Source organism: Benincasa hispida, chromosome 11 (genome assembly GCF_009727055.1).
Source record: "Benincasa hispida cultivar B227 chromosome 11, ASM972705v1, whole genome shotgun sequence".
NCBI classification, from domain to species: domain Eukaryota; kingdom Viridiplantae; phylum Streptophyta; class Magnoliopsida; order Cucurbitales; family Cucurbitaceae; genus Benincasa; species Benincasa hispida.
In genome coordinates this window covers 13,115,600-13,176,161 of record NC_052359.1, presented here as the reverse complement: position 1 = coordinate 13,176,161, position 60,562 = coordinate 13,115,600, and the positions used below count along the sequence as shown (strand labels likewise).

Here is a 60,562-nt window from a genome sequence, read left to right as displayed (position 1 = left end):
TTTTAAAACTTTTTTAATGCTTTTTCATAAATTCTAAATTATATTTGGTTCGATTCAATTCGGTCATACAATTTTTTTTAGTTTTTATTGATTTTTCATATTTTTAAATTATATATGTATTATTTTTAATATATTTATTAAAAAAAAAAAAAACTATTCGGTTCGGTTTCAAATCGGCTTCAACTTTGAAACCGAACCGAATCGCAATAATTCGGTTTGAAAATATATCAAACCATATTAATTCGGTTTTGGTTCGGTTAAGTATTCAATTCGATTTTAGCGGTTTCAATTAACACACCCCTAATTGTGGTTATTGTTGTGGGCCTTTCTTAACTTAGACACGTATTAAGATTTCTCCATCATCCCCCTATTTATTATTTTGAAAAAATTAGGTGTTCTCTTGTTATCTTGGTGTATTCCAAATATAGTCCAATAAAATACTACCATGTGACATTTTTATTTTTTAAAAAAATAACTTTTATTTATTTATTTATTTTTTGTGTGTGGCAAACAAGTGGGAAGCATATGGGTTAGACGCTACCTAGGCTGCATCTAACCATTGCCCTTATTATTTTTTTTCTTTTACCTCCGACTACGTGCATTGGTTAGTGGCAACCAACGGGGTTTTTATAGATGTCAAATAAACCCAAATGTAGAGGACAAAAGTGAGAAAGTAAGCTAGAACGAGAAGAATGGAAAATTTTCAAAAAAGAACTTGACAATGGTAACAAAAGTTATGAAGTTTTGTTTTGAAAAAGCCGATAAATTTTCATTTTTTTAAGAAAAAAATGTTTAGGTCATTCAACTTTATTTCGAACAAAAACATAAACGAAAATCAACAATCTCATTTCCCCCAATTTCTTCATCATTCTCCTCTTCAGATCCCACATTCTCTTTTCCTCTGTACCTAAGCCAATCCCCATACTGAAGGAAATGATTTTCTCTGTTTTTAATCTTATTATAAAACTCTGGGAATCGTTCATACTTCATCGGTATCCAATACACGTCGTTCGAATCACCTACATTGAGTTTGATTGTTAGATGATATATAATTAAATTTACCTTCACCCATTAGTTTAAACTTTTGGGTGGATTGATAATTTAAGATGGTATAAGAGTAGGGATTCATGGAGGTACTGTGCTCAAGTCCATGCAATATTATTTCCTCCTCTATTATTATTGATTTCCACGATATAAGAGGAGAATCGATATTTTCATTCAATCGGTAAAAAATTCATCAAAACCAAAAGAATATCATTAATTTGAATATAATATAAATAATAAATATTTGAACTTGTTAATAACTTTTCGAAAAATTGTTTTTATAATATTTTTTCAGAAATATCCATTGACATTAACAATTTAATAATATTTCTAGCAACATTGTCGTCATCAACATCGACATTTTAATTTTCGTTTTCATACTTTTAAAATTTTAGTTTTGGTACTTTTAATAAATCTTAAATTTAATCTCTCAAAATTCATTTTTATTGAAATTGGTTAAATAATAATAATAATTTTCATGTAAGAAAATATAATATTTGAATATGTTACTAAATTTATATTGAAAATGCTAATAGAAAATAAAAAGTGTTTTGGAAAAAGAAAACGATAAACAAATAGTGGAGACTAAATTTAAGATTTATAAAAAATATAGAGATTAAAAATTAGACATTTAAAAATACATGAACTAAACTTGAAGAAAGATCAAATTATAGGATTCAAATGTTATTATAAGTTATAATCTAATTTTTATTTTCCATAAATAGATAAACTATTTTGGTTAATGTGTTTTTATTGCACCCATATTTGGTATTTATGGAGGATGTATTTTAATTTGAAAAAGTATTTTAAATGACAAAATTGCTAAAAATATTTATACATAATGACAAAATATCACAATTTATCTGGACTACTATATGTATCATGATTGATTTCTTATTTGAATCGGGGTCGTTAATATCAGTTATTATTTGATTTTTCTTTTGTTAATATCATATTTTTAGTCTTTTTTTCCTTTTAGATTTTGTATAGTTATGTTATTTAATTGCACAATTTGGATTTATAATTTTATTAATATCAGATGATGCAAGCTTTAATTGGAAAATACATTGTAAATTTTGATTTTGTTATTCAGTTATAAATGAAGATTAAGTTAATCTTCTACATTTAAAAGTAGATTAAGAAAATGAACGAAATTGTTCTCTAAATCAACAGTCAGATGATTAACATGAAATTATGAAAAATAAACAAAAACGTAAAAGAATCAACAACATTGCCAACACGAGCATAACTCTAACATAAACTCGTATTATCGATTTTGTAGTCAGAAATTCGATACTCTCACCCATATATTGTTTAAAAAAATAAAATCACACCTTTAATAAAAAGACAAACATTGCTTTTGAATAATTTAGAATTAGTGTTTTTTTAGTACAGCAAGAGGTGGGAATTTGATCCATAAAATTCTTGATCGTTAAAATATCCATGTATCAATGTCAATCGAGCTAGGCTCACTTTAATCATTTTAAACTAATACCGTGTTGTAAGCAAAACTATCTAGTTTATGAAATCAGATTTTTTAAGAATTCTATTTTCAATTACATCATTCTGTTTTCCTTTTTGGTCTAATATATATTAAAAAAAACAGTGGATTTTGTTGATTGATTGACACAATCGAAAAAGAAAAAATCATATCATATACAATAGACCATGGAGGAATTATATTTTATATGCAATCGTCATAAAATACACTTAAAATTGAAGAGAAATAGCAAAATAACAATTAACAATTACAAGAAACAGGACACAAAGACGGATTAAAATAGAACCAATTCTAAAGTAAAGAGACGAAAATGATATTTTAACTTCAAAAAGATTATCTTTCGTAAAATAAAACATGAAGTTATTAGTTTTAGCTTTAAATTGAGCTATTTTAAAAAGCAATTTACTTGAGAGAAAAAACAGAAAATGGCAGTAATTTATCTCACATTTCCTATTCAACTCTTCTAGAAGTATTTTAGTGACAATCGAAACCCACAAATGGTATAGAATGAGAAAGAATGTTACTAATGACTCGACTTGAACTATGCTTGGGTTGGTAACGGTTTCGAGAAGTTACTAGCTACGATATGTCACTCCGATCAAGCATATCGACCAAGGTCATTCTCCGTGGGAACCGTGGCGGAAGCCTCAAGATCATGGCATCTTCAATCTCTATTGGTATATGTGTTGCTACAATAACGATCCCACCTTTCTTCCTATGTTCAGCAATGATGTATTCCAGCAACTTCACCCCATCATCATCTAATGCAACTGAAGGCTCATCAAGCAGCCAAATCGGTCTATCGATCGCCAACAATCTTGCAAGTTGCAGGCGTTTTCGCTGCCCCATCGACAACATTCTCGCCTTCTCTTTTGCCAATTTTCCAAGCCCCATCAGCTCGATGGCAGGCATTGACCTCCCATGCTTCCCCTCAAGCACCTCAAACCACTGAACGTTATCAATGACAGTAAAGTTCTCCTTAATGGCATCTTTAAGTGAGAGCCAATTCAACTGAAGCTTGTATTGGTGGAACACTCCTGATTCTGTAATGTCATGCCCATTCCATAGGATCTCACCCGCAGAAGGTCGGGAGAATCCAGCCAACATTCGTAGGAATGTCGTCTTGCCCGAACCATTGGTCCCGGTCAGCACGAGTGCACTGCCATCGTGGATGGAGACATTAACATTTCTAAGGATTTGCTGGGCATTTCGCATACAGGAGACCTGGTTGAGTAGAAGGCGAGGAAGTGGCGGTCTTCTAAGAGACATTGGTTGAGATACAAAACTAGTATTCACTGCAAAAGCCTAAAATTCTCCAAACTGAATACAGACATCTCCCAAGTTTGCTCTTTTAGGCTCAGCTTCATAAGAAACTACACACACCAACACTACCTGTAGTAGAACAGAGATGTAAATAAATAAATAAGAATCATGTACAAAATACCAGCAAAAGATTTCATAATCTCAGTATTTGAGAAGCCAAGAAAAGGAATAACTCTAGAATCTGAATGTAATTTGCCCAAGTTAAGAAGAAACAAGAGTTTCACAAAATGTCTCAGAAAAAAAAGTTTCAGAAAATAAGTATTACTTTCAATGACAAGAGAAGCACTCTTGATACATTTTTTGAGAATCTCATCTTTCTTGCCATGTAATGGAGCAAATGTACCTCAAACAGAAAACTTAGGAACGTAACATCAAAAGTGAACTAACTCATCATAAAAACTATATGAACTGTAGTTTATTTATCAGCAGAGGTACAAAATCAATAGAAGAATTCTAGAGCTTCCCCTCTCTCTCTCTTAACCCAGCCTCTCAAATAACTAACCAAAAAGATACCTCCCCACAGCTCATAAATTCCCTTATATACAAGCACCAGCATGTATATTCGCTATGGGACCCACGCCCGACTAACTTCTCCTATACACATTTGTAATTGTGGGTCTATCAAAAAATGAATACTAACTCATTAAATTAAAACAAACTAAACATATTAAAACTTGTGAGCATAACATCAAAACTTATAAACATAACACCTAAATTTAACTAACTTCTCAAAACTGATGTGCATAAACACTCAAAGATAATTAACTTATCAAATGCTTTTTAAACATAACAACTAAATTTAATTAATTTTCAAAACTTATGAACATAAAATCTAAATGAATCAAAACTGATCAACATAACAATAAAACTCAATTATCATGAACATAAATACTGAAAAGATCAAAATAACACAAACAACCAAACTTATCAGAACATTAACATACTAACAAACCTTGAACAAACTTATCATGAAAATAAATACTAACTCGTCAAATTAACACAAACAATAAAACTAAACAAATTGTGAAAATGCTAAACTCTGAATTAAATCAAACAACTAAACTAATTAAAATGTGAGCACAACAACATAAATTAAACAAACTCATCATAAAAATGAACACTAACTAGTCAAATTAGAACAAACCACTAAACTTATAAAAACGTGAACATAACATCAAAACTTAACTAACTTAAATATGAAATCTACACTTGACTAACTTATCAAGACTTATGAACATAATATCAAATTTTCTTTCATTCTTTCTTTTTCCTAATAAAGCACTTTCATTGAGAGAAAAATGGAAAAATACAAAGGCATAGAAAATAACCAATCCCCATGAAGAAAATGGGTCCAATCAAGCAAAATAGTGCCTATAGAATAATTAAAAAACTTTGAAGCTAAAACTCAAAGACAAACATGAAACCTAATAAGGGTCAAAACATCACTAGGCTCCTTTTCCAACCCTCTAGACACTCTGGTTTCTTTCTCCCAAAAATTCCACATGATAGTACGCACCCCCTCCAACCACAAGAAACGATCTTTCTCATGAAGAGGCCAATAGAGGAACTGTCCGATAATAACAATAAAGGATGTGATCCAAGTTTTCCTCCACCTTACAGAGAAGACAACAAAACAAGTTCATTAGTGACAATATCCTCCTCGAGAGCCGATTCAAAGTATTCACATGTCCATGTAGAACTTTCCAGGTAAAGAATCTCACTTTCTTAGGAATCTTAATCCTCTAAAGGGGTGAGATAACAGACTCACTAAAAGGAGCATGATACAGCAGACAACAGAAAAGGTACAGGAGAATCCCTCCATATGATTGGGATTCCAGACATGCAAGTCCTTTCTCCCACGCTTAAAGTTAAACTCTCCCAACAACGACAACAAAGAGATGACATCAATCACTTCCCTATCGGTCAAAGAGCAACTAAACTTCAAGGAAAAAGGAAACTGAGCTCCCTGATCAAATAGTCAAAACACTAAATGATTTTTTAAAGAAGGATAAAATGATAGACAGGGAAACGTACAACTACGAGGTCTATCCTCCAACCACTAGTCTTTCCAAAAATACATTTCCACGATTTACGCCCTCTCTCACTCGCCGTTAGGATTGGCAATAGAGTCGGGGCGGAGCAGGGGAGGGTTCCCCATCCCCGTCCCCGTTGGGGGATTTTACTCCCATCCCCGCCCCCGTCCCCACCATTTGAAGGTAGAGACGGGGGCGGGGACTCCCCATCAGGGAAACAGGTCCCCATGGGGACCCATTCCCCGTCTTCCCTTTTGTTTCCCATAGGCACTTTTTTATTTTTTCCCCCTAAAATTCTATTTGGTTTGGGCTTGGACACTTTAGTTGGGCTTAGATTTGGCTAAATTTAACTGGGCTAAATGTAAAAAATTAAATACCCAAAATATGGGCCTTATCCCTTTAAGTGGTTGTCGAGTGGAGTTAATGGCACTTATTGAAAGTTGTGGAAGGATATTTCTAACAAGCTCCCGTCTTTCTCCCATTTTGTCTAGTGTGTGGTAGGAGAGGGCAAGGAAATGTATTTCTGGAAAGACTAGTGGTTGGAGGATAGACCTCGCAGTTATACATTTTCCTGTCTTTTATCATTTTGTCCTTTAAAAATCATTTAGTGTTTGACTTTTTGATTTGGTCAGGGAGCTCAGTTTCCTTTTTCCTTCAGGTTTAGTTGCTCTTTGACCAATAGGGATGTGACTGATGTCATCTCTTTGTTGTCGTTGTTGGGGGAGTTTAACTTTAAGCATGGGAGAAAGGACTTACATGTCCAGAATCCAACCATATGGAGGGATTTTCCTGTAATACCCTTTTCTGTTGTCTGTTGTATCCTTCTCCTTTTAGTGAGTCTGTTATTTCACCCTTTTATAGGATTAAGATTCCTAAGAAAATGAGATTCTTTACATGGAAAGTTCTACATGGACGTGTGAATACTTTGAATCGACTCTCGAGGAGGATATTGTCACTAATGAACTTGTTTTGTTGTCTTCTCGGTAAGGTGGAGGAAAACTTGGATCACATCCTTTATTGTTAGTATCGGACAGTTCCTCTATTTGCCTCTTCATGAGAAAGATCGTTTCTTGTGGTTGGAATTTTTGGGAGAAAGAAACCAGAGTGTCTAGAGGGTTGGAAAAGGAGCCTCTACTGGGTCCCCTGGGTGACCGTTAGCCTCCCTTTCAAGGCACAGGTGTGCATCGCGTATCATAGGCATAAACATAGACATAAGCGTAAGTGGCGAATCCAAAGGCACACTTTCATAAGTAGTGATCCCGAAGGGTCACAATCATAAGCATAGGTGGTGATCCCTAACATAATCATAAGATGTGTACTCGAAGGGTGAGGGAGAGAGAGTGTCGTGAAAGGGGAAAGAGGAAAGGACGAAGAAGAGTTTTTTTTTTTCATTCCCTTCTTTGACTGCATGCAATTGAGCCAAGCCAAAACCCACATACCACATAATAAATTCCATTAAACCCTAATTGACTAGTCAAAGCCAATTTGTGCTTTTTTTAATATTATATATATTCATCTCTTCTTTTTTTTTTTTTTTTTTTTTTTGATCTCCCCCAATTTGAAATCAAACTCCCAACTCTTTCCTCATAATAAATTTTCTCCTTAAAGAAAATCAAGCTTCTCTTATCAACTTAGTTTAAATTCATTATCTTCTCAAAAATAAATCCCCCGACTTTAAAATTTCAAACCCACAATAATGTATCCCATTTTTCTTAAATTGAATTCAAACTTCCAAATCTTCACAAATATCTCCTAAGTTAATTATCTTACCACCTAAATTTCAAATTTCCGAATTATCAAGTGAATCCAATTGATTTCAAGTTTCTTATCAACTCCAATTAAATTCAAAATTTTAAATCCACAATTAACTTGAAATTAACCAATTACCTCTTTCTAAATAATCAAACCCAGCCCCATTAAATAAATTAATGCCCAAACAATTCAAGATAAATTTTTTTAAAAAATCTTGAAATTCGAGATATTACATTTTTCCCTCCCTAAGAAACTTTTGTTCTCGAAAGTTTTAGTCCTGCAAAAGTTTTGGGTACTGGGCTCTTGTCCTCTCGTTCCCATGTCGCCTCCTCGAACTGGTGATTCCGCCATTAAACTTTCATTAGTGCTATCTCCTTGATGCGCAAAACTTTTACTTCTCTAGCAAGAGTTCGCTTAGGTTACTCCTCATAATTTATGTTCTTATTCAAGTGTAAAGGCTCAAAGCCCACTACATGAAACGGATTTGTCACATGCTCCCTCAACATGAGATATGAAAACAATATGAATTGCACTAACTCAGCAACTTCCATTCACTGACCTCATCCCAGTGAACGGGAGACCTGCAACCTTTTTCCATATACAGTAATTAAAATGGCGACATGCATATGGTAGACTGATAACTGTTATTAGTAAGATTCAAGTGGGAGTCCCAACTCCTTACAAAACCTAGCATGCAAACGCGTAACATATCCTCTAAAGTTTAATTCAAGCACTCGGTTTAACCATCTGTGGGCGAAAAATTCCATTAATACCCGACCGGGTACCTAATGGTTCCCCATAAGTGTGACACGGTCCTCCATATACAACCTCAAAACTTAAGATGCTGAAGAACCAATAGTACTATAGCAAATTCGTTCTGAAAACTATCATGAGCATAGGAAGTCTTATTTACTAGAAACATGCATCAGAACCATTCGTGCTAGCATGGAGAAATCATAATACGTGTCGCAGAGCAATTGGCCACACTGTATACGACGTAATCTCAAGATACTTACAAAGAAAATCTGATCAATTGGAAATTACTTTTACTATGGGGAACCCCAATTGTGATGTCTTTCTTAGTAGCTACGTGTCTGAGAAACAACTTCATCCAATTAAGTCTCATGCTCATTAGAGTCTTAGCATAAGGCCTTCTACTACCAACGTTATAAAACTTACTCGCCAATCTTCACGTTGCTCTTTAGTCCTAAAACAACTGCATATCACTATTTAGACCCTACTACGAATGAGTCTGGAAATCTTTTTCATAATGAGGTTCCTGAAGCCCCTGGACAATATAATGTGTCAGTCCATCTAAAACACATCCTCAAGACCTCATAATAACTGTATCTGATCCATGAATGTAGCTTTTAAGAAAAGAACCTTCCTAATTCATAAATCCACCTCAAGAATATTTATTTTTCTAAAGTTGGTAAACTCTTTGTCCACGTAGAAGAAAACATATTATCTGTAGTGCCCCAACCCATAATTCAGAATCTAAATTTGACACCTAACGACCCTAGCATCTCTCTTTCTTAACAAACAAAACTAGTGTGCTCCGAGGTGAGACATCGGCGCATAAAAGAACTTTGCTAAACAATTCATGTTTCTGTGACCTGAGCTACTTCATCCCAATTATAACCACTTCTTGCTATCAACTCGAGCCTCATTCTCGAGTTCATCTCTTGAGCTATCATCTAGAGAGACCCAGATACTTTATTAAATGGTAGCGGCCCTCCTTGTATACTTCTCCCTAGATAACTCCCATTTTTCACTTAAAATGATTGCACACTAGTTTCTAGTCAGAGCTCGCGCCTAAAGTCACAATCACTTAATCCTTGATAACGCCTTCAATAATTTACCTTTCCGCTATTAAAGCCTCAATCTTCCATTTCAATAGTTCCTAGCAACCATTGCTACTAACAACTGCCTTTTAGGTTATCCCTCCTTACCCTTTTGTTTTTAGAAAAGCCTTTCGTGTTGACACTGAGCTTCATAACCAACGGTTTACATAATTTCTTCCACCAACATATAATAAGGTCCAAAGTCCCAGTAGTAACTAGATTGCTTATACCAATTCTAAAGGCTCACATACACCAAATTTCTATCTTAGAAGGTCAAACCAAACTTATGTACATGTAGTCTCAAAACATTAATTTCCTCTGTCTTCCCAAAATAATAAAATCTTCCCTATGTACTTTGATTTTCCTCACACTTATCCTTGTTAAGACTAATTTATCCAAGGTACTTTTCCTCTTTCCAAGTGTGACATAAAATTCATACTAAGTGTAACTCTTCTAAACTCTTCTATATATCGTACCTCTCCAACTCAAAGTTTCCATCTTGTGTAGAATTCACCATCACAACATCTTGTTACTTAAAACTCCAAAAAGTCTCCCTCTCAGTCCAATTGATCAATTTCAAGTCTTTTCACCCTAACAATGACATAAGTAAGACCCACAATTATATGTCGTGACTTCTCAATTAAAAGCCACAATATTTTTTTTTTCCACTTCAAGTCTTAGGTACCTTGTTTACCCCATCCACCTTAACTTCACAAGAGTGATTATAACATATCAAAAACTTTACTCAAAAGCCAATGACTTCAATAGGTAGCAACCTAAAATTGGGTCCCTTAATATATCTTTTTTTTTCAATGATTAGGACAATTACCTTGATTTCAATGTACGCACATACTTCATTGCAACAAAGTTTCTTTTCGCAACACCACTTTCACTTTCTACTAAAACATGCCACAAGTTCTTTAATCAATGCTCATATAGACATGCAACTTTGTTTTCTTGCTTAAACAAGTACATCCTTTTTTGTCTTCATTACCATAATGTCGCATAGTTTTATCATACCTTAAGATATTTGAGCTAAAATATATGTCCCTTTCTAAAAGTCCTTCCATGAGATAAGTGACAAATGACCTCATAATATTTTTTTTTTTTTCCATAGTGCCATAGTTGAACAACAATCTCATACTAGCTTCTTTCAAATCGTTAAACGATCAATAGATCATAATTAGTGTATAAACCAAACAATTTTTTTATTTTTTTTTTGGCACAACTTTCATAAAAATTTTATTTACGATACATACCTGGTGATGACAAAGAATCCATTGACGAGCCATAGGGACATTTTGGACTTACATTGTAAGTCAGTCTACAGAACCTAAAAACTTAGACTCTGATACCAACTGTAACGACCCGACTTTCTAAGACTGAATTGGACCGTTACTACATGCATATATAAATCTCAAACAACTCTTTACAAAATATGACTAAAACCAAAAGAATTTCATAAAATAAATTACTTTTACAAAAATTCAAATAACTATAAATCTTTGATTGGGGTTCCCCCTAAAACGTAAAATTCAAATAAGAAACATAATTTAAAACTCCAAATATTTGACTATTAACGACTGTAACATGAAAAATATGAAAGACATGTGTGAAAGCTTTTGTCCAGTCCCAATGGCACGGTTACGGATTCTTCTTGTCATTCGTCGGTCTCTCCTTGCTCTTACCTGAAAAACATATCATAAGAAATGGTGGGTATAAAAATACTTAGCAAGTGACCCTCTATTGGGCCTCCTAGGTGACCATTAGCCTCCCTTTCGAGGCACAGGTGTGTATCGCGTATCATAGGCATAAACATAAGCATAAGCGTAAGGGGCGAACCCAAAGGCACGCTTTTATAAATAGTGATCTCGGAGGGTCACAATCATAAGCATAGGTGGTGATCCCCTAGAGACACCGAATATAATCATAAGATGTGAACTCGAAGGATCATAAATATGCGATGTGCACAACTTCATAAGAACACTAACAGTCACCAACAGTCTAATCATGCAACATTCGGCATTCAGATTTTGCACCAACCATAAACATGATATCCTAACCTTAGTAACATGGTCAAAGGTTTCCAGAACACCACCAACAATCCATCCGTCAATCAAATCATAGCAGATCATTTCATCAAAATAAATCATGCATTCGGCATACTCAAAGCGTAACATCAACTTGGGATTCGAAGGAAAATCGATAGTAAATCACTTACCTTGATAATAAACCCAAATATGTTCAAGAAAGTTTATCTCTTATTTGTTCAATAAGATCTTGAATCAAGTCCTCAAATCCTCCAAACCAACATGTTCCAAATTTCACCAAAATCCAACTTCAACACCTACTAGACAGCAACTTTGACAACCTCCAAACTCTAATCCAAAGTCGAAACAATATGAGTAAACAAATTTTAGTTCAACAACTTTATGGGTGACCAACCCAAGCCAATAACTCCACAAAACTCATAAAACTCACCTTAATCAACCAATAAATACTTCAAGAATGTTGGACAGTTCGCTTCCAACTTCCAATTTCCTCCGAACCTTGAATATAAGGTTCAAACATGTTGCATAGACATAATCTTAGATCAACACTTAGTGGGTCATCAAAAACCATTACAAAAGCAACCCAAAACTCAAAATTAGAGATATACCCAACACCCAACTTCAAAAAGGCGGCGACTGAGGACGGAGGCAAGAACAGCGGTGATGGAGAAAAGCGACGGCGCACGACGGGCGCGACCTGTAGAAGCTGACGGCGCAGATTCGTGTGGCTCAGACTGGTGGTGCGCGGCGGTGTGTTAGCGAGGGAGGCTGACGAACTGTGACAGCGTAGCAGAGGTTGATGGGTGGCGATGGAGTAGATGTCGACGAGCGGCGCGGATGGGCTGGTGGCCGGAGCTCTCTGCAAAAGTTGTGGAGGCTGAAATTTGTGGGTGAGGGAGAGAGAGAGGCGTGAAAGGGGAAGGAAAGGAAGAAGAAGAGTTTTTCTTTTCCTTCCTTCTTCTTAGGCTGTGGGTAATTGAGCCAAGCTAAAACTCAATTTTTAATATTATATATATTCATCTCTTCTTTTTTTTTTTTCTCCCCCAATTTAAAATCAAATTTCTAACTCTTTCCTCATAGTAAATTCCCCCCAAGAAAATCAAGCTTTTCTGGTCAAATTAGTTTAAATTCATCATCTTCTCAAAAATAAATCCACCAACTTTAAAATTTCAAACCCACAATAACTTCTCTCATTTTTTTCTTAAATTGAATTCAAAATTTCAAATCTTCACAAATATCTCCTAAATTAATTATCCTACCACCAAAATTTCAAATTTCCGAATTATCAAGTGAATCCAATTAATTTCAAATTTCTTATCAACTCCAATTAAATTTAAAAATTTTTAAATCCACAGTTAACTTGAAATTAACCAATTGTCTCTTTCTAAATAATCAAACCCAAACCCATTGAATAAATTAATGTCCAAACAATTCAAGATAATTTTTTCAAAAAAAAATCTTGAAATTCGGGATATTACATATCAAACTTTGAAATCATATTTGAAGTCATGTATCTTATCTCGTGAATGTCATAATTCGTCTTGTCAGAAATAGCCTATTTCAGTTTACAATTTTTTGGGAAAAAAAGATTAGCAATAGGATATTTGGATCCAGAAAACATTTCAGTCACGTGAGAAAATATTTTCAGTTCTCACATATCTCTTTTGTTAATACCCGATCTTGATCCAGAGGTAGACACTTGTACTTTGGTTCTCGTTGTTTTAATCGATAAAAAAACAGTTTTGTACTTCAATGTAGTGGACCATCATAAACATTCAAAGCAGTTTCCCCAAATTCCTTTCTTTTTTTGTGAATGACCCAAAAAGACACACTACTACGAACTTTTTCAATCTCATTTCCTGTCATTGTCAACCTATCTTTCACAACTAAATTCAGAATATGCGCAACACCATAATATGAAATAAACTCCCCTCCGATATTAAGTTTCCACACAAACTATCTACAAGCATATTAACCATAGAGTCATTTGTACTTCAATTATCTACTGTTACAAATGACAATTTTCGATCAATATTCCAGTTAGGGGTGTACATGGGTCGAGTTGAGGGAATTTTTTGGACCAATCCGAAAATTCGGGTTGATCAGGTTGGCAACCTGAATGACCCGAATAAGGTCTCCAACCCAACCCAACCCAACCCTTAAAATTTCTGGTTAGGTTGGGTTGGGTTGTTGTGTTATTTTTTTTTTCTTTTTTCTTCTTACATTTTTTATTAAATTAAAATACTTAAATTTATGGGTTGTTTTAAAATAGAAAAAATTAACCAAAATATTTACAAAATATAATAAAATTTTAGAGCTATCAGTGTTAGATTTATTTACAAAATATAATAAAATTTACGTGTCTATCAGTGTCTATCAACGTCTATCATTGATAGTTCTAAAATTTGGTTATATCTTGTAAATATTTTTAACATTTTTACCATTTGAAATAATTTTCCTAAATTTATGTACAACACATACTAATAATAAAAATTTCATAAAACTCAAATGTTAAATATCAAAATCTAAGATATCTAATACAAAGTTCAACAAACATCATAAAAATATATGAGTTATAATAGTTATAAGTTATAATATATAAATATTTTTAATAATATTGAAAATTCAGGTTNAACAAACATCATAAAAATATATGAGTTATAATAGTTATAAGTTATAATATATAAATATTTTTAATAATATTGAAAATTCAGGTTGGGTTGGGTCAATCCGAATTTTCAAAAGTGTAACCCGAACCCAACCCAACCCAACCTAAAATTAAAACTAACCCAACCCAACCCTTACAATTTGGGTTGGGTGGATTATTCAGGATATTGAGTCATTTGGACACTCCTAATTCCAGTTTAACAGACATTCCATTATTGATTCATAAAGCATCTCAGAAGTGTGTGGAGAAGGGACATATATAAACCTAATTATTTTGTTTTGCAAAACCCAACTATCGTCAACAAAATGTGTAGACAGTCGTATAACATTTTGTTTGGTGGTTGGAAGTCCACATGTCCGTTGTATGGGGAACTTTTCCTTTGATCCCATTCAACAATGTCGTGGTTTTCAACTTCTAGTCTCATAATTTTTCAAAATCTCCTTCTTTATTGTATTTCTTGACACTATCTTAAACAACGGTTGGATGACATTACAAAATTCCCTAAAACCTTCACGCTCAACTATTGAGAGAGAATATCCATGTTTGATAATCAACTATTGAGAGAGAATATTCATGTTTGATTATCATCATAGATAATGCTTTTCTTGCAGCTTCCTGATCGAAGTTATGTAAACTCAATGTATTATCATTCTTTCTGTTAGGTTTCAATAAGGATTGTAGTATGTCCTTTTGTCCCTTATATGGGCATATCTTAATATGGTCATGCAAATGTTTGGTTCCATTTTTACCGTCATCCCCTAATTTTTGTTTGCAATAATTACAAACCGCCTTGTCTACTCCATTTATTTTTTGCTTCTTAAAATGGTTCCAAACAACCAATGTCAATCTCCTCTTTAAAGATCCCTTCTCAATATCCTCACCAAGAATAACACAATTATCAACATTCAAATTATCATCATTTGAGGAGCATGGAGTTAAATTTGGAGTTAGAGTGATGAAGATATTGTTTTCAACCTAGCAAAGATTTAATTTAAAAAACCCTCATTAGACTTAGACTTAATTTTCAAATATGTCGTTGGTCTTTTTGTTATTTATTCTAAATATTTTATTTTGATCAAACAACATTATTATATAGACTTATGTTTCATTGTTTAACTAGTATTAAGTTTGAATAACTTCGTAAGAAAATATTTAATACACAATTTTATCAAATAAAATACAAATTAAAACCTTTTAAAGAACGAGATAATTTCTATAAAAATTATTATCATTTAATTTGAGCATGTTTTTTCCTTTTACTTTTAGCAATTGCTTACATATAGTTGATTTATTTCCATTGAAAATGATAAATTTGTAAATAGTTGGACAAGTATTAAAGTCCATTCAAATGCAAATGGTTTCTAAAAATGGTTCTATTAAAGTAAACTGCAAGATGATCTTCAAGCTTCTTTTCTTTAATAACAAATTTAATAGAAAAATATATTAGAAAATTGCATGCTTTTAACTTTGAAATTTGATTAGAATTAAGAATAACATAAGACAAAATTCAATTTGTTAAGAAGCTGTAACATTTTGAAAGGTTGACTTGAAAGGTTGAAAGTCGTAAAAATTATTTCAACTTGAAATGCTGAAAGCTAGAAAAATAATTTAAGTCTTTCTGCTTGTTAAAAATACCTTACCGTGGAGACGAACGATGACGAACACTGAACGGAGAGCACGCTTGGCAGCAACAGTGACGAATGTTGAACGGAGAGCATGTCTGGCAGCAGTGAACGGAGAGCACATTTGGCAGTAGTGAACGGTGACGAATGCTGAACGGAGAGCACAACTGGCAACAGTGAACAGTGAGGTGACGAATGCTGAACGTGAATGGGCTCGGTGGCATGCTCTGCAGCAGTGAGAAGAGAATAAGATGGAGGCTTAACGTGAACGTTGTTGGTTTAAAAACCAGGGATCTACACAAAAAAATCTCACGCACTCTGATATATATTTGAAGAAAACAGACAAAACAAAATATTCTGGAAGCAAAATATATTAGCGAGAGAAAGAAAAGTAATAGAACTCCCTATTTATTATTCGATTGATGGACTTACATTTATAGTCTAATAACAACAAAATAACCACAAACCATTAACATAATGCTTACTAAAAAATAGCAACGTGTGGACTTCTTCTTCCACACGATCCGGAAGATTCGGTCTTGAATCATGACCGGATAATTAGCTCATACTACTCCCCCTAATCCTTACATGATTCTAAATCACGCACACCAAGTAGCTGACGCATAGCAACTAACTTCACTCCTGTCAATGCTTTGGTCAGTGCGTCGACTCATTGTTCTCCGGTGTTGACAAATTCAACGACAATTTTCCCTTTCTCGACACACTCTCGAATGAAATGAAAGCGTGTATCTATGTGCTTACTGCAGCCATGAAATACGGGATTCTTCATGAGAGTTATCGCGGATTTATTGTCCACGAACAATGTTACTGGTCTTGGCTCCATTCCAGTTAACTCGCTAACAAGGCTTCTTAACCACAATGCTTGGCAAGCCGCGGTAGTGGCTGCCATGAACTCGGCTTCGCAAGATGAGAGTGCCACTGTCTTTTGCTTTTGCAAATTCCATGAAACCAAGCTTTCATTTAAGTAGAACGCCATTCCACTTGTGCTTTTCCTCCCGTCGAGATCACCGGCTAAATCATTGTCAGAGTAGCCAAATATATCGACTTCTCAGGGACCTTTCACATAAGTGAGCCCAAAGTGAATTGTCCCTCTCAAATACCTAAGTATTTGCTTGACCACCTTGTTGAATGCATTGGCCGTAGGCCTTTCCATATACCTGCTCGCCATCCACACAGCATATGAGAGATCCGGTCTTGTGTTCATCAACAGTATCTAAAGCACAACGATGCTTTCTGTACTCCGTAGCATCAATTGGTGCTCCTTCCATGTCTTTGTGAAGTCGTGCCTTGGGTTCCATCGGGTACTTCGTGGCATTGTAGTCAGCCATTCCGAACTGGGACAAGATTCTTTTGGCATAAGTTGGTTGTTTGAGCAAGATTCGACCCTTCTATTGTTCTACTTCAATCCCTAAATAGTAAAAGAGAAGACCCAAATCGCTTATTTCAAATTTTGCCATCATTTGTTGCTTGAACTTGTTGACTTTTTCGGTTCTACTTCCCGTTACAATGAGATCGTCAACATACACTCCAACAAGAACACTTTCTTCTCCTTCTTTTCTTGTGTAGACTGCTTGCTCTTGAGTGCATTTCCCAAAGCCAAGCTCTTTGAGACTCTTATCAAGTCGAATATTCCAAGCTCGTGGAGCTTGTCTCAATTCGTAGAGAGCCTTCGACAACCTATACACCTTGTGTTTCTGGTTTGGAACCTCAAATCCCTCCGGTTGAGTAACATATACTTCCTCTTCCAATTCCCCGTTGAGAAACGTTGACTTCACATCTAGATGGTGTACCTCCCAATTTCAGTTTGCAGCAAGTGCAAGAATGACTCGAACGGTGTCAAGTCTTGCAACCGGTGCAAAAACTTCTTCAAAGTCGATGCCTTTTCTTTGTACATAGCCTTTAACAACCAATCTTGCTTTGTGCTTGACAACTTCTACATTAGAGTCTTTCTTCAATTTGAACACTCATTTTAGACCAATGGGTTTGTGTCCCTATGGAAGCTCGATTAGACTCCATGTGTTGTTCTTCTCAATGGATTTCAGCTCGTTCTCCATTGCTTCGTACCAGCGGGCCTCGGTCGCAGCTTCTTGGTAGCAAGTCGGTTCTTCGGACACCACCATCATCACCTCATTTTCTTGTTCTTCACCGCCTACAACTTCCTCTGTGTTGGCGTAGATGTCAGCGAGAGATCTTAGACGGACTGGTGTGTTCGTCGATGGAGTAGATGGACTAGTCTCTCCAATTTCGGGTATCTCGGCTATTTGTGGTGCGGCATTTTCGACCCCGATTTCTGTATCCTCCATATGCCTCCGTTGAATAAAATTGTTCTAATCATCTGAAACTCCGGAAATCTCCTTGCCTGTCATTAACGCCTTTGTTTCCAGGCCCTTCAGATTCTCTTGAAAAACGACATTCTACTAATTTGTAGTTTTCCACGACTCGGGTCATATAAGCGATGAGCTTTGCAATCCTTCTTCAACACCAAATATACCATAGGCGAGCTTCGGTTGTCGAGTTTTCTTGAGGTGAAGAGGTTGTGTTTTTTACATATGCCACACAACAAACTCTCAAGTCTGCAAGGTGTGGCTTTCTCCCCATCCAAGCTTTAAATGGTATGCTTCTCCAAGGGCCTTTGTTGGAAGACGGTTTAACACATAAACCGCGTGTCTCACCGCCTCTCCCCAAAACCTTGCTGGCACGTGCATGCTTTTGAGGAGTGATCTCGTCATCGCCATTACGGTGCAGTTACGACGCTCTATAACGCCATTCTGTTGCGGTGAATATGGAGCAGTGAGGTGTCGCTCGATTCCTTCTTTTTCACAAAATTGAGTGAACTCCGCAGATAAGAACTCGCCACCTCGATCCATCCGGAGCGTTCCGATCTTGTACTCCGTCTTGTTCTCCATCAAGAGTTTGAATTTCTTGAATGCTTCGAGTGCATCAATTTCTTCTCGCCCATGAGCTTCAAGTCATGAAAGTTGACATGGCCAAGTCTCGTGTTCCACAACCATGCTGAATCTTCTAGGCCCGTCAGAAGGCAGACTTGTTTGAACGTCTTCAAGGTTATCTTGTACAAGCAATTTTGTGTTCGCTTCACCGACATTAAGAGCTTCTCGCTCCTGTCAGACACTTTCATGGCATCTCCCGCCATTTACACCTTATTCCCATCTTCTGTCATTTGCCTGAGGCTTATGATGTTGCTACGTAGCTTTGGGATGTAGTACACCTTTTGGAGAGTCTTCTGATCACCGTTTTTGCACTCGAACACGATCGTTCCTTTTCCCATGATCTGAATGGTTCATCCATCGCCGAACTTCACCCTCCCGGTGACGCTTTCATCCAATTCTTGGAACTTCTCGCGATGGCCAGTCATGTGGTTGCTAGCATCGTTATCAGGTACCAAACGTCATTATTTTCTCCATTCTTGTCGTTGCGATACATCTCCGGCAACAACCGCTCTTTGCTGAGTAGTACGGCATCCTCCTTATCACTTCTAGTGCGTGTCTCCTCCTAGGACATGGCCATCATCAAAGCCAGTTTTTCATCGACGGCGCAAGTTAGATGAGCTTCGTCGTCACGACCTTTTTCGCGACACTCTGACGTGTAATGTCCCATCTTGTTGCAAGTGAAGCACTTTATGTGACTTTTGACACGAGTGCCATTTCCGGTGTTGCTAGTGCCTCCTGCATTATTTTGACGCTCCGCGCCACGACCACGACCTCGACCTCGTCCTCGTCCTTGCCATCTTCAGCGATCGCTACCACCGGATCCGTGCCCTTTGTTCAACGAAGAGTTTTCACCGCTATTCCCTTTCTGTCTTGCTTTCCACTCGGCATGGGTAAGTAGAAGTTGTCCATCGGAGTTGTTGTTGTTTCCTCGGAGTTGCGCCGTCTGTTCCTCATACGCCTTCATTCGTCCAATCGCCTCTTCAAACGACATGGTTTCGAGATCTAGGAATTGCTCGATTCCGGCGAGGACGGGGAAATATTTTTCGGGGACGGAGTCCAGGAGCTTCTTGACCAATGATGAATCCTCAAGTGCAACACCGAGGGTGGAGAACTTGCTTGCTAATCCGTTGTTTTTCCCGCGAACTCATAGATTGTCTCGGTCTCCTTCATCCGAAGAACATCAAACTCGCTCTTCGAGGTTTGAACTAGCGCCATCTTCACCCGCTCGCTGCCCAAGTACCTCGTCTTGAGACTATCCCATATTTCCTTTACGGTCTTTTTCTTCGCGATTTGTAGAAGCACGTCTTCCGGGATGCATTGGAGAATGTATGCGCACGCCTTCTTGTCCTTCTTCACATCCACTTCGGCTCCTCTCGCCGGCTCTATCACCTTCTAAACTCCTTGGGCGTCGAGGATTGCTTCCGCCTTTATCGCTCACACCGTGTAGTTGTGAGGAGTCAACATCGGGTAGAGAATTGGCACTCCGTCGTTCTCCTTCGCTTGCTACGAGACGCTCGACATCTTCATTGGATAATGAAAACTGCGATGAGAAGACAACTTGGCTCTGATACCAAATGTTGGTTTAAAAACCAGGGATCTACATAAAAAAAAAATCTCACGCACTCTGATGTATATTTGAAGAAAACAGACAAAACAAAATATTCTGGAAGCAAAATATATTAGCGAGAGAAAGAAAAGTAATAGAATTCCCTATTTATTATTCGATTGATGGACTTATATTTATAGTCTAATAACAACAAAATAACCACAAACCACTAACATAATGCTTACTAAAAAATAGCAACGTGTGGACTTCTTCTTCCACACAATCCGAAAGATTCGGTCTTGAATCATGACCGGATTATTAGCTCACAAACGTGAACGTGCTTTACAGCAATGAATGTGAACGTTAGGGTTAAAGGCGGACGAAAGAGAATGAGATGGAGGCTGAATGCTAGGGTGGGGTTAGAGGCTGAGATGAGTCTGAACGTTAGGTGGGGTTGGAGGCTGAGATGCAGTGAGAAGAGAATGAGATGGAGGTTATAGGTTAAGGTTGTCGTTGGACGTTTGAGTGAAGTGATGAAGTGATAATGGAAAATGACAGTTTAGAATTTTTTAGTTTTTAGGTTTAGGCTTGGCTTGGGAGTTGGGCTTAAACTTGAGAGTTTGGGCTAAGTTTCTAAGTTTTTCCCTTTTTTTCTAAGTTTCTTCTTCTTCGTTTTTCCTTTTTTTTTTGGCATTTTTCTTTATGCATTTATTCTTCCTTTTTTTCTTTTGTTCTTTTTTGTGCATTTCTTCTTTTTTTCTTCTTTTTTTAGGTTTCTTCGTTCTTTTTTCTTTTTTCTTTTACGTTTATTTGCATCGAGCATCAAACATAGAGTATATAGCATTAGAGCATCGAGCATCAAGTGAACTTTTGAATTGAGCATAGAACATACAACATAGGGCCCAGAGTATTGAGTATCGAGTAGCATGTAGTTAGTATTTAGCATAGAGCATAGGGTGTAATGCATCAATAATCAAGCATCGAGTATTGAGTATCGAGTATAAAGGATTAAGGATCGAGTAACATGTAGCTAGTATATAACATAGATCGTATAACATACGGCATAGAGTATAGGGCATCAAGTATCGAGAGAACTTATAAATCACAGTACGAGGATGAGTTTTAGGTTCGAATGAGTAAATTCACAGGATGCTAACATATGCAAAAGGTCACTTTTCTTTCCATTTAAAAAAGGTACCCATTTTTTATTTTACCTAAAAAAATAGCCATGCGTACAAAAAAAAAAATACAAGGTAGATATACATAAAATAAATTTTTGCTATCAATATCAACATCAATTTACTATGTGTCAACATTTTAATCATATTATCATATTAAAGTCTGACCTCAACTTCATCTTAAATTCTAAATGTTTTTTTTTTCATCCAACGTCACTTTAACATATCCAAAATTCTTTTAAATTAATTGTTTTGTTAGACATAAATTTAAAATTTGAATTAAATACAATTTTTTAAAAAAAAAAAAAAACAAGGGAAGCATTTAGATGGAAAATCCTTTGTACACCATATACATCATAAACGTCCTAGATTTTGAATCATTTCATTAAATTGGATTGATTTAACATTTTCACTATTATTTCAAAATTTTCGAAATATTTAGTTTTTTCCTAAACGTTCAATTGAACGGAACAAGAGAATACATATTTAAATATGATTTATATATATGAAAATGATTATTGTGCAAAAATTAATTTAATATTTGATATTAAATTAATTAATTTTTTAAAATTAATTTATGAAATTAATTTAAGAAAATCAAATTTTGAATTAAAATGATTTAAAAGTCATTTTGTATTTTAAAAAAATGAAAAAATAATTTGCATGGTTGCACAAAATGGAAAATAGATTTTCTCCATTACCATCATCTTTATGCTTACACACATACCATTATCTTCTCTACTTTGATTCTCCAAGCATGAGTTGCAAGCCATGCACTCCATCTCTTTGCATGTTCATCTAAATATATAAAGAAGATTGGAGTTGTTGGAGAAGAAGAGGGATACAGGATTCAGAGAGAAAAACTACGGTGAAGAAGAAACTGTCTTCTTCAATTTGCTGCTGTGAGCTTTCCTTATTTCTTCATATCTTCAAGCTATTCTTGAGTCCCACAACTCTGCCTAAAGCTCCAAGAGTATAGTAGGGAAGGCTTTGAGGTAGTTCACGTTGATATCAAGTGAAGACAGCAGCTGAACAGACGTTTTACTTGGAGAGTTCATCAAAGGTATGTTCTGAAAACCCATTTTTATGAAGAACATGCTTTAGTTTTTGCCAAAATTAGTGAATTAGAATGCTTATGGATCCTTAATACTTCCACTGCATGTTGTTTAACTCTTACAAAATGTAGCAGTGAGAAGAGAATGAGATGGATGTTGAAGGTTGAGGCTGCTGTTTGACGTTGGAGTGATGAAATGAGAATGGATAATGATAGTTTAGGGTTTTTTAGTTTTTAGGTTTGGGCTTGGCTTGGGAGTTAGGCTTAAACTTAAGAAGTTTGGGTTGAATACAATATTATAAATCACTTATATTATATATTATAAATATATTTTTAAAAAATTAAACCTTATTAATTGAGGCGGGGTCGGGGTCGGGGACTTGAAAACATTCCCCAGTTTGACCCCACCCACCAGTCAAATCGGGGAATCCCCGATCCCAACAGGTCGGGACCCCGCGAGTTTTTTTTGCCAACCCTGATGAGAAAAGAGTTTTTTTTATATAAAAAAAATAATAAATAAAACAAAACTCATTTTGGAAGCAAGGATTGAAAAATCGTGATATACTGACAAAATAGTGAAACATGAAACATAACAATGAAATTTCTATTTAAGCAAAATATATATATACTGTATATAAAATGAGTTATGAGGGGAGGAGGTAGTTACACGCAAAGTGATATATTCTTTCGTGTATAGATGTGATCTAGACCATAAACATGAAACATCATGATTTAAACTAGCAGTCATGTCTTTGAGCTAGACTATACATATGAAACATCACAATTGAACTATGGAGATATGTCTAAACAGACAATCACGTCCTTTGTCTCATTACAACTATTCAGTTAAAGCGATTACACAATAAAGTAGTTTATTCTGTCGTGCATGGCGTGATTTAGACAATATATTTGAAACGTCACAATCTAACGTGGTCATGAACATATGTTTAAACAGGAAATCACATCATCTGCCATTTAAATTTTCATAAATTCACCTTTCTCAATAGTTACAACTATCAAGTCAAACAATAAAAATAATAATTCATTAATTATAATATGTTTAAACAACTTTTTTTCCTATATACTAAAATAGAACTATAATTTTCACATGCATCGCACGTGTTATGTTGGTCAAGTTTGAAAAAAATTACACAAACAAGTCAAATTATGGGGTTTGTTAGAACCTTACAACCATACTGACTTTCAATCTCTCTTAAATTATGTGCTTTATTACAATTATAATTATGAATTTTTAATTCGATCAATTAGCCTTTGTAGCTTGTTAACCGTTGCAATAAGCTCAATTATTAGTATTGATATAGATGAGGAAATGACATAGATGACCTAAAATAAAAGACACACGTGAAAAATAGGTACTATTTTGAAAACCAATGAAATTTGTTCTGTTTATGTCATCACTGTATAAAATTACCACTTTAACCCAAATGCATCATTCTTCTATTTTTTTCATTTTGCAGAGTTTTTAAGCTCATTTATTAGTATTGATGTAGATGGAAAATGACATAGGTGACCCAAAATAAAAAAACACACATGAAAAATGGGTACCATTTTGAAAACCAATGAAATCTATATTTCTACTTATGTCATCACGGTGTAAAATTACCACTTTAACCCTAAATGCATTATTCTTCTATTTTCTTCATCTTGTAGCGTTTTTCCCTTTTTTTTCTAAGTTTCTTCTTCTTCATTTTCCTTTTTTCTACCGGTTTTTTTTTTGCATTTTTCTTTCTACATTTCTTCTTCAAAAAAAAAAAAAAAAAAAATTGTTCTTTATTGTGCATTTCTTTTTTTTTTTTTCTCCTTTTTGTGTTTCTTTTTTTCTTTTCTTTTCTTTTTTCGTTTATTTGCATCGAACATCAAACATAGAGTATATAGCATTAGAGCATCGAGCATCAAGTGAACTTCTAAATCAAACATAGAGCATACAACATAGGGCTTAGAGTATCGAGTATCGAGTAGCATGTAGCTAGTATATAGCGTAGAGCATAGAGTGTAATACATCAAATATCAAGCATCAAGCATCAAACATCACGTATGATCGAATAGCATATAGCTAGTATATAACATAGATCATATAACATAAAGTATATAGCGTAGAGCATCAAGTATCAAAGATCGAGGATTGAGTATCGAAAAAACTTATAAATCACAGCGTGCGGATAGGTTTTAGGGTCGAATGAGTAAATTCACAGAAAGCTGACATAAGCAAAAGACCACTTTTCTTTCAATTTGAAAAAGGTACCCATTTTTATTTGGCCCCCCAAAAAAGAGTCATGCGTACAAAAAAACCCAAGGTAGATATACATAAAATAAACTTTTGCCATCAATATCAACGTCAATTTACTATGTGTCAACATTTTATTCATATAATCATATCAAAATTTGACCTCAACTTCATCTTAAATTCTAAATGTTTCTTTCTTCCATCTAACGTCAATTTAACATATCCAAAATTCTTTTAAATTAATTGTTTTGCTAGACATAAATTTAAAATTCAAATTAGATATAAAATAAAAAAAAGATCAAGGGAGACATTTAGATGAAAAATTGTTTGTACACTATATATTTCATAAATGTCCTAGATATTGAATCATTTCATTAAATTGGTTTAATTTAACATTTTCACTATTATTTCAAAATTTTCGAAATATTTAGCTATTTCCTAAACGACATCATTTTCAAATTTTAACTTTGCTTTTATTATTTATTAATTTTGATTGATATTCGTATAATGTAGAATATTTCAAATTAATATTTCATTCATTTTAATATATTTCGTTTATTTTTTTTTCCATATTTCTTACTAAAAATCATCGACATATATTTGTAGGTCTCACACTATTTTTAAAATTAAAAAAAAAAAAAACTTCTCACACCTCTCTTTCTCTCATCTTCTCCCTCTCGACCTCCATTTTCACCACTCCCGTACTTCCATTTCTCTTCCTCCATTTTGGGTGGAAAATTTTGTTCCACTTATCTCAAGGGTCCACTGTGGTCTTCTTAATCTAGCTCAAAATATTCGGTTAGCTTTATCTTTTGCTTTAAAATTTTCAAACTCTATTATCATTTACTCATGGGTTGTGCATGGCTTTCATCCTTTTAGGTTGTTTAATTTAGTTCTAATCATATTGGAGATGGTGATTTTTTTTTTTCAAGTTGCGTAAAATGTGGACGGAAGACTAGAGAATACGTGCATGCATAAGGCTAAGACGTGTCGTATCTACATTTGTGAGTCTCCTAACTTCCTCTAAAATATGGCCCCATAACCCAAAGTGGGAATATAATAAGGAGACTACTCTTTCAAGATTAAGTAACTTGATATTCTCAACCAAATGTTTTGTTTACAAAAAAAAAACATTTTAATAAAAATATATAATTAAGCTAGAAAATAAAAATAGCACCTTTTAAACTTATTTTTTAAAATTCAAGGACTATTAGCGACTAAATGCACCTGTTTCCAAAAATTTGTGGACTAAAAATGTTTTTTTTTTTTCAAAATGTATATACATTGCATATACCATGATTTATTTTTTGGTGTATTTACAAATATATTGAAAAATGTAAATATACATCACACATATATATAAAAACTAAATAGTAAGAAAAGTTTAAAAGTAAATTGAGCCGAAAATAATAGCTCATCACGCTATTGATGTAACAAAAAAAGGGGAAAGTTTTAGGCTATATTTGTGGAGAGAAAAATCAATGGGTTCATATACCGACTACCTATTTTGGAAGGTTCAAATAAAGTCTAATAAGTTTTTAGAAAGTATAATTTGGACCTTTTGTTTACATTATATTAACATTTAATTATCAAAATAAAACATTGTGCATGCCAGTTACAGTCTCACTCTGGCTACTCGTTCCTTGCTCTCTTTACCTTTGTTCCTCAAGATTTAGGTTTTTTTGCTTCCCGCCCTCTAAATTTTCTCTCACTACTCATTATGGCTCTTGTTTCTTGTTCTCACTCGCTCTTTGCTTTTGTTTTTGTTTTTTTTAATTAAAAATGGAGAAAAATGGGTCGAACTCTTCTTCGGTGTCAAGGTAATAGCTATGAATAGTCATCGACTCCCGGGAAAGGGTAGAAGAATGTGACCTATTATGGGACATACAATGCATTACAGACATATGATCATTACGCTTCAACCGGGTTATTCTATTCCACCTCTTAGAAAGAAAAGAACTTAAATCAAAATACTTAATAGCATGATGATACATTTATACAAAACTTCTACCCTGAGCACACGCAATGGAGCCGTAGACAGTCAAGTAAAATCCAATCTACGAAATAATTTGATCTATGGATAACATCGTTGTGGTAAAGGTCGTAATGCCAGAGGAATCATTACCGCAGGGCATAGAGGGGAGGTCATAAGCATCTATATCGTAAAATCGATTTTCGACGAAATGAAAAAGACATATATGGTAGAATCGTAACCATAGAATACGACCCTAATCGAAATGCATACATTTGTCTCATACACTTTGGGGATGGTGAGAAAAGATATATTTTACATCCCAGAGGGGCTATAATTGGAGATACCATTGTTTCTGGTACAGAAGTTCCTATAAAAATGGGAAATGCCTTACCTTTGAGTGCGGTTTGAACTATTGATTTACGTAATTGGAAGTAACCAATTAGGTTTATGACAAAATCTAGAAATCGATCACTGATCCAATTTTAGTACCTCCACATGATAGACCTCAACAGAAAACTGAAGAGTAACGGCAGCAAGTGATTGAGTTCAGTAATTCCACATATAAAATTATTGACTCTAGAGATATAGTAATATAGAGAAGACTAAATTGTTTCAAGTCCCTCTATCCCCAAAACCCTAAAAAGGCTCGTTGGCCTCTTTAATTTAATTATTTATCCTTTCATTAGCAATTCACAATTCGTTATGTTTCTCATTCATTCGACTCTTTCACAAGCGTATTTGAGCAGAAATATTGATTTTTCTTTACGGCGGATTTCATATTTATTATTTCATAAGTATATAAGTCTTTTTATTATATTTTATATATGATATGAGACAAAAAAGAAGAAATGACAAGATAATTTGTGTATACCAATGGAAGAAATAAATAAAAAATGTAGAAAACAAGACAGGGATTCTCTACAATGACACTGTATACCAATTGAAAAAGATGTAGCACAGCTTGGTAGCACGTTTGTTTTGGGTACAAAATGTTGCGATATGGTAGCACGTTTGTTTTGGATACAAAATGTCATGGGTTTAAATCCTGTCATCCCTACCTATTACTTATCTTCTGAACAGTAACGAGGAATCAATTGAGATCCATAAAAATTGAACATACATATACCGAATCAATCTTTATTTATTTATTTTTAAGCTATTCTATATGATAATATATGTATGGAAGATATATTCGGGTTGCATTTAGTTTGATAATAAAACGCTCTTAGTTTAGTTCGGTAGAACGCGGGTCTCTAAAACCCGATGTCGTAGGTTCAAATCCTATAGAGCGTGATTCGATTCTTGTTGTTGTTAGATGGAAAATTATACTGAAATAATTTAACAGAAATAAAAATTTGACCTCCTATAAGCCAAAGTAATAGGAATTAGACCTAATACGATTCCAAATAGAAAAACTTCAATCATTTCAATTTAGTTGAACGAGGAAAAGGAGAGGTAATATAAGAAGCAAGAGTCGAGAGCCTAATAAACGTTCACAAAGGTCATTTTCCTGGAGATAATGATACAGGTAAAAGGAAAAAAAAATTGATTTTTAAAAGATGAGACAAAATCTATTGTGAACTTAATTTGGATCAATAATATAACTAGGCCACACTTACCAATCCGTAATGAAAATTGGTGTAAGCATAATGAGATTCCATTGATAGATCAATTATTATGGGTCATAATTGGGACGTAATTAGATTGTATTTAATCTCGTTTACTTAAAATTATAAATCTATCACATTTATTATTATTGTTATTGTTACCATCACCATTTAAGGTTAAACTATAACAATATATGTGATTGATTTTATAGTTCTCATATTATAACCATGATTGTAACGATAACGATAACGTAATTTTCAAATACAGTTAGATTGATCACCCTCCATTTCTCAAATAGATTGCACTACATAGATTTGACCTTATTTCCATATCAATCCATCAAATAGACACAAAACATTCGGCAAAATAAAGAAAATTTATTTGTTCATAAGAAAAGAAAACAAGAAAGAAAATTTATTAAGCTAAAGAAGAAAACCGGCGGAAGGTAAATAACTCATAACAGACCTTTTTCTTAAACCCTATTTTACGTTCAGCCACACCTCCTCACATTAACAGCAACGACACCCCGACCCGCCGCACGCCGCTCCTGTCCGCCGCAGGCTCAGTGTCTGCCGCCGTACGCTGCACTCTTGTCTGCCGCATTCTCGGCCTTCCGACGAACTCCCCGCCTATCTCTCCCTCTCACACTCTCTCGCCTCTCCAAGCAATCAAAGTTACTTATCTCTGTTGTTTTTTTCCCTTCAGAAATAGAAACAGTGGTTCAGCCCCGCCGTTGGTGAGATAGCACCGCCCCTCACGCCTACTGCCGCTCTTTTTTCAGATCCCAAGGTTTTTACCTCTTGTTTTATTTGTTTTATTATTATTATTTTTATCTAAATTTTGTTTGTTGATTTATGTTGAGTTATTCTGTTCACCCACGAAGAAGAAAATAAGAGTAAAAATGGGCTCGAATCGAAAATCTAAATTGAAAAGATTGAGATTAGTTTGCTTGAACAGAAGACACTACCTATGCATATTGTATTGTATATGAACTGGCATATGTACTAAAACTCGATTAAAAAAAAAGATATCTAAAATTAGAAACGTATTTTTTTTTTTTAAGTTTTTAAATCTTGACCAATCCGACACCCGGAAAAAAAAAGAAGAAGAAGAACATTTTAAAATCACAACTGATTACGAATTCGTTGTTTTACTTATTTATTTTTCCATCCAAACACTTGGAATGATTTCAAATCCAGGAGTTTTTAACGAAGGTAAGTAAAGGAAACGGTGCAGGCAGCCATTTCTCTTAGCAGTTCGAAACAGGAATTTTAGTACTAAAGAACAGAAGATTAAGATGCCTCTTTATGATTGTATGCTTTTGATGAAACCCCATGTGAAGAAGGAGGCCTTGTTGGACTTGGTTGCTAGAGTTGGCAAGCATGTGTTCAGAAGAAATGGGGTTGTCTGTGACATTAAGTCATTTGGTGTTGTCCAACTGGGTTATGGTATTAAGAAGCTTGAAGGAAGATATTATCAGGTGATCTTTGGAATCTGTTATTTTGCTTTTGAAGCTTTCATCATCTTCCGTTTGTTGTTTTTGTAGCTTGATTGTATTTGTAAATCTCATTCATATTGTGTCAATTAAGCATAAATGCATTTAAGTAACATGTGCATTTATACTTGTATTGTTTCAAAGGTGATAAAAGTGGCTTTAGTTGACTTAATGGGTATGACTAAGATGGAAGGAATAGTAGTTTCTTTTGGTTTTGGTTGCGTCAAAGGTCCTTTATACATAAGAACTTCAAATAATTAAATTGTGGATGCATTTTGCCATATTACTTGTTCATTGTTATTAATTTAGCTTTTGATATTTAATTATTCCAAAAAAGGGCTCTAGTCAATCAAAATAAGGCGAAGGCGAAGGCCTAAAGGAAAATTACAAAAGCTTTCACGAACAGAAACCCAACGAGAAGTATGAAATTTATTAGTGAACCACAATCCACCCCTCTACAAAATTTTCAACCACTCTGAAAATTCTATAGTTTCTTTCCCTTCAAATCCCCCAAAAATAGCCCGTAAACAAGCACACCAAAGCTTGCTACCCTTATATCGCAAATGGGAGTGGGATATACACAACTCAAGCAAATCTCTACCTCTCTTAGACTATGCCTACTAAGAGAGAGCCTAAAACCCCCCACTTCACAACGACGAGTCAAAAGAAGATGATCTAGAACTTCACCTGCTTCCTTGCACAAGTTACATCATTGTGGATCAATCAACTCGGGCGAGAATCTCTGAGCATGATCCAAAGCATTCACCCAGTTGAGAAGGACCTGCCCCACACACAAAATTTGATTTTCTTTGCTATTTTAATCTACCAAAGCTGCGGAAAGATAGAAGAAGTTCAAGATAAAAAGGCTCACTAGACACTGAAAAGAGACTGACACGAGAACTCATATGAAGGACTAGGACTCCAGATCTAACGGTCATTTATCCACCCCAAGAGAGTATAATCACCAATTAAAGCAAGGAGGGTGATTTATAGTTTTGAGTTTTAGAAATGGTTATTTCATTTATTTGTTGAGACATTGAATGGACTACGGTTATCTTGAAATAAAACAAGGTGCTCTGCATGCAATGAATGAATTTCTGTGTCATCATTATATATTTTTTTGTTTTATTTTAGCCCTAGTAGTATCGCCCTCACCATCCTAGAAGAAATGTTATGTGATTTTGTGATTTTTTTTTTTAAATTTTTCTTTAATTTTTTTTTACAAAGAAGTAGATGCGTTTCTACAGTTTCAGGCTTCTGTTTGTTAACTCTATCTGATGCTTTTCATGAAGTAGTGACCCTAATAGGTCGTCTTGAACGGTTGGAAAACTTTTATTAGTTATTAGTTGCAGCATACATTTCTTCATTTGGTTAGTGGGTGATAAGGCCGTCCATAATTATCGAGAGGGTTTCTAGCTTGTTGGTTCATTTAGTTAGCTCGAATATAGCCATTCCAACGCCGAGCTCGGTTATGTGAGCTTGTTACCTCTAGCAGAGGGGCAAATTGAAATTAAAAAAATATAGCCGCTCCAACATGTCCCTGGTTCAAATCTTGTAATTGGCATGGGGGTCAGACGTTAATGTATGATGAAGTCTGGATTGGATTTGATTCCAAAGAACTGTCCATATTTGAAAGGAGCATCATTATCTATAGTCCTAATATAGATGGGGAGTCAAAACAGATTAGTTACTTAGTTTGAAAAACCATAAGAACCTAATTTTATTAGGGTACTTGTACATACAAAAGTTTTCATATTGCCTTTGGTAAACTCCTATTACTATCTGGAGACTTAGGATTTAGGTGATTTTAACAAGCCATAATGAACAACCAGAGATTCACATAAGCCACGCAGGGAAATTTGACCAGCGATCAAGTTTGCTCTGCCCATCATCAAAAGTTGCTCATTCATTTCCTTATCCATTAAATTCCTGCAAACTCAATCAGTATTTTTACTACATGACTGAACCAGACAAGGACGTGGTACTACCTATTTTGTAATCAGTATAATCTGGGGGAAAGTTTGGGGTCTGCTCACCAATCCAGATGTCATCCCAAGACAAAGTATTACTGTTTCTATCGACCGTTATCTTTGAGAAGTTTTAAAATTTTCTCACAACCAAAATTAAAGTTCCAAGGACGTCTACCATCATTCATAACTGTTTTCTAAATTAACCTACCAGTTGATCACGTCCAATCTTGTCGCCGATTTTTTATGTCTTGGAGACTTGTTCTCACATTGAAAATGCCTACACACTTAGAAGGAAGAGCCACATTTTTAGAGTTGCCCTGCTTAACCTCCCTTCTTCTTGGCTGAGAACCAGAGAGCTCCAATTTATGAAGATAGTTCTTCCTTCATGATTTTTGCCACCTCGAATAAAGCTTCTGATCTTTAAACTCCAATCACCTAGCCACCTTATTAGGGACCTCATAGAAAAGAAGGTTGGAATGCGTCTGAAGATTGCTTGGACAAGCTTAATCGTCTTCCTTAAGCAGTGGTAGTTAACCCTTGCAAAGAAGGGAGGCATAATCATATGATCCTTGTATATTTTTACTAACTAGCTGAATATGACTTGGGCTATTAGACCTTTCGTTTATACAGACTTGGAACTATCAGAAGTCGAAGTCCCTACCCAAACTCTGCTGTGCATCATGTACAGAATATCTTAGAAGTTATTAACTACAACTTGTTCCTCAGATGTATTATGAAGTTTCCCGACTTTGTTGTGGTTTGTGCAATTTTTTTTTGATCCATTTGTTTACAATATATATCTCAATCAATCAATGATATTATTACTCTTTCTTTTATGGTAAAGGGCCAACTTATGCAGATGACGATGATGGCTACTCCCAACGTGAACAAGGAGTTGCATTACTTGAACAAGGAAGATCGGTTGTTGCGTTGGCTTTTAGTGAAGCATCGCGACACAAAATATGGCCTGGAATTCCTTAGCGAAGAAGATGGAAAGAGTGAACTCGGCAAATTTCCTCGACTTGATATGTTGGATGACAAAGACGAAGATGAAGATGAAGGCGATGACGATGACAATGACGATGAAGAATACAATGTGGAACAAGAAAAGAGGGAAGCAGAGTGAATTTTGCTCGTCTCTATTATCATGGCCCTACTTTGAAATTGTTGCAGGACCTCTGGTACCATTTTTGGATTTTAGACAGGAGACGAATAAAGTTTAGTTGTCCATATCAGCTGTTTCTAAGTAACATAAGTTCCATAAATGTCTTTTTCTCAAACTTACATTAGAATGGGATGTTTGGGGTGGTGTTTTCCAGGTCGTGGGTTTCAGCTCTAAACGAAAAGTTCAAGAAATGAAAATCCTTGTCTGTCTTTTAAAGCTGGTATACTGTAATCTTGCTTGTATTGACATTGTATGGAATGAAACTGAAGCAAATATGAGGTTTGTTTAAGATCTGGTTGAGATCATCCAGACACGTTTGCTTCAAGAGAGATTCAATTCAAATATGGTTGTGGTTCTTGACTTTTTATTTGTTTTCTTCCGATGACTTTGAAATTAAAAAGAAATGAAATTTAGACTTCATGCTAGATTTTTCCAGGTAGTTTATTAGTTTAAATATTTCTACCCAAGATTATTAATTATTAACTTTTATTAGTTGAACCTATTTGAATACTTTTTCAGGTTACAATTATTCCAATATCACATTTACACAAACTATCAGGAAAAAAGGGTTACAATTATTCCAATTCCAATATTACATTTAAACAAAGGTAGATATAATACTGTTCACAGATCTATTTGACTAACATATTAAAAGTTTGAAAATTATGTATATAATAATATTAATGATTTCAATATTTCTTCAGACAAAAAGCTTTCATAGCTCAGTTGGTTAGAGCACCCGTTTAGTAAGCGGGAGGTCTTGAGTTCGACTCTCAATGAAAGCAAGCATTTTTTCCTCCAATTCTTTTTCAATTTAAATCTCATTTTATTATTTTATTTCTTAAAAGTCTCAAAATGTTCATTTTTGTTCTTGAACTTTCAAATTTATTCTATTTTAATTTTTAAAAATTTTAAATATTTATTTACATTTTGGTTGTTTTTAACAGATTAATGACATAATTTTGAGTATGTATAGTAACATTAGTAAGAGAATAATTTAGAACCATATAGGTTAAATACAAACAATTTAACAACCGGATGTTGGATAAAAAAATAATATATCAAGATAAAATGACTATTTCTTAAAAAAGAAAAAAAATGATAAAATGACTATTTTTTAAAAATTTTTGAACAAAAAGGACATAAACATGGATTTTTTTTCCAATTCGTTTTCAATTTAAATCTCATTTTGATCATTCAACTTTTAAACTTGTTTTATTTTGATCCTAAAGTTTCAAAATGATCATTATTATATAAGCAATGATAAACACATTAAAGTTGTACAAATATACATAATTAACCAACAAGTGATAAGCATGAATATTGTCTCAATAGAGATTAAAATCAAATTTTAATCTATTCAAACTCCTTATGAATGCCAAATGTGACAAAAAAATATTTTGTTTGTGATTTTGTTAACTAAATGCTGAATAAAAATGAATGATATAATAAAATAAATGTTTCTTAAAGTTGTAACACAATGAATGGATTAGGCTGAAATTAAGGTATAATGTTATTTCCCTATAATAGAATGTCGAAGCAATAAACTTGTAGAATCAATTCATACAACAATGGTCTTGAAATCTTCCTAGATCTCTCAGATGTCTTAGATTAATTTGGATTAACATATTTGAGTAAAGCTATGTGACTACATCACAATTGCATCACTATCGCATGAACCAAGAACAACTCCTATTCAACCTTGTTTTAAAGTACTTTAGAAGCCTAAATAATTAGTTATATATATCCATAGTTTCTTAGATTTTAGATAGTTTTATATAATCCCTTGGTTTTACAGTGCGCCTTATGTCTAAGGTTTAGTGACGTCTTATGTTTAGATTCTTAGTCATGTATTCTTTTGTGAGATCCATTTATATCTTAACATTCTCATCATTAAAACTCAACTTGTATGCTAATTTAGGTGATCAATTCAAACTAACAAGATAACATAAGTTTCAATAAAAGAAATAAAAAGTGGGAATGATGCGATGTGGTTACATTAATTAAGCTATGTTATTCTTAGGGTATCCACAAGATCGAATTCCTTAAGAAAATTAGCTCATGAGTAAAGATAAATACGAACACTTCATTGAATAAAATGCCATGAGTTACAATTAAGAACAATGATGGTAGAAAAATAAACAAAAGAAAGTAAAGAGAAATATGGAAAATAGTGAGTTGTGTGTATGAACAATATCTACATGTCTAGGATTTCCTCTAGGATCGATTCAACCTTTTTCAAGGTGAATCTCACTCTTAGAATACGTTTTCATGGGCTAAAATAACCTAAAGAGTTGTCAAACTCATATTCTCCACTTTTCTTTCTTTCTTTCTTTTTTTTTTTTTTTAATGATTCTAACACTTTATATAAACTCTTATTCCACGAAATCATAATTGATTTCGAGATCAAAGAAGGGTTTGGGAGCGAAAAAATAGCAAAGCACAAACAACGGTGAAAACCCCATTTTCTAGGTCTAGGGTAATTTTTTTTCTTCTTCTAAATTTTCAACATTGCTAAAATCATTTCAAAACATCTTTTAACTTGGAAGTTTTTGGGACTTTAATGACACTTTTTATCCAATTTTCACATGAATTAATCACAATTTAGGGGCAAAAAAAAGTATGCAAATATGACACTTATCATCCTCCTTGGTGATTTTAAAGCTAATTAGATCAAATCACTCACATGACACATACCCATTGAATCCCTAATGCTGTAAATAAGAATTTGACAACTCATTAGTGAATTCGTTGACTCACGTGCGTGACACTTGTATCGTTTTATGGTAGAATTGCTTGATCATTCCTCCGACAATCTAATTCTTTCAACTTCTACTAAACTAATCCTACCTCATCTTTATGCCAACAAAATAAGGTAATTCTACCAATTTAATACCAAAACATAACCTTAATTTTTATCATAAATATAGATACATTGTATCCTAAAAGAGGCTACTAATAAACCCTCTTTTGGAGAGTCTTTGCATTCTCCACCTTCAATTCTTAGTTTACCTCTCTCTCTCTCTCTCTTTTTTTTGCTTTTCTTTATAAGTGTTTTGTGAGAGTGAGCCCAACGCATAGAGGTGTTCATGGGTTGGGTTGAAAGATTTTTTAGACCCAACTCAATTGTTTGAGTTGTAAATTTCTTCAACCCAAATAATCCTTACTAAAAAAATGAATCCAACCCAACCCAACCCAACCATGAAATATTTGGGTTGGGTTAGTTCGGGTTAATCGGATCATTTATTTTAAATTTTGTTCTTAAAAAAAAGCAAAACGTAAATATGTAAAATTATAATTTAATTATTTTCATATATTGAATTAAGATTAACAACTCAATTTCAATTTATATAGTGAAAATTTTCTTTCTAAAGTCCAAAGAAACTCCTTTTAATAGTTGTTGAGGAATAAATTATTAAAAAAATATTGGAACTAAATAAAATTAAAATCAATATATGTATAAATAATTGTGTTATAAGTAATAAAAAATATATTTTAAAGTTAATAATAAATTCGGATTTGTTCAGATTATATTAGGTGAACCCATGAACCAACCCAAACCATAAAATTTTCATTTATTTGAACCCAACCCGACCCAAATGAGTTGATAACCCAATCCAAACTGCACGGGTTGGGTTGGATTGATCGATTTTTTCATGTCATCAGATTTTTTGAAAACACTTCCACCAACGCATGTCTCGCCTCTACGTTCTCTATCTACAACTCTCCTCTTTCGTATGTCGTCGCCTCAACCTTATCCCATCTTCATTCGACGTCACTCCTCAACCCTGTCTCCACTTAAAAGTCTTTCTATTTAAAAAATAACACATAGTAGGTTCAGATTTAATGTCCTAAAACCCACAAATTAATTTGTCATTTAATAATTATTTAATTTAATTATTTTATATATAAATAAATTATTCATTATAGTAAAAATCCAAAGATATTGAATGTAAGCTTGAACAGTTTGTGATTAACATTTGGGTATGCTATGTTCAATAAATAACCTAAAAGACTATAATATATGGATAAGTTGGAGTGTCTATTCTTGTGGCACTATAATATGACTCACTTTGTAATTGTTACAAATTATTTGATTCATATCATTTTCATGTGAAGACATGTGAGTGAGTGTATCATATAAAAAGAACTTGTATAAGACTGGACTATGGAATATTTAGGGGGTTTTTAGGGTGAGGAGATGAGATGAGATGAGTTGAAATATGAACTTAATTAATTGTTTGGGAGTCTAATTTCATATATCACCACCATTTCATACAATGTCCATTAACAATGCACTCAACCCTCATCACCGCCGATGCCTCATTGCTCAACTTCGGCGACCACCTTTGACGGTCAACTCCAATGACGACCTCCAACGGTTAACTTCGTCGACTACCTCCGATGACTAACTCCAGCGACCATCGCCTATGGCCAATTCTGACAACATCCTGAAGGAAATCAGACATGAGGATTTCCATGAGCAGCGGAAGGATCTTTCCAAATTTCAATCGTATATGAACATTACAATTACAATCACAAACGGAAACATACAGTTATGCATTAAACATAAATTACAATATACTTTTCTAAATGATCAAGGGAAGGAATGAACAAACCTTTGAAGACTCATCTTCAAGTTCCTTGATCACGAACGCTCGATCAAAGCAACACAGCAACACACAAACGTTCGTCCAACATGATCTCTACACTGCACGATCACAGCGAACTCGAACTAAGCGATCTCCAAGTCACCAAGGGGACCTTATAGACCTGTAGCTCGAAGCTCCAACGGTACATTGAATAAATGACTAAACTCTTTAGTCACGGGATCCACCATCCGTTAACTACTAGACACTCCACTAAAGACCGACAGCTGAACTCTCCTTACTACAGATATATTATGTGTCCATCTTAACCAATCAACAGTGCGACAATCCTTCACAGATCGATCGTAAGTACAGCTCGGTCATAACCGTTATGCCCCTATAGTTACATCTAACTCCTTAAGTACCACTGATTCTTCTAATAAACATAAGTCATAGTCTTACTATGACCGCGTCTCTCTTCCAAAGAGAAGCTGTGGCCACTATGTTCAAGTCCCAGAATCAGTTCTTAAGGGAGCAATCTATCTACTTACCCCTACTTCGGGGAAGGAGTGAATTCCATCTTGTGTAATTGAGTTCCTAGATTCCATATCAGACAAGTCCCCAAAAAGGTAGACATGTTGAGTTGGCAATCTGGCCATTCTCACCCATACTAATCAAAGGATCGCCTTCAAAGGCAGGAGTTCCCAAAGCACTCAGGATTGAGGTCATGTCACCTATGGTCATTTAGGTGAGATGTAAGTCTCCTGTATCAACTATGTTATATACAGAGTCTAGTCATCTTGTGGTTCGGTTTTATACAAACTCTTTGTATAAAATGAAGGATCTCATATCGAGAGTTCCATGAGCGTGTTCGGATCGCTCCGATCTCACAGTGACCGAAATCGAACAATATACATACAACATATACAGTTATGCAATAAAAACTTAATTAACGGCATGATATGAACAACAAAAACATAAGGGAAAGATTTTCGTACCAGTTGAAGACTATCTTTAATCTCCGGAACTCCAACGCAGCGGAACCCTCCAACAGATCTACCAACGTCCGAGGGGAACATCGATTGCAACAGCACGATCAACGCGAACATGAACTCTGCAACGGGGACGACACCACCACTAATGAGCCCCGGGTATTCTCGGAGTGAAAACCCAAAGGGTGGGCTTTGTTGAATTTCATAGAGGACAGAAGAAAAATGAGTCATGTAGGCGATAAGCAAGTGGGAGAGAAAACAACACTATCGTATAGTAGAAGTGCTTATCACATAGAGGTGCTATACGATCGTGTAGGATTTACTGAACGATCGTTTAGAAAAAGGTATACGATCGTTTAGTTAAAACGACACACTATACGATCGTTTAGAGAAGCTATCTGATCGTGTAAGCGAGAGTGTGCGATCATTTAGCGCGAGGTGGACGATCGTTTAGGCGGAGAAATGACTATCGTATAGGCTCTCGAGCGATCATTTTCTTTCACCAATGCGCGCTTCACGAAATCTTTTTGGGCGATCTGATGGACGATCGATTGCACAATTCAAAATGAAAACTTTTTTCATTTTAACTTATCGGTTACCATAACCGATGCTGCCCACTAACCCAGTCCAAACATGATATTAGGATTAATTATCATATAATTAATCAATCAATCAATTAATAAATATAATCATATTATATTTATATCCTATAGTTTGATATCATATATCTACTATAGTATTTTCTCCTCTACTTGATATAAATCATATTTATATATAATTTCCTCCATAAAAATGTATCTCATACGTTTGCCAATTATATCATATATAATTAACCAGTCTAATTATATTATATATAATCGAACTTCCTCTTGTTAGTTTGAACATTTCAAATTAACCCAAATACTGGTTCTCGACTTTATCCAAGCTACCCAGGGGACTTAATGGACCTGTGGCTCGAAGCTCTAACGGTACGTGAATAGCTAACTAAACTCTTTAGCCACGAGATCCACTATCCGTTAATTGTCAAGCATTCCACTAAATACCAATAGCTGAACTCTTCTTACCATATATATATTTCTGTGTCCATCGGATATAACCAATCATGAGTATGATGACTCTTCAGTAAAGTTGGGCCAAACTACCGTTATGCCCTTGTAGTTACATCTCACCCCTTAAATACAACTGATTCCTCTAATGAACAATACAACATAGTCCAACTATGTGTGAACAGCTCTCGGACCAAGAGAACGTGTGTGGCGCTACATCGTTCAAGCCCCGGAATCAGCCCTTAAGGGAGCCATCTATCTACTTATCCCTGCCTTGGGGAAGGAGTGAATTCCATCTTGTGTAGCTGAGTTCCCAGCTCCCAAATTAGACGAATCCTTAAAATGGTAGGTTTGAATCGGCGACCTAGCCACTCGCACCCATACAAATCAAAGGACCGCCCTCAATGGCAGAAGTTCCTAACTCACTCAGGATTGAGGTCATGTTACATATGGTCATCCTAGTGAAGTGAAGTCTCTGTCATGAACGGTGTTATATAACGAGACGTTAAAACTTCGTGATCAGGTCTTATACAAACTCTTTGTATAGGACGCCCCCGCTCGAATGTCTCCAACATAAATGATCAGGATCAGACCATCTGTAACAAGTCATAACACTTGTGACCATTCCACAAAGCGAGCCACGTCCGTAGCGTTACCAAGATAAGGTTTCCTTCTTTTATCCATATACTACAGACCATTTTGGTTATCACTTAAGACATGATCCACTTGTATGTCACCACATACATGCTTGAGTCACATACAGATAACCAGGGATGTTTATTGGTTTGTGGTAAAGCAAATAAAACAAGTAAATGAGCAAAATACAAGATGTGAAGTAAATATCATATATTAACAACACAAGCATTCGTACATACTCTTTACAAATTACAGAACACGAGACTTTAGGGCATCAACCCCAACATAGGACACCCCCGCTCGCATGTCTCCACATGAATGGGCAGGATCTACCATCTGTAGTAGTTTACAACACTTGCAAACTTCTACAAAGCGGATCGTATCCATAGTGTCACTAGGATTAGGTATCCCACCTTAATCCTTATACTAGAGACCTATTTAGTTTATCACTTAAGGCATGATCCACTTGTATATCTCATATGCATGTTTAAGTTTACATACAATAACCATGGAGCTTTGTTTATTGGATATGAGTAAATGCCAGAATGAAATAACACTTATTTTATTCATAAAACAATGTGTATAATTACAAACAACGAGACTTTGGGAGAATTAGGATACCAATCCCAACACATCTAACTACCGATAATGATGACCAACTTTGGTGACATCTAACGGCGATCACTCTACCAACTTCAAAAACCATTATTTTTATATTCTGACTACTACAAATTTGAGAACGAGACCAAGTTTATCTGCTTTGGACACTCGTGTATGAGTGTCGATGCACGATTCGTGCCCTCATTTTCCATGTTGGCTCCATGAGCCACAACTCCATAGTTTGCAAGAGCTTTGCCAACTATTAAAATTTAACTTTCATTCGGTATGAGATTTCATCGATAAAAAAAGGCTTACATATTATTATTAAAGAGAGTTGAGATGTTGTAGATTTTTTATTATCCAAGACAGAGAGTATATAGTCAAATTTGAGGAACATGAATGTGAAAATATGAATAGTTTTGTATATTTGAGCTTATAATCATGGCTGGAAATTTATTGTAATCTTGGTTTAAATTGAGTATCCTTTGATGTGTTTGTCTTAATGGTTGTATTTAGGTTAGTTAGGCTCTCTAAGACTAACCCTCTATTTGGGATGAGCGTTTGTCATGCCTAACCTAGACATGCATGTGTTTGGATTCCTCCTAACCAGAACACTCGAGAACACAAAGACCAAACAAGAAAACTAACAGATAGAACTATATTACAACATCAGGAAGAAATTACAATATATTAAGCACATTCTAGAGGGTCGAGAATCCTCTTCCATATTCCCAATTAGGAAATCATCTCAAAATTTTTTACCTCTCCCTCTCAATCTATTCCCTCTATTTATAACTAAAAAGGCCTAACAAACTTACTTACTAACTAATTACTGATATGTCCCTCCTAATAATCATACAAATATCCTACCACTTCCATCTCTAGGGGTCTTACAATATGACAAACCTATGAGACCCACTTGAGAGTTTTGAATAATGAATGCTATTCAAATCCTTAAACTAAACCAACAATTATTTTTACCTCTTTTTTTCTCTCTTTCTTTTCTTATACATGTTTTTTCTTTTATTATGAGAAAAAACAGTAGTAAGCCTTAACTCGAGGTATATCAATTTTAATACTAAATTTTTAGTTTTAATAAATTGCACCTCAAATTTAGATAAATGTTGCAATCTTAACTTTTAACTCGAGATCATTTGAGATTGATTTTGAAAGGTATAAAAATAATTTGGAAGCATTTCTAATTGTTTGAAGAGTTTATGAAACTCGTTGTATATTTATTTTTAAAGAATTACCTTTTTTATTTACTTCGGCAAAATCAAGTAATTAGTAGCTTTTGATGATATATTCTCTAAAAATCTGCTGCCTCCACTAACAATCCTCTAAAATTTCTATTTTATCCTCTTAAAAATCTACCTCCACCATCAAACTTTTACATATGCTAATATTGAATTTTTTTTACTTTATAAATCACGGTTATTTTTAGTATTTTCTTATGTTAACTTAATTTTGTATCAATAAGTCTAATTTTTGGAGTATGCAAAAGAAAAATCGTAAGAGCTCTATATAAAATATTGTACAACTATATAAGAAAATGATAAAAGTGGTGGAATGTTCAAAATTATTATTTTAATGAAAAATAGAGAATGACTACAAAATTCAATATTATTAATGTATTCGCATTCAGAAATTTAAGATTAAGATATTTTATTTTACAAATTTGATGATAGTAAAATTTACCAAAAGAAGTTTTATTTTCTTGTTATATATTTTATTATAATTGAAATAACATTTGATTGAATATTATTTATTATAATAATTGCTTCTCCTAAAATTTTAATAAACTAAAGAAATAGTAATTAAAGTATTAAAAAAGTGTTTAAAATAATAATAGGTCTACTTTCGTGATTATAGTTAAACAACATTTAGTTTTGATTTATCAAACACCATAAATTGTTTTTTCATTTTCAAAATTGAAAATTACTCAACACTAATTACTCAATTTTAAAGTTTATTGTCACACCCTCCCTTGAGTTTATCTCTTTTGTTCGAAAGAAGGCGTGAAGACAACAGACATTGCCCTTTTGTAATACTTACTATCTAACTAATTTTTTTTTACTAAACACATCCTATAGCGAGAAGCATTTAACTGGAAGGAAACTTATTTCATTCTAAATATTAATGTTAATACAAGATTAAGGTTACAATCCATGCCTATTTATGTTTTAAATTCCTAACATAACCTCTAGGAAGAAATAATTCTAGAAATCATTCTGTCGACAGACTCTACCCTCTAATGCCATTCCGTAACGTCATTCTCTTGCTACCTGGGGGAGGATGGGGGAACAAAACATTTGAAAAACATGAGCTGGAAAGCACAGGGAATGATATGTTTTACATTAAAATAGGTCTTGTTTTTTAAATTCGTTTTGAAAACGTTTGCACAAACAATCAATCATCACATGCATGACATAAGTATTCTAGTCTGATAATCGAGACCATATATTGACATGATCATATGTTTCTTCATGACGCAACATTATCCCAATCCAAGGTAACAATTCCAGTACCCAATACAACCTGTCAAATGTGCACATGTCGAAAATTTTCATTAGTCATACTCGAGTATGCTGGCAATTCCAGCCAAATTATATTGACAATCCCAACCAGACGACCTCGAGATATGCTAACAATTTTTCGGGTACAGTTCTAGTTACCAATCACATCCACATTACACATGTATCTAAACAATTTCAGAAACATTTATCCAAACAAAGTAATAGAAAATCAAATGAAAGAGAATATATTTCCCGACTACGCCAAGGTTTTCAAAACCATACATATATATATAATACCATATAAGTATATAGATTCATAAAACATTGAAAGTAAACCACTCATAGTTCTCCGATCCTTTATTTCCTTCTGAATTTTGAACCTATATTAATCACATTATTAACTTAGAATCCTGTGTTTAGGGTTAAAAATACTAAGAGATCTTCTAACCCTAAACCTAGCTTACCAACCCTAAAAGACACAAACTTAAACCTTTGGAGGGAGAACAACAGATGTATGAGGATCCACAAAGGTAAGTAAAGGAAACGGTGCAGGCAGCCATTTCACTTAGCAGTTCGAAATAGGAATTTTGGTGCTAAAGAACAGAAGATTAAGATGCCTCTTTACGAGTGTATGGTTTTGATGAAACCCCATGTGAAGAAGGAGGCCTTGTTGGACTTGGTTGCTAGAGTGGGCAAGCATGTGTTCAGAAGAAATGGGGTGGTCTGTGACATTAGGTCATTTGGTGTTGTCCAACTGGGTTATGGTATTAAGAAGCTTGATGGAAGATATTATCAGGTAATCTTTGAAATCTGTTATTTTTCTTTTGAAGCTTTCATCATCTTCCGTTTGCTGTTTTTGTAGCTTGATTGTATTTGTAAATCTCATTCATATTGTGTCAATTAAGCATAAATGCATTTAAGTAACATGTGCGTTTATACTTGTATTCTTTGTTGAGACTTTGAATGGACTACGCATATCTTGAAATAAAACAAGTTGCTCTGTGATTTTGTGATTTTCTTTTACAAAGAAGTAGATGCGTTTCTACAGTTTCAGGCTTCTGTATGTTAACTCTATCTGATGCTTTTCATGATTTTATCACTGTTTTATGCCTTGGAGACTTAATCGATCTCCCTTAAGCAGTTGTAGTTAACCCTTGCAAAGAAGGGAGGCATAAACATATGATCCTACTAACTAGTTGAATATGACTTGGGCTATTAGACCTTTCGTTTATACAGACTTGGAACTATCAGAAGTCGAAGTCCCTACCCAAACTCTGCTGTGCATCATGTACAGAATATCTTAGAAGTTATTAACTACAACTCCTTCCTCAGATGTATTATGAAGTTTCCTGACTTTGTTGTGGTTCGTGCAAAATTTTTTTCCATCCATTTGTTTACAATATAGATCTCAATCAATCAATGATATTATTGTTAAGGATGCCAACATAGTCAGCCACGTCACCAAAGGCAAGTCTACTCAGCAACTCCGTCAGCAATGCAAAACGTCATAAATTACAGTCTTTCCTTTTACCAAAAGAATAGGTTGGTTACAACATGTGTCTAACCATTTTTTGTTGTTGAATTATTCTTGCATTCCCAAATTAGAGATTCAAATATAACACCTATGTATATTTCAAAACACAAGAAAATATAAAGGAAAAGTTGGCGTGCCACTATCATGAACCTTCTGTATTATCGTCTACCTGATTAAAACTATCATTTACTTTTTCTGATACTATCGTCTACGACGACACGCGCTTCAACTTTCCACGTGAGTCTGCCGTCTCCTTCAACCTCACATTTTAACTATAACTCTTTCTTTTATGGTAAAGGGCCAACTTATGCAGATGACGATGATGGCTACTCCCAGCACGAACAAGGAGTTGCATTACTTGAACAAGGAAGATCGGTTGTTGCGTTGGCTTTTAGTGAAGCATCGCGACACAAAATATGGCCTGGAATTCCTTAGCGAAGATGATGGAAAGAGTGAACTCAGAGAATTTCCACGACTTAGCATGATGGATGACAAAGACGGAGATGAAGACGATAACGACGATGACGATGAAGAATACAACGTGGAACAAGAAAAGAGGGAAGCAGAGTGAATTTTGCTCGTCTCTATTATCATGGCGCTACTTTGAAATTGTTGAAGGACCTCTTGTACCATTTTTGGATTCTAGACAGAAGACAAACAAAGATGTTCATAGTTTCTTTAGTTGTCCATATCATCTGTTTCTAAGTAACAAAGATCCATAAATGTCTTTTTCTCAAACTTCCATTAAAATGGGATGTTTGGGGGATGTTTTCCAGGTCTTGTCTGTCTTTTAAAGTTGGTGTACTGCAATCTTGCTTGTATTGACATTGTACGGAATGAAACTGAAGCAAATATGAGGTTTGTTGAAGATCATCTATCTAGACATGTTTGTTTCAAGTGATATCAGTTCAAATATGGTTGTGGTTCTTGACTTTTTCTTTGTTTTCTTCTGATGACTGTTTGAAATTAAAAAGAAATGAAATTTAAGACTTTAAGCTAGATTTGGTAGTTTATTAGTTTAAATATTTCTACCCAAGATTATTAATTATTAATTATTAATTTTTATTAGTTGAACCTATTTAAATAGTTTTTCAGGTTACAATTATCCCAATATCACATTTACACAAACTATTAGAAAAAAAGGTCCCTTTTTTCAATTATTATTTTTTAAGTATGAACATGGAAAGAGATTTACCTATTCTTTATATTCTCGTATTTCATCACTTTGGTCCTATACTTATAAAATGTTAATTTTGGTTACAGTATTTTTTTTAACATTGATTTCATTTAGTTCTTGTACTTTGAAAACACTTGTTTTAGTGTTTGTATTCTTAAATAAGCGGCTATATTTACAATGTTATCATACAAATTCTATGTATAGGGAATTCGGATTGTTGTACTTCAAAAATCTATGAATACAGTGTTTTATATTGAAATTGTGATGAAAAATGAATGAACGAAATGGAACGATAAGGTTTAGGAATGCTAAAATAAATATCTCAAATTTAAAGAAATAAAAAAAAAATGGTAAGTCAGAAAATACTTGAGTCAATTGAAAACAAACCTAGATATAATATTGTTCACAAATCTATTTGAAAAATATAGTAAATATAGTAAAAGCCAATTTCTATGCTTATATCAATAATTTTAGTCAAACTTCAGACAAAAAGCTTTCATAGCTCAGTTGGTTAGAGCACCCGTTTAGTAAGCGGGAGGTCTTGAGTTCGACTCTCAATGAAAGCAAATTTTCTCCATCTTTTTCAATTTAAATTTCATTTTCACCCTTGTACTTTTATTATTTTGTTTCTTAAAAGTCTCTAATGTTCATTTTGGTTATTGAACTTTTAAATTTATTTTATTTTGATTTTTAAACTTTTATATCTACCTTTTTGTTATTTTTAACAAATTAATCACATAGTCTTGAATATGCGTAGTAATATATTAATAAGAGAATGATTTAGAACCAGATTAGATACAAACATTTAACAACGAGATATAGGATGGAAAAATAACATATCAAGATAAAATGACTATTTTTCAAGAAAACAAGAAAGATAAAATAACTATTGCTTTAAACGTTTATTGACTAATTAAATATTCTGAAAATTTATGGACAAAAATGAAACGAACATAAAAATTTATTTTTTTTTCCAATTCGTTGTCAATTCAAATCTCATTTTGATCATTCAACTTTTAAACTTGTTTTATTTTGATCCCTAAATTTTCAAAATGATCATTGTTATGTAAGCAATGATAAAACATTAAAGTTAGGTAAGTATACATGGTTAACCAATAAGTGATAAGCATGAATATTGTCTCAATAGAGATTAAAATCAAATTTTAATCTATTCAAACTCTTTAATAAATTCCAAATGAAACAAAAAATAATTGTTTGTGATTTTGTTAACTGAATGCTGAATAAAAATGAATGATTTAATAAAATAAATGTTTCTCAAAAGTTGTAACACTATGGATGGATTAGGCTCAAATTAAGGTATAATGTTATTTCCCTAAAATAGAATATCGAAGCAATAAACTTGTAGAATCAATTCACACAACAATGGTCTTGAAATCTTCCTAGATCTCTCAGACATCTTAGATTAATTTTGATTAACATATTTGAGTTAGTCTATGCGTCACTATCGCATGAACCAAGAACAACTCCTATTCAATCTTATTTTCAAGTACCTTAATAGCCTAAATAATTAGTTCTATATTTCTATAGTTTCTTAGATTTTTAGATAGTTTCATGCAATCTATTGGTTCTATAATGCATCTTAAGGTCCCGTGACCATCTTATGGTTAGGCTCTTAGTCATATATTCTTTTGTGAGATCCATTTATATCTTAACATTTTTAGCATTAAAACTCAATTTGCATGCTAATTTAAGTGATAAGTTCAAATTAACAAGATAACATAAGTTTCAACAAAAGAAATAAAAAGTGGGAGCGATGCAATGCAATTACTCTAACTAAGCTATATTATATCCTTAAGGTATCCACAAGATTGAATCCCTTATGAAAATTAGCTCATGAGTAAAGAGGAATACGAACACTCATTGAATAAAATGCCATGAGTTACAATTTAGAAAAGTGATGGAATAACATAAAAATGAAAAGAAAAATAACAAAGGAAAGTAAAGAGACATATGGAAAATAGTAAGTTGTATGCTTGAAACATGTCTAGGGTTCCCTTTAGGATTGATTCAACCTTTCTTAAGGTGAATCTCACTCTTACAGTACTTTCTCATGGGCTAAAATAATCTAAAGAGATCCTATTTTTAGAGGAACTCTCGTTCTTGAAGAAAGTGTAGATTTAAAGAGATCCTATTTTTCTTCTTCTGAATTTTCATCATTGCTAAAATCATCTCAAAATAGCCTAATTCATTTCAACATTTTCTGGGTCTAGGACATAATGAATCATAAATGTAATAACTTGTTTGGACTAACTTATAACTTTTTGGGACTTTAATGACACACTTTATACCCAATTTTTACACAAATTAATCACAATTTAAAGGCAAAAAATATGCAAAGATGACACTTATCATTTTCTTGGATGATTTTAGAGCTAATTAGAACGAATCGTCCACATGGCACATAATCATTGGATCTTTAGTGGTGTAAATAAGGATTTGACAACTCATTAGTGAATTCGCTGACTCACATGTGTGACATTCCTATGCGTTTTGTTATAGCATCGCTTGATCATTCTTTCAACTTCTACTAAAATAATCTTCCCTCATTTGTATGCCAACAAAATAAGGTAATTCTACCCATTTCAGTACCAAAACATCACCTTAATTTCTATCATAAATATAGATACATTTTAGAGAGTCATCAACGTCTCACCCACCTCCGTTTCTTAGTTTACCTTTTATTTTTTCCTTCTTACGTTCTCTATCTACAGCTCTCCTTTCTCACACGTCATCGCCTCAATCTTATCCTATCTTTATTCAACGTCATTACTTCCTCAACACTCTCTCTGTTGGGGTTGATGCCCTAAAGTCTCGTGTCTTGTAGTTTGTAAACAGTGTGTACGAACGCTTGTGTTATCCTGGTAACGCTACGGATGCGGCCCGCTTTTTGGAATGGTCACAAGTGTTGTGACTTGTCACAAATGGTCTGATCCTGATCATTCATATTGGGGACATGCGAGTGGGGGTATTCTATACAAAGAGTTTGTATAAGATCTGTCCACGAAGTGTCAACGTCTCGTTATATAACACCGTTCATGACAGAGACTTCACTTCACTAGGATGACCATAGGTAACATGACCTCAATCCTGAGTGAGTTGGGAACTTCTGCCATTGAGGGCGGTCTTTTGATTTGTATGGGTGCGAGTGGCCAGTTCGCCGATTCAATAGGATTGAGAGATTGATGAAGAATGGACTTCTAAGTGAGTTAGAAGAAAATTCTTTACATGTGTGCGAATCTTGCCTTGAGGGTAAGATGACTAAACGACATTTTACTGAAAAAAGTTATAGAGCCAAGGAGCCTCTTGAGTTAGTAATTCTGACCTTTGTGGTCCTATAAATGTGCGAGCCCGAGGTGGCTATGAGTATTTTATCAGTTTTACTGATGATTACTTCAGGTTTGGGTATGTTTATTTTATGAAACAGAAGTTTGAATCCTTTGAAAAATTCAAAAAGTTCAAGGCTGAAGTTGAAAACGCATTAGATAGACGGATTAAAACACTTCGATCGGATCGAGATGGTGAGTTTTTGGACTCCGCATTCCAGGACTATTTAATTGAACATGGAATCGTTTCCTAACTCTCAGTGTCGGGTACACATCAACAGAATGGTGTAATGAGAGGAGAAATAGGACCTTGTTAGACATGGTTTGCTCAATGATGAGTTACACTTCCTTACCAGACTCATTTTGGGGTTTCGCAGTGGAGACTACGGTGTATATACTCAATTGTGTTCCCTCCAAGAGTGTTGCAAGAACACCTCTGGAGTTGTGGAACGGGCATAAAGCTAGTTTACGTCACTTCTGCATTTGGGGTTGCCCTGTACATGTGCTTGAGGCTAATCCCAAGAAGTTGGAACCACGGTCGAGGTTATGCCTCTTTGTAGGCTACCCCAAAGGTACACGAGGGGGTTATTTTTATGATCCAATGGAAAATAAGGTGTTTGTTTCAACAAACGCTACTTTCCTAGAGGAGAATCATATAAGGGAGCACAGTCCACGAAGCAAAGTCGTGTTGTATAAGCTTTCCAATGAAACTACTGAAACTTCAACAAGAGTTGTTGAAGAGCCTGCTACATCAATAAGAGTTGTTGATGGGAGTTCATCCAGTAGGTCAGTTCCACCTTAAGAGTTGAGGAAACCTCGACGCAGTGGGAGGGTTGCGAAAACCCACCCCGTTCCGCTATCTGGGTTTCATGAAAATCCTTGCTATAGTAGCAGATGGCGACGTTGAGGATCCGTTGTCTTATAAGAAGGCAATGGAGGATGTTGACCGGGATGGCGAAGTTGATGAACCTTGTGTTTACAAGAAGATCATCCACGCTTCAGTAGCCTTCTTAGTGTTGTAAGTAGACATTATCCTACTCATTGGGAATGATGTAGGTCTACTGATTGCAATTAAGAACTGGTTAGCGACCCAATTCCAAATGCAAGATTTGGGAGAGGCTCAGTTTGTTTTAGGTATACAAATCTTTCGGGATCGTAAGAACAAAGTGCTAGCACTGTCTCAAGCATCGTACATTGACAAGATGTTGCTCAAATACTCGATGCAGGACTCCAAGAGGGGCCTACTGCCGTTTAAGCATGGAGTCACTTTGTCTAAAGAAGTGTATCCTAAGATACCTCAAGAGGTTGAGGAGATGAGACAAATCAGTCTAACCCAGGCCATTTTAATGTTGCTGACCCGTTTACGAAGGCTCTCACGGCTATAGTGTTTGAGGGTCACCTACGGAGCATAGGTCTACAGGATAGCCCGCGGTTGGACTAGGGCAAGTGGGAGATTTTCTTGTACTGGGCTTTTACGCCCTAGTTTATTAATTTGTACTAAGTTTTTTGTATACCCCACTTCGCTTTAGGACAAGTGGGAGATTATTGGGGTTGATGTCCTAAAGTCTCGTGTCTTGTAGTTTGTAAACAGTTTTTACGAATGCTTGTGTTGTTAATATATAATATTTACTTCATATATTGTATTTTGTTCGGTTAATTGTTTTATTTGCTTTACCAGAAACCAATAAACATAAAATCCCTGGTTATCGGTATGTGACTCAAGCATGTGTGTGGTGACATACAAGTGGATCATGTCTTGAGTGATAACCAAAATGGTCTGTAGTATATGGATATAGAAGGGAAACCTTATCTTGATAAAGCTACGGATGCGACCCACTTTGTGGAATGGTCACAAGTGTTGTGACTTGTCACAGATGGTCTGATCCTGATCATTCGTGTTGGGGATATGCGAGTGGGAGCATCCTGTGCAAAAGACATTTGCATAAGACTTGACCAACGATAGTGTCAACGTCTCGTTATATAACACCGTTCATGACAGAGACTTCACTTCACTAGGATGACCATTGGTAACATGATCTCAATCCTGAGTGAGTTGGGAACTCCTGCATTGAGGGTGATCCTTTGATTTGTATGGGTGCGAGTGGCCAGTTCTTCGATTCAAACCTTACCATTTTAGGGATTTCGTTTGAGTTGGGAGTTGGGAACTCAGCTACACAAGATGGAATTCACTCTTTCCCCGAGGTAGGGGTAAGCAGATAGATGGCTCCTTTAGGGGCTGATTCTGGGGCTTGAATGATGTGGCGCCACACACCTTCTCCTGGCCCGAGAGGTATTCACACATAGTTGGACTATGTTGTATTGTTCATTAGAGGAATCAGTGGTACTTAAGGAGTGAGATGTAACTACAGGGGTAAAATGGTAAATTGACCCAACTGTACTTACGAGCATTTGTGAAGGGTCATCGTACTCATGATTGGTTATATCCGATGGACACAGAAATATATTTGTGGTAAGAAGAGTTCAACTATTGGTCTTTAGTGGAATCACTGACAGTTAACGGATGGTGGATCTCGTGGCTAAAGAGTTTAGTCAGCTATTCACGTACCGTTGAAGCTTCGAGCCACAGGTCTATTAGGTCACCTGGGTAGCTTGAAAAGTTGAGAACCAGTGTTTAGGTTAATTTGAAATGTTCAAATTGACAAGAGGAAGTTCAATTATATATGATATAATTGGCTAAATGTATGAGATACATTATTTTGGAGGAAATTAGATGTAAATATGATTTATATCAAGTAGTGGAGAAAATACTAAGTAGATATATGATATCAAACTATAGGATATAAATATAATATGATTATATTTATTAATTATATGATAATTAACAAATTTATCCATGTTCGGACGTGGGAAGTGGGCTGCGATGGTTTTTGGTAACCGGCGGATTAAAACAATGAAAATCGTTTTCATTTTTAATTCAATCGTGCATTCGTATCGTCCGTGCCCAAAAGAATTCGTGAAAGCGATCGCGAGAGCCTATACGATAGAAGCTCGTTCGTCTAAACGATCGTTTGCCCTCACGTTTTCTCTAAACGATCATATATGTTTTTCCTAAACGATCGTTCAGCTTTTCGTATACGATCGTGTAACTCTTCTAATACGATAAGCATTTCCACTATACGATAACAGAGTTTCATTTCTCACTTGCTTATCGTCTACACGACGCGTTCTCCTCCATCCTCTACTAAACTCACCAAAGCCCACTCTTTGGGTTTTTGACTCCGAGAATACCCGGTTTCTCTTGTGGTGGTGTATCCTCGATGCAGTGCGTGTTCGTGTACGTTTTGATCATGTTGTTGCAGTCAACATACTCGTCGGGTGCTGGTAGATCCGTTGGAGGTTTTTCGCTGCATTGGGTTTAGAAGTGCGAAGAGTGGCTTCAACTGGTATGAACCCTTTCCCTGTTATTGTATTGTATTCTGAGCATGCCGATAATTAGGTTTATATGCATAACTGTTTGTATTGAATGTATATCGTTTTGTGTTTCGGTCACTGTGAAATTGGAGCGATCTAAACCCGCTCATGGAACTCTCGGTATGAGATCCTTCACTCTCCACTTAAAAAAAAACCTTTCTATTAGAAAAAAATAAAATAGATAATGTTGACAATCGATTGAACCAACCAGTGGCGTCGATTTTTCTCCAAAACTGACATCAACCGACGAATGACGATCAACCCTAGTTATTAGTATTTTGATTTTAAAATTCAAAAGTTTAACCATAGTATATTGAGACCTGTACCTTAAAGTCTCATAGTTAATTTGTTGTTTAAAAATTGTTTAATAGAATTATTTTATATGTAATATTAAATTATCCATTACACTTAATTATTGAATGTAATCTTGGATAATGTTATACCCCTTCCAAATTTACCTCTTTCACCTAGAAGGAGACGTGAAAACAGCAAATATCAACCTTTTGTGATACTTACTGCTCATCTTGACCTATTTGGCTCACAACTTATAAAATCAAGTAAACAAATTAACTTGAAAATAATTTATTTTATTACAACCAAACTTAATGTTTATACAACTTAGTTTTAACAAACTCCAAACCAACTGCATACAACCAAACCCCAAAGTATTGGGATGAATAATCGACTTTGTGGTGTGGCAGACGAATTCGTGTGGCACCCGTAACTCTTTCCTTTTCGGTATCTGAGGGGAAAAAACAAAATGTTTGGAAAACATGAGTTGAGAAGCCTAGTGAGTAATTATTTTATTACGAACATAGGTTTTCCTTTCAAAAGCCTTTACAAAATCATTTTAAATGTAAACCCAATAGTTGAATAGTGAAAATATCCAAATAGGTTCCAAAATACGAGCATCAACAGATAAAACATAATAACTAATAGTATGGCATGATCACAAATAAACCCAGGGGTAAAATCCACATCCAACTTCTGGAAACCAGTCCCTATATCCAATACAACCTATTCTATGTGCGCATGTTAACAATATCCGTTACACGTATTTGAGACACGCTAACACAACCACATTATCCAGTGGTTGAAATCCATTTCCATCAACAACAATAAAATATGAGTTTTCTGACAAAAAAACAGAGATTTTAATCCAATAATTATTTATAAATAAATTATGCTATAAAACATGCTTTCATGCAAACATAGATAAAATATATTTATCTAAATCCAGAGTTTCCAACCAACCGAAAAACTTGTAAAATAGATCATACCAGATTTCCAAATCATACATACATAGATTACCATGCTTAGTATATCAACCAAAACATTTAAAAATAAACCACTCACAGTTTATCGACAAGGATTTCTCTTTCTCCAAGCCTTCCCAGCTTCCTAGTCTCTTTTTGGATCCTCAATTTTCCTAAACTCCAACTCGTCCTGAATTTATCCAAGTTTAGCTTAGAATTCCATAATTAGGCCTAAAATAACCTTAGATTTTGATACCTTATTGGCCTTAAATTTAGCTTACCAACTCCAACGGCCACAACTCATAAACTAAGTAACAATTGAATTCAAACCAAGCAAACACCCAAGGTGGTCACTACTTTGGCCTTAGTATGCGTTCCATTGATCCAAGATGTATATTGAGGTAAAGTGTTGCATTTGCTCAGACCCTCTAGATGAGTAGTTCCTTTCTTTACATGGTATGAGTCAAAAACTCCTCAACAATGCTTCCAACCTTAGGATGATGAGTTGAACTTGTTCATGCTTCCAACAAAGATTAAGTCTTACACCTCTCTTATTAACACTTAGTCAAATTTCCAAGCTTTCTCACACCATGCATCCAACCTAACCTTTTCTACTAATACTTAAACCAATTTTTACACCTCCTTCTCTTCTAGTCCAACACATGGTTTAAACAATTAACCAAACTCTAACTCCAATATACTACACTTCTAACTTTTGCATTCCAACCTTTATGCACCAACACAAATTCTTACCCTCCAAAATTCCAACATACATTCCAACCAAGTATTCTTAGCTCAAATGATCGTTTAGTGCTCTTAAACTTAAGTGGAGGGAAAAGAAATCAAGAGCTTATAAATTGTATGTGGTTGGCATATGGGTACATCGTATTCAAGAAATTATCTAAGGTTCTATATTATATGGATAAAGTTGGGTGTGTCTTATCCTAGTGATACCATGGATAAAACCTATTTTTTAATTCTTGCAAATGATTTGATTCAAATTGTTCATATGGAGGCATGTGAGTAGGGCATTTTGGACAAAGAGTTTGTATAAGACTGGCTGCATAATATTTAATCTCTCTTTATAAATCCGTTAATTGAAGAGGTTATTATTTCATAAGATGATCATATGTGACTCAATTTGATCTTGAATAAGTTATGAGTTATTGCATGTGAGAGCTCGTCCTTTGATTTGTGGGGACTCACCCTCTCACTGACCCAAGAGGGACTTAGTTTATGATGGGATCATAAACATATTATTCATTAGAGGATTAATAGTACTTAAGGTGCAAATGTTCACACGAGATGTTCACTTTGACTTAATGTATAATCCTCTAATGCTTTCTCTCGAATGTTAATTTAATTTAATTCGAGGAAATAAATTTGATTTTATTGATTCGCAGTAGTGTTACAGTCTCTATTGTATAATCCTCTAATGCTTTCTCTCGAATGTTCACTTTGACTTAATGTTGGTGAGCTTGTTCTCAAATCAAGAGAGATCAGTCTTCAATTTGTAGATGGCGGAGAGATGATCTATTCTACAGGTAAGAGATGCTCAATTTTTTGAAGAAGAAATGATCTATTTGTTGGAAAAGAGATGCTTAGTTTGCTGAAGACGATCACTTTGTTGAAGCAGAAATGATCTATACGCTGGAAAAGAGATGCACAATTTGTTGAAGTCTTCAGGTCTTTGAATCTTCTGAATTCTGAATATTGAAATTATCTTAATTATCTGATTTCTGAATTCTCTAACTTTTGAGTCTCTTACTAAATGAATCAAATGAAGATGACCTCCTCTATTTCTAGAGTTTTGGGAGGCCCCCATATGGGCTTGGACTTGGTTGACTTTGGGCCTAACTTTTGGGCTTGGACTTAAAATTTATCTATTTTTAAATGATTTTTGTTCAAGTTTGATCCAATTTATTTCAATAAACCTTGTGCAGACCTAGCTTCGAGCCCAATTGCCACATGGCATAATTTGATTGGACGAGCTGACATGACCCAAGGAACAATGCTTAGACAAGTGGCGTCATTTGATTTATCAATTTCCATGTCTATAATTTTAATTGGAGGACACATGTAAATTTGTAATTAGTCTCAAAATTTATTAATCATTAATTTAAATTAATGATGTGATAATTTTTAATTGGTCGAAATTTCTTAGTCAATGACAAGATGTAATTACATGGGTAAAATGGACTCTTAACCCAACTATAATTACGAACAATACACGAAGGATCAAACTACTTGTAATGATTATATCCATGTACACAACTTGAAGTATTCAAATTGATTTTTAATATATTTGATATATTAAATAAAAGAAAACATATTTATTGTATTTGATACATTAAATATCAAATAAAACTATTAATATATTAAGATACATTATTGAAGAAAATACCTTTTTAGTCCTTGAGTTTTTAGGAATAGGTGCATTTGGTCTCTAATATTTTAATTTGGTCAATTTAGTACCTAATTTTTTTTTTTAAATAGATTTGAAAGGTTCCTACTTAGGGTTGGCAAAATTTCCCACGGGTTTGGGTACCTGAGAGGCCCTACCCCATAGGGGCGGGGAATCTCTAATTTGATCGTGGATGGGGTCGAACTGGAGATCTTTTTAGGGTCACCCTCCACCCTCCCTGACCCTGAATCTAACCCCGACCCCAATTAGATTTTTAAACATATTATATATATACATATATATATTAGGGATTTAACTTTTTACATTTAGTCCAATTTTTAATTTAGCCCAATCTAAACCTAACTAAAATGTCCAAGTCCAAACCCAACCCTAATTTAGCCCATATTAGGAATTAACAGGTATTTTGCAGGGATTAACAGGAGAAAGGGCGTGGGGATCCGTTTCCTTGACGGGGAATCTTTTCCCCTATCCCCGCCAATTTTTCCATCGGGGAAAGGGGTAAATTACTATGTTAATTAAATGTTTTTATATTATTTTAAATCATTTCACTCTTCTTTCTCCGCTTTCTCTTCTTCTCCCCTCTCACCATGGTTATCCCTCTTAATCTAAAGAAGAAAATACAAAACACTCATTAAACCATTGAGATGTGAAAATAGTCTACCCTGTAAAGTCATTTATTACAAAATCCTTATCTTTCACCATCACTTCCAAAAGAAACGCTTGGATTCCTTCCCTCGAGAAAGCCAAAACTTGTTTCCATGCAGGCTTGGACTTTTTCTTGAAGTGTTTGGTTGTTCCTTAATGTTTTTCAATCACATTTTGCCTAATCTATTTTTTTTTTTTAAAGTTTAATGGTTGTTTGATGTTTTATTTTTTTAGATTGAGAAGGAATGGCGATGGAAGTAAATGAGTGAAGATGGAGAGAAAAATGAGAGAAAAACACTTAACATAGTACAAAAATATTTAATAATGTAGTAGGGACCTTTTAAACCTCTTCCTCAAAATTGTCTAAAAAAAAAAAAACTCTTCCTTAAAATTGGGGGACTAAGGTTTCGTTAGAGGTGTTCAAATAACCCGAACAACTTGGACTACCGATCCAAATTATAAGGGTTGAGTTGGATTAATTCAAAATTTGGGTTGAGTTTGTTTGTTTTTTTTGGGTTGGATCTCGGGTTGAAATATATATATATATATATATATATATATATATATAGGGTTATAGTACACATACATATATTTATGAAAATTTCAATTCTAGTCTTTTAGGGTTTACATTTTATAAAGACCACTGCCGCACGAAAAACCTTCTTCCTCTCTGTTGTTCCCTTCTCTCTACCGCGATCATGTGAACGTGAAGCTTGTCGTTCGTCAGCCTTCGACCTTCATCTTTGACTCTTCATTCTGAACCTTTGGTGAGTCAGCTCATGTTCTCAACCTTCGTCTCCGTCGTTCCCATGCAGCCGTGCACCTGCCATTCGTGCGTTTGCCATTCAAGTTCTCAGCCATTCATTTGTCGTTTGTTTGCCGTTTTTGTGCGTCTGTGATTCATGCTATGAATTACATGTTTTTGTGCCATTTATATGCACCTTTTACTAGGAAAAACGAATTATCACATGATTTTTCTCTTGAATTTTGGCTTAATTCACAAAAAGCAACTCGAAGGTCTAATTGGGCTTTAATTATGTTATTTGATTATTTGGAGCTAATTTATGAATTTTGGCAATTTTTGGCAATTTCTATAGGATATTAATCTGATGCGCTCGCAACAGTTTGATATGGTCACAGTACTGGCACCTGAAATTCCAGATTTCGTATCAATCAATGCCAATTCCGATTTTCATGATTTGATCAATTATTTAGCTCTGATTTTGCATGAAAATCTTTCAAACCTTGAATTTTGATCTTCCCCAACTACTTTAAGGCTTATATAAGGGATGGAAACCCTCTAAATCGAGATGATCAACTCGCCGAACCATTTTCTCCATCTCCGTTTCTATCATTTTTCCAGCAGTCACCTTGGTTTTATTGTCATGTTTCAAGTTAGAACCTTATGAACGGAAGTTCCTCTAAGGTAATTTGGCTATAGGGATTCTCATACCACAGAAATGAGTGCTAAGAAGTAGTCTTCATCCTTAGAAAAGGGAAGATTGACCTAGGAAAAGGCTTGAGCCTTGAAGATTACCCTTAGGCTCATTAGGAGTAGCGTCCATTTTTACATTCTTTGCATTCCATTAGTATTGTGTAGTTATTTGTCTATCTATCTTTTCAATTGAACTCTATGAATGGATCGAATCCCGAGCGGAAGTGTGTAACACCTTGCATCCCGAAAATCGATTTTTGAATAAAGAAAAACAGTATTCTAAAACAGAACTCATGAAGGATAAACATATGGAATAACATGAGATGGAGAAGGAAAACTAATAGAGCTCCATGAAAAATCCTCTCGATCTTGGCACAAGCTTCTTCTCGATTGAACTTGAACGCAACCACGAGAGTAACCTTGTTATTCTCAAGGATTCCAATAGAAGGATAGGTTGTATCTAACTAATTGGAAGAGGAAGAGGTAGAGAGATTTCTCTTAGAGAGTAAAGAGAAGATTTGGGTTTTGGTGGCTAGGGTAAATTCACCCAATGAAATTCTTGCCCTAAAAAGAGCCATAAGGTAGAATTTAATGGAGAAGGGTTAACCCCTTCTCCAAATCTTTCCTTATTTACCCTTGTGCTTAATTAATTAAATAACCATCTATACATTAAATCTAATTTAACGTATATATTTAATTAACATAAATAAACGTCGTATGTTTATGTGCACCACATCCCTATTAATTTAATTAATTTATTCTTTATGAATCTAATTCACTTGATTAAATATTTGAATATCATTCAACTATTTTGCTCTAACTTAATTAAAATTATATATCACATCCATAATCAATTATATATTAATCACATTAATATACAATTTCCTCAATTTGATTTGAACAATTCAAACCATTCCTATTTAATATCCTTTAGTGAGCTAACGAGGGGACCTGGTGGACCTATAGATTAGAAACTCCAACGATATGAGATTAATTGATTAAACTCATTAACCAAATTAATCAATATTCGTTAACTGTGGGTGCACTCCACTAAACATTCACAACTGCACTATTCTCACTATAAATATATTTTTGTATTCACGGATATAGACCAATAACAGAAAATCAGTCCTTCACAAGTGTTCATAACACCATTGGGTCAAATTACTATTTTACCCCTGAGTTACCTCTGACTTCTTAAGTACCAATGCTCCTCTAATGAACAATCTTTTTATGGTCCAAACAATAAATAGAAACCCTGTCAATGAAAGGGTAAGGCTCTTTGTTCAAGTCCTGGAGACCATTTAAGGGAATACTCGTCTATTTACCCTGAAGTCGGGAAGGAGTAAATTCCATCTTGTATTATTATGTTCCCAGCTCCCCACTCAGTCTTGTCCCTAAAATGGTAGGCTTATTGAGTTAGAAATCTGATCACTCTCACCCATACAAATCAAAGGACATTCTTGTTAGGTTCTATGTCCTAAAACTTGCAGTTTGTAATTTTAAACATAGTCTATTTACAATAAAGATGTTATTGCCAGTTATTCAATCAAATTGTTGTTGAATATGTAAATTGCACTTGACTAAATCCGATAAATTAAGGTCCATAACTATTACATGAATACTTGAACTTTATGTGGAGATATAAGAGTGGACCAACTTCGGGTAGATAGACAAAATGATCTATAGTATACGAATAAATCTGGGTACCATATTCTGGTGACACTATTAGATGCGGCTCACTTAGTAGATGTTACAATTGTTGTAAAGTGCTACAAACGAAGTGATCCTAATTCGTTCACGTGAAGACATGTGAGAGGGGGCATCTTATGCAAAGAGTTTGTATAAGATTGGACCAAGAAATTAGTCACTCTTACTTTATAACATTGTTT

The 60,562-nt window shown here is 34.6% G+C and overlaps 3 protein-coding genes and 2 non-coding genes across 7 annotated transcripts; 4 read left to right on the top strand and 1 right to left on the bottom strand.

Moving 5' to 3' along the window:
- Positions 1-2,837: 2,837 nt before the first annotated feature.
- Positions 2,838-12,540, bottom strand: LOC120090183 (ABC transporter I family member 1). Of its 3 annotated transcripts, none has more exons than XM_039047709.1 (4): positions 12,157-12,539; positions 11,979-12,046; positions 11,719-11,877; positions 2,838-3,937 (listed from the first exon to the last, which is right to left on the bottom strand). In XM_039047709.1, the coding sequence occupies exon 4, from the start codon at positions 3,812-3,814 to the stop codon at positions 3,125-3,127; it is 690 nt and encodes a 229-aa protein (XP_038903637.1). In that variant the 5' UTR covers positions 3,815-3,937; positions 11,719-11,877; positions 11,979-12,046; positions 12,157-12,539; the 3' UTR covers positions 2,838-3,124. The 3 variants fall into 3 exon arrangements, 2 of the variants coding, with proteins under 2 accessions (XP_038903637.1, XP_038903638.1); XR_005485442.1 differs by lacking the exon at positions 2,838-3,937 and adding an exon at positions 6,179-11,185 and having other exon boundaries at positions 12,157-12,540; XM_039047710.1 differs by lacking the exons at positions 11,719-11,877; positions 11,979-12,046.
- Positions 12,541-28,843: 16,303 nt separating this feature from the next.
- Positions 28,844-33,403, top strand: LOC120091279. The gene is made up of 3 exons (XM_039049241.1): positions 28,844-29,202; positions 29,613-29,893; positions 32,723-33,403. The coding sequence occupies exons 2-3, from the start codon at positions 29,711-29,713 to the stop codon at positions 33,002-33,004; spliced, it is 465 nt and encodes a 154-aa protein (XP_038905169.1). The 5' UTR covers positions 28,844-29,202; positions 29,613-29,710; the 3' UTR covers positions 33,005-33,403.
- Positions 33,404-33,754: 351 nt separating this feature from the next.
- Positions 33,755-33,828, top strand: TRNAT-AGU. The gene has a single exon. It is a non-coding gene; the product is annotated as a tRNA-Thr (tRNA).
- A 10,207-nt stretch (positions 33,829-44,035) lies between these two features.
- On the top strand, positions 44,036-45,527 carry LOC120089825. Its single transcript, XM_039047229.1, has 2 exons — positions 44,036-44,218; positions 45,255-45,527. Exons 1-2 carry the CDS (start codon positions 44,036-44,038, stop codon positions 45,525-45,527), a joined length of 456 nt encoding a protein of 151 aa, XP_038903157.1.
- A 1,098-nt stretch (positions 45,528-46,625) lies between these two features.
- Positions 46,626-46,699, top strand: TRNAT-AGU. Its single transcript has one exon. It is a non-coding gene; the product is annotated as a tRNA-Thr (tRNA).
- The last annotated feature ends 13,863 nt before the right edge of the window (positions 46,700-60,562 follow it).

Coding starts and splice junctions, on each gene's coding strand:
- LOC120090183 (XM_039047709.1), bottom strand. CDS start 3,814: ATGTCTCTTAGAAGACCGCCACTTCCTCGCCTTCTACTCAACCAGGTC.
- LOC120091279 (XM_039049241.1), top strand. CDS start 29,711: ATGCCTCTTTATGATTGTATGCTTTTGATGAAACCCCATGTGAAGAAG. Junction 29,894..32,722: donor TTGAAGGAAGATATTATCAG/GTGATCTTTGGA, acceptor TTTATGGTAAAG/GGCCAACTTATGCAGATGAC.
- LOC120089825 (XM_039047229.1), top strand. CDS start 44,036: ATGCCTCTTTACGAGTGTATGGTTTTGATGAAACCCCATGTGAAGAAG. Junction 44,219..45,254: donor TTGATGGAAGATATTATCAG/GTAATCTTTGAA, acceptor TTTATGGTAAAG/GGCCAACTTATGCAGATGAC.